The sequence below is a fragment of the Vicia villosa genome, linkage group LG3, assembly GCF_029867415.1.
Source record: "Vicia villosa cultivar HV-30 ecotype Madison, WI linkage group LG3, Vvil1.0, whole genome shotgun sequence".
Classification (NCBI taxonomy): domain Eukaryota; kingdom Viridiplantae; phylum Streptophyta; class Magnoliopsida; order Fabales; family Fabaceae; genus Vicia; species Vicia villosa.
This window is the reverse complement of record NC_081182.1, coordinates 66,932,525-67,004,613: the sequence shown is the minus strand read 5'-3', so window position 1 is coordinate 67,004,613 and position 72,089 is coordinate 66,932,525. Positions and strand designations below refer to the sequence as shown.

Sequence of the window (72,089 nt, the reverse complement as noted above, 5' to 3'; positions counted from 1 at the left end):
ACCACATTTTATTTTTAAGGTTGTTTTCGGAGATGCATTTCTGAATTTACCCATTGGTAGGTTTCAGAAGTACATATCCTAAATAATGATTTCTAGAAACAAAACCTAAAAACCAGAGAAGCTTAACATAAATTTAACATAGATAGTCCAAATTACATAGATATTGAAACAAAAATTTAACCTTACATGTTGTTATAAACGAGTAATTAAGGACGTTGCAACATTTTAATAACATCTTCTTCTAATCTCTGAATCTTTGCATCCACTTCAATCAAACCCTTAGTCATATCAGCTATAAAGCTTGCAAATTGTTGAGCTTTTAGAGCCTTCTTGGTTTCATAAGAGACATCAAACTCTAACATCTTGACGAAACACTTTGTAAATCTTCTGGCTATATCTGGTCAATGGAAGATTTATTTCAGTAGAAGGTTCATCCAGACAATTAAGGTGTGGGCCAAAAAGTAAGGTCATACTTTCGTTGATGTTGTCACTAACGCAAAGGTCGCCTTATCTATATTTTAACATCGTTTTTCTGTTCATACCAAGGCCTTTGAGATGAAATAAATTGGGCTTTGTTGGTCGTTCTATTCCCTAACAAGGACGTCACTAACTGCCTCTTCAAAGACAGCTAAGTAGAGGAACATAGGTTCTCCTGTCATGGCCAGTGATAGGTCGAGTGGAATGGACATGGCTAGTTTTAACGAGGTGAACACTTACTGGAACTCGAGTGTGCATTTGGACCAGACTTCTTTCTTCAATAACTTGTCAAAAGGGAGGGCATGTTGCACCGACTTCGAAACTAATGTTGTGTAGTTTCATCACTTATTTCCTTGTGGCGAGTGCATTCATTTGCATAATTGCTTCACATTTGTCTGGGTTGATCCAATCCCTCTCTCTGTCAGATAAAAGCCCAAGAACTTTCTTGCTCTCACGCCGAAGGTGCATTTCTTTGGATTCAGCCTCATATTGTATTGTTGGACTCTTCAGAAGACTCGAGAAATATGTTGGTCGTACAAATCTTCTTAACATTAAACGTTCATGGAAAGGAGACTATACGCTTCAGTCCATCATTGGGAAGGAAGATTGACCACTTCACTCTCAATATTATATTAACGAAAAGACGCAGACGCCCATATCCGTCGTCTTAAAATTTTTGGTTGAAGTTCAACCATCATTTTCTTGTAAAAGGGGGTTTGTGAGCCTTTCCTACTAAAATCTATCAAAGCCTTGTTTTTTCAAACCACACAATTCACCCCCTATGGTGTGTGAATTATCAAGTTCAACATTTAGGGCATGTCTTGTTTAGGTCGATGTAGTCAATACAAATTCTCCACTTCCCAGAGGATTTCTTGACCAACAACATATTGGAAAACCACTCGGTATACTTTAACTCAAATATGAAATTTGCATTTAACAGCCTTTGGACGGTTTTTGTTGTTGCTTCCCCCTTCTTAGTAGTTTGTTGCCTTCGCCTTTGCGATATGTACCGAGCGTTGGCATTTATGTTCAACTAGTGGCATGTCACGCTAGGATCTATCCCTAAAATCTCATGAGGAGAATTGGAAAAGAGGTCGACATTAGCTTTCAAATAGTGTACCAATCTTTCTTTGACTCCAGTAGGTAGGCCGACTCCTATCCTTACATATCTCAAAGGGTTGTTGTCTAAATGAATGGTCCCAAAGTCTCCATATGGGACCACACTTAGATTTTTATCTTTGATCCTGATCGATGGCACTAACTCGTCATCCAATGGATGCCATTCATTGTGGGCGTCGAAGTCAGTTATGCTCGCTCCACGACTTTCCTCTCCGACCTCTTTCCCAAGAGTTGCAACAAATATAGACTTCTATATTATCACTTCTTACATCCAACGAGTTTCAAGAAGGCCAACTTTAATCACAAATGGTCTAGCAGAGTCATCGTGATACTTCAACTTAAAGTGCACAGGAGACTCTACGACGTCTAAGGTTTCTAGGAATGACCGAATAATCACATGAAACCATAAAAGAACAAATAATCACCACTCTTCTCTCACTCCCTTCCCCCAATGTGACCGGTAGGTAAATCTGTACGCATGGACAAGTAGAAAAGTAAGAATGATAAACTCCACATGAATGGTATGAATAGGGCTTTATGGACTTTTTTAGCCTAAGAGCAATCCAGAACAATAATCAAACATACAAGTAAAAAAAACCGTAAAAATTTAGTTATTCCCTGGGAGTAATTTGAGTTTTACTCTTTTTATCTCTCCATGACTTATACGATGGAAGAAAATTTTCTATTGCATACATAGGGCCAAACCTCTATAGTTTAACCCATGACTTTTAAAGAAAGATTAAAATTGATTAGTCTAAAAGACAATTGTTCAAAATTTTGAGAAGACTATAAGGGAAAGAATGTTAATAAAACATAGAGAGGCAGGATAAAGTTTTTTTTTTGGGATTAGTAAATTAAGTCATTGGCTATATACTAAGATAAAATGTCTCATAAATGAGAAAATTAGATGTAAAAATAATTCGCCGTGAACTAATACAAAAATAACTGTTTATTATGACTTAAATTTTAAAAACAATATGACAAAACATACGTTTTAGAGAAAATGAGTGATGCGCTGACATGTAAAATAATTTTACACTATTAATCAATCACAACTATGTATCTAATTATATCATTTTTTATTTTAATTTTTTTAATGACATGGCAGACTGCTTGTTTTCTATTGGATGACAGTGTAAAACTATTTTTTCTGCCTCCAAATTTATTCCTTATCCCAAATCCCCATCACATGAGAATATTTTTTTCCCATCCTCATCCTCACAGATTCCCATGGAGATCCACGAAAATCAAATTTTTAAAAAATTTATACACTTTTTTAATCAAAACTATGACACTAGTATTTTTGTTTTTTTTTTTTATATAAAACACACATATATTTTACATATTTCTTTTTTAAAAAATAAAAAATACATCTTACATCAATAACAAATAAAAAACAAAAGCACTTGTTGCTAATATTTTTTATGTAAAAAAGTAATAAGTATTAACAGAACTTGTTGATATCATGTTTCCGCTAATTTACTACCACAGTACTGTTGTCGTCCACCACAAGTGGTTGATTATGTTTGAGTATTGCAAATCTATAACTATTAATTTATTAATTGAATGAAAAAATGTTACTAATGGAAGTAAAATGAATTATAAGAGTAATTACCATAATCACAATGAACAAAGGAGAGTGGTTGTTATGATGATGAGAACATAGGAGAGGATGAATGGAGGAGACAGAGATAATTGAGAAAAGAAAAGGAGAAGACGTTGTGTATATATAATATATTGGGTGCACTTTTCTAAAATTGAATATTTGGGTAGTGAAACATTACATTATACAATAAAACATACAAATAAAATGATCCCCGAATGATTCTTCATTTTCTAATACATCAATATAACATATGTGAAATTATATATATATATATATATATATATATATATATATATATATATATATATATATATATATATATATATATATATATATATACTGAGAAAAAGGGATATACACTGACAGTGTAAAATATTTTTACACTGTCAACCAATCACAACCATGTATCTAAGTAAAACATAATTTTAATTAAAAAAATTAATATGACATGGCAAGTGTAAGGATTTTGATTGGATGTATGTGTAAAATTTATTTACACTGTCAGTGCACTACCTTTAAACTCTTATATAATATATAAAATATAAAAGTTAAATAATATGTTCGAAGTCGGAGAATATACAGGGCGGAGGGTACTTTCTCAATTTCTGTCCTAAAGTGTTATCGAAAAACTTTTTCCTCCATTCCCCCGTCCCAGCGGGGAAGAAATAAACTCTACATTTTATGACTCATGTTTTACAATAATTTATATAAACTAATTTATTACAATTAAAAAAATACCTTACTATTTATATGAAAAACAAATATTAAGATTAGTCTCTAAATCCGAACTAAAAATAAACAGTTTTAAAATAAATGAAAAACAAATATATTATTTTAAACTCTTCATTGTGTATGAAATTGTTCAATTTACCCCTAAAAATTTCCAGAAGACAAACTAAGAAATTCAACATTTTAGCATGAGGTAGCATAGCACCACAACAAATTGAAGATGAACAAAACCTCTATGGTCCTTGAAGAAGAAGAAGACGCACAAGTTTTGGCCGCATCCTTCATAACAATAAAGTATGGATTTTTAAGCATTCAAGAATAGAGTCAACAGAGCTCTCATAGCTCAGTTGGTTAGAGCACCCGTTTAGTAAGCGGGAGGTCTTGAGTTCAACTCTCAATGAGAGCACATTTTTTTGTTTCTTTCTGAATTTTATTCACAAAACAATGCATGTGTGTTCACGTACAACTCCATGTGCCGACATAGATTATTAGAGGGGGGCCGTGGCGGTGTTCCGGCATGATGGAAAACGACACCTCAAACAGCCACCACCATACTCTCATTCTTACCGGTTTTAACGCTCCACCATTAATCATACTCACAAATACACACACAAGATAGAGTGTGGAAAGAGAGAGAAAAAAATGAATGAAAAGAATGATGGATTTATGAGAGCTGATCAAATTGATCTCAAGAACATAGATGAACAACTTGAGAGACACTTCAATAAAGCATTGCCTACAGCTCATAATGATGACTCAAACTCTGGAACTGATGATGGTGCTGTCTTCAACAAGAATCAAAGACAAGAGTGGGAAATTGATCCTTCTAACCTCATCATCAAGAGTGTTATAGCTCGTGGTACTTTCGGTACCGTTCATCGTGGTGTTTATGATGCTCAAGATGTTGCTGGTAACTTTAGGGATCAATTTCATCTCATACAAGTTAAAGTGCATGTTTATTTTCAAACATTTATTACTGTTCTTGCTATGATCAATTTGTGCTTATTGACTTGATGTGCAGTTAAAATGCTGGACTGGGGTGAAGAAGGGCACAGGACAGAAGCTGAAATTGCTGCACTCAGGTCTGCGTTCACGCATGAAGTCGTTGTTTGGCATAAACTCGATCACCCTAATGTCACAAAGGTACATTTTCTTTCTTCACCTTCAACTCTCTCTTGTTTAGATTATCAAGTGATAGTTTTGCTTTTAGGAAATGGTTATTCATCGGTCTATAATGGCGATTATAACAATTTTCTTTCTCTGTGTTTAGTTTATAGGGGCAACAATAGGGTCATCTGAATTGCAGCTACAAACTGAGAATGGTGTAATTAGCATGCCGAGCAATATCTGTTGCGTGGTTGTAGAGTATCTTCCAGGAGGTGCACTCAAATCTTTCTTAATAAAGAATAGGAGGAGGAAGTTAGCTTTCAAGATCGTCGTTCAACTAGCACTCGATATGGCTAGAGGGTATTTTTCTTTTTGTACTTGTCGAGAACAAAGACAGACTTGTAATATGTTTCGACTGCTGTTTAAATAGAATGAACTCACTTGGGTTTGCAGGCTGAATTATCTTCACTCTCAGAAGATTGTCCATAGAGATGTAAAGACAGAGAACATGCTGTTGGATAAGACACGAACTGTTAAAATTGCTGATTTCGGAGTTGCGCGTATTGAAGCATTGAATCCTAATGACATGACCGGGGAGACGGGAACACTTGGTTACATGGCTCCTGAGGTGTGTGGCCAGTTTTCTTAGAAAACTGAGTAATTAATTTACTTGTGACTAATTTGACAAATGGATGATGATGATGGTGGTTTACAGGTTTTAAATGGAAACCCTTATAACAGGAAATGTGATGTATATAGTTTTGGCATCTGTTTATGGGAAATATATTGTTGTGACATGCCATATCCTGACCTCAGTTTCTCAGAGATTACATCAGCCGTTGTTCGCCAGGTATATATATTCTTCTGATTTCGATTGTCTCTCATAATGAATCCATGGTATTAATATACTAGTTTTTATTGAACTTTCAGAATGTTAGACCTGAAATACCAAAATGCTGTCCAAGTTCTTTAGCAAATGTAATGAAGAGATGCTGGGATGCGAATCCTGATAAGCGACCTGAAATGGATGAGGTAGTTGCCATGTTGGAGGCTATTGACACATCCAAAGGTGGAGGTATGATCCCTTTTGATCAGCAACATGGTTGTCTCTGCTTCGGTAAGCGCCGAGGGCCTTGATCCATAGTAAAATAAACCATTAAGGAATCAATATGTGTATCTTTGGGGAGAACTATACTCGTTGGAACATGTCAGTTGAATTGTAAATCCATACCTCTTGTTTTCTAAGTTTCTTCTTGCTGAAGTAGCCTTGTAACTTGTAATGTAACTGTCAAAACTCAGAGATATTCTGATAAACTGTGTCTTCTCTCTTGGAGAATTCTCATATAAATACACTTTAAATTACAAGTTAAGGGGCTGACATCCCCCCTCAAATATCAGTTAGATATCTAAATATTAAGCCTACTGACATCCCCCCTCAAATTGATGCTGGTGAATCAACTAGCATTAATTTGCTAACTAAAAAATTGTGTCGCTGCCGTGCCAATGATTTAGTGAAGATGTCAGCTGTTTGAACAGCTGTGGAAACATGAGGTAGAGTGATGACTCTACGATCATAGGCTTCTCGGATAGAGTGACAATCAACCTCGATGTGCTTCGTTCGCTCGTGGTAAACTGGATTTGCTGCAATCTGTATTGCACTTGTGTTGTCAGCGTATAATGAAGTTGGTTGTGCTTGAGAGAATCCAAGTTCGGTAAGAAGACCGCGCAACCATATTATTTCAGAACAAGCAGCGGACATTGCACGGTATTCTGCTTCAGTGGATGACTTTGAAACAGAATCTTGCTTCTTACACTTCCAAGAAATAGGAGCGTTTCCTAGAAACATACACCAACCGGTAGTAGACTTTCTAGTGTCTGGGCACCCTGCCCAATCAGCGTCACTATATGCTTGAAGTTGGAGTGTCGAATCAATAGGAAAAAATAAACCACGTTTTGAGGTTCCAAGGAGGTATCTAATGATTCGATGCACTGCTGCAAGATGGAAGTGTCGCGGTGCTTGCATGAACCTACTAACAGTATGCACAGCAAAAGAAATATCTGGACGGGTGATAGTTGCATAGATAAGACTACCAACCAGCTTTCGATAAAGAGTTGGATCATTAAGAAGGTCACCTTCATCTCGTCGATATTTAACATTAACTTCCATGGGGGTGTCAACCGGGTTTGCGCTTGTGAGTTCAGCAAGGTGGACTAGATCTTTAATATACTTTTGTTGATTTAAAAAAATCCCTTCAGGTTGATAATGCAACTCTAAACCTAAGAAGCAAGTAAGACGACCCAATTCCTTCATGTGAAAAGATGAATGCAACATGTGCTTGATTTTAGAGATACCATCTTGATCGGAGCCAGTTACCACAATATCATCCACATAAACCAGGAGCACCACAATGCCTTTAGGAGTCCTTTGTAGGAAAAGTGATGGATCATATTGGCTTTGAATGAATGAAAAACCAAGTAGAGTAGATCGGAACTTTTCAAACCATACTCTTGGTGCCTGTTTTAGACCATATAACGATCGTTTTAGTTTGCAAACAGTATTTAAAGAAGTGGGCATACCATTGGGAAGTTTGATGTAAACTTCTTCCTTAAGATCACCATGTAGAAATGCATTTTTCACATCCATTTGATGTAGTGGCCAAGATTTCGATGCTGCAAGAGCAAGAATAGTACGGACGCTAGTCATCTTGGCGACCGGAGCAAAAGTCTCGTCATAGTCTAACCCATATTCTTGCTTATTTCCAAGTACTACTAGACGAGCCTTGTAACGATCGATTGATCCATCTGAACGCAACTTTATAGAAAACACAAATTTACTGCCTAAAGGTTTAACTGCTGGAGGACATGGTACTGTATCCCATGTCTGATTTTCCTCCAAGGCTAGAAGCTCATTTTCAATAGCTGTCTGCCAACAACTATGTTCCATTGCCTGTTTATAAGAAGAAGGAATAGGAACACAAGATAAAGTTGCTGCCAAGGATAAAGGAGTAGAGAAACCATACTTTTCCGGGGGCTTACGAATGCGCGTACTGTGTCGTACGGGATCTGGTTCTGGCTCCTGTATTGGATCAGCAGTCAGGGAATTATCTTGAAGGGACCTGTCGGAGTCAGCTGGCTGATTTTGGGTGACAACACGTCGTCTTTGATAGGTCAAAAGGGGCTTAGAAGGTGGCAGACCTGCAGAAGAGTTAGAAAACAATGGGAGAACAGAAAATGTAGAAGGAGGATCATGATGTGTTGCAAAAAAATATTTTTTTTCAAGGAAGATGACATTTCTAGAGACCCGGATTCGACGAAGATTAGGATCATAGCATAGAAATCCTTTTTGATGAGATGAATATCCAAGAAAAGCACATTCAACAGATTGTGCCGTGAGTTTAGTACGTTCTTGTGGAGGAAGATGAACATAGTGTAGCGGTAAAAATGTGACTCGACGCGCTTTCGCGCGCTCGAAGTACAACAGAGTCGCCACCGAACTTTATTTATTCCAAGAAGGAAAGGGAAAATATCGATAAAACCCACGAATAAAAAGAGAAGGATAAGATGGTCATCGCAACCAAATTAGGGTTCGGGAGTCGGTTAAGCAAGGGGAAGGTATTAGCACCCCTCACCTCCATCGTACTCGATGGGACCCATTTAGTTAGTTTCATGTTTGAGCGTTAGTATAATGTTTGTGTTCTTTTGCTTATTGATCGAGAAAAGATAAAAGAAAAGGTTTTTAGGGTTTTTATTATTGTGAAGAAAAAGAAAAGATTTTTTATTATTATGAAGAAAAAGAAATGATTTTTTATTATTATGCTCGCCAAGACGTTTGTATCTTGTGCCTACGTATTCCCTAGTGCAATGGGAAAGTCAGAGCAATCGTAGTTCGGGCGAAGAACCACGAAAGTTTGTTAATTGATTTTAGCGAGAGGTACTCGATCGCTTTCAAATGGAGATACTACGCGCACATGGATATGATATCACTACAAGAATGGATGACTAAATCAAGATAAGACATGATTTTGGCCATCATCGCATTCGAGTGGAAGATGTTCGATCTTCACATGTGGAAGTATGTTCGTATTGAAAATTGATTAAGAGTCTCGTTTATGAAAAGATTTTTAAAAGCCATAAGGCAAAAAAGGTTGAATGAGATTGAAGTTATGTTTTAAAGGGACATTTAGCAAAGGACTGAGCATAGGTGTTCACCTAGCGCGTCTTTACCCAAGGTATTGAACAGGAGCGAGCCCCATTGTCACTTGTTGTCCTTGTTAATTAATTTGTTTTGATTCAAAAGATCAAGGTATTCAAGAGGTGTTCACCCCTTGTCACTTAATCTCTTGGTTTGATTAAAGTTTTTGATTCAAAAGATCAAGGTATTCAAAAGGTGTTCACCCCTTGTCACTTAACCTTTTGGTTTGATTAAAATGTTATGATTCAAAAGATCAAGGTATTCAAGAGGTGTTCACCCCTTGTCACAGGATCTTTCGATTTGATTAATGTGTTTTAGTTCAAAAGATCAAGGTATTCAAGAGGTGTTCACCCCTTGTCACAGGATCTTTCGGTTTGATTAATGTTTTTTTGGTTCAAAAGATCAAGGTATTCAAGAGGTGTTCACCCCTTGTCACTTAACCTTTTGGTTTGATTAAAGAAAGGTTCAAAAGATCAAGGTATTCAAGAGGTGTTCACCCCTTGTCACTTAATCTCTTGATTTTATTAATGTGTTTTGATTCAAAGGATCAAGGTATTCAAGAGGTGTGCACCCCTTGTCACTTGATCACTTTGTGTGATTAATGAAAGGTTAAAAAGTGTTAATCCAAAAGAATCGAGGTATTCAAGAGGTGTACACTTCTTGTCACTCGATCTTTCGATTTAAGAAAAAGGTTTTTGAAAAGAAGAAAACTCGATGTTGGATCGAGAAATTATTTGTAACCACTTGGCATTGAACCAAGATTTATTTATTCTTTTTTTGGATCGAGATTAATTTAATGTTTTTTGGTATTTTTAATTACACATGAGAAACTAAAATTCTAAGATAAAAACATATTTTTTACTTTTTATAATATATACATATTAGAAAATAAAGACAATTGATTAAACAAAATTAAAAATAGAAATAAATTGGGCTAAAATAAAAATGCAAAATAGGGAGTGCAAATAGTAGCTGGGCGCTGGCCCAAAGGAAACGGCCCATTATCATAAAAGAACACCCAGCACAAGGGGGTGTACACTGCAGTCTAAGGGTGATATTAAGGGAAAATCGGATTGGGCTGAGGAAAACGGGATTAGGTTCGGATTGCTTGAGCCCAGCTGTGAATTATGACAAAAAAAAACCTAAAGGACTAAAGCTAGCCGCCCAGCCTCATCTTCTTCTTTCCACGATCTCACTATCCCTCTGCAAAATCTCATGCTCTGCTCCTAAACTCAAACAACGACATGAACAAAATCTCGCCTCCTTGACCTCTCGGAAATACTCTCTCAGATTACGCTCAATACATTCTCTGCTCACTCAACAACCTCTCTCGATCTCTCTCAACCTTCGATTTTTAATACTCAGGGGTCTCTCTCAGATCTGTTCTGTTTCGATCTCGCAGCTCTCTCGGTTTCGAGTTCTCTCTTTGAAAAAAACACATAAAACAAACTCACCGATCTCTCAAACATTCAAACATTCACACGAAAACAACAAATACAAAGCAAAAGATTTATCATGGTTTAAGGTTCACACAGAAGGAAATCACAACAACTACATGTCAAGCATGGAATATTAGCACAAGCATAACAAATTTAAAGGATCCAAACCGAGATGAAGCTTTCAGATCAGAGTGATAAGTCTGCTCAGGTACAGTGCATTCTTCTCGTTTCTACTGCTTCTTCTGCTTTTGAATTTGATCGAGATTTTTGTCGAAGGCTGGTTTGGTGCTGTGTATGTTCAGTGAGCGGTTTGTAGGGTGCTTCAAGTTTGGAGTGGGTAAGGTTTGTGAGTATTCAGTGAGAGTGAAGTATATGACTTGTGTTTCGGCTGGTAGAGTTTGAAGGTGAGGTCGATGGAGGTTTTTGTTAGTATGTAGGTTCACTGAAAATGGAATGATGAAGGTTGCATATCGGTTTTCAATGAAACTTTGGAGGGAGATTTTTCTTTTATGAACAATTTTCTTATGCAGAGCTTTTTTTATCCTCCTCTTCTATTGAAGATGAATTGCCTGATTTATAGGAGAGGTGAAGTGAAATCGGGGGGAAAGTTTGGTGAGGATTTGAACATTTGTGTTAACTGAATTTGGTCCTTTCTTGCTGCAGGTTTGTCAATGGTTATTGTGGTGAAATTTTTGGATTATTGTAGCATGGTTTGAGCAGCCTTTTGCAGGGTTTTTGGACTGTGCTTTTTGGCATGGCATAGCAGGGATAGCAGTAAGGTGTTTGGCATGGCTTTGTACCGTTGTAGCAGCAAGAGTTTTTTTTGGAGTCTTTTGTAGAAAATGACATATCATCAAAAAGGCTAAAGTAAAACTATTAATAATAATAAAACTAATACTAAAAAAATAAATAAAATAAAAAAAGAGACAATAACATAAGAGTAAAACTAATAATAATAAAAAAAACTAATGATAATAAAAATAATAATAACAATAAAAAGAATTCTTATTACTAAAAAGAAATTATCTAGAAGAAAAATAATAATAATAAATAAAACCAATGACTAAAACATATTTTGATATATTTTTTGATTGAAGTGATGCAAAATACCTAAATCTAAATGGAACAAAGTAATGGATTTTAATCGACAATTTATTTTTGAAGTTGAAATTGGGAGGGTAAACAAAATCGAGGAATATGCAAGAATGCGACGATTTGAATGTAAACGAAATACAAACGCAATATGACAAGATGAATGAAATATGCAGGTCAAAAATTGGGGTGCGACAGATGCCCCTATTTAAGTTTCTTCTATCGAAGATGTGAAGAGACTTAAATACAAAGTACACAATTTTTGTTCTTCATATGCAAATGAAATGCAATGCGTGGACTCTTTTTGAATGCAATATGATATGAAACACTCTGAATTCTGTGGGGAATAAGACTTGGGACAAGCAATCACACCAAAGATATTCAGAAGGAAAGATAGTCAACGAAGGTAATCAGGGTAAAGCCTGTTTGAACTTCGGGAGGAGAGCATCTGAGATGTTCAAGATAAAACATGAGCGAGGTTGTATTATATGATAATCAAGGTAAAACATGATCGAGGAATATTAAAGACAATCAAGGTAAAACATGAATGTAGAATATCGAAGGACAATCAAGGTAAAACATGATCGAAGAACACCGAAGGACAATCAAGGTAAAACATGATCGAAGAACACCGAAGGACAATCAAGGTAAAACATGATCGGACTTTTGAGAAGGAAATATTAGAGACATTCAAGATAAAGCATGGATGAGACAACATTGAAGGACATCAAGATAAAACATGAATGAAGAACAACCAAGATAAAACATGACTAAAGAACAACCAAGATAAAACATGACTGAGGAACATCAAGATAAAACATGACTGGAGAACAACCAAGATAAAACATGACTGAAGAGCATCAAGATAAAAATATCAAGATAAAACATGACTGAAGACAACCAAGATAAAACATGACTGACAATCACCAAGATAAAACATGATTGAAGCAACAAAGACAATCAAGGTAAAACATGATTAGACCTTGAATAGAAAAATATCAGAGGCATTCAAGATAAAACATGGACGAACGACATCGAAGGTCAAACAAGGTAAAACATGATTGGACTTTGAGAAGAAAGTATATGGGACACTCAAGGTAAAACATGAATGAAGAGAAGATTGATAAATGTCAAACAAGTTGGATTTAAACCATAAGGTAAGATGTTACAAACAACAATACTTGAGAAAATGCACATGAGTATGCATGATATATGAAATTTTCCATGCATGATGTATGAATGATGAATGCAATGCAATTGGTTATGATAATTGAGGTAGACTCTTTTGTGAGGATGGATTGGAATTCTGATTCCTCAACACAAGAACATTGCCAACTCTGTTATGTCACATTGATGATCCTCTTGAGAAGGACTGATAAATTGCTTGGGGATTGCTGAAGAAGAATGCCCCTGACTGACTGGTTGTTATCTGATCGTTGCTTCAGTTCTTGAAATGAATGTTGGGAACACTTGCCCCCAATATAACTTTTGAATAACAGGATCTTGAAGTAACTTGCCCCTGATAGGATCACTAATCAAGTTTCTCGACTGTTTGAACTTCCTTGAAGATGAGTACTTACAAATAAAATGTTCATTCAAAATGGTAATTTTAATGCAATGCTCAAAGCATATTTTGAAATCAAAGTCATTATTGGAATGATGCTATTGATGTATAGAAAGTGAATCAAAGGTCCAAACACAGTTGTCTAGACATTCAAATTGATGGATAAAGCAAAAGGTATGGTAAAACAAACGATTTGCAAAGATCTTTAGGAGTCAGGTTAACGCAACCTTGTTGTAATATGCTTTCAAAATAAACCTTGCTTCAATTAGGTCTTTTGAAGGTTGTAACGTGGCTTGGTTCACGGTTTCAGAAACAAAGGATATAGGCTCAAAGTATATTTGTACCCACCCCATTCTTCGTGATGAACTTCAATCCTACGTTCAGTTAACTCAAACTATACATTCAGGTTCCAAAAGGCTTTTGGGATTGCACCTATGATAATGATGATGGTTTAAGGACCAAGGGAATCTTTGAGATGGCAGTCACTTCTTCCATTTGATAGTCACACCATTTTATGGTTGTTCCAGGAATTTATTGACTTCTCTTTTTTATATCCCTACTTTTGCCTAAACTGTTTCATTTGAGATTATAGTCAGCGGGATGCCCCAATTTTGCCTAAGTCTCCTTCGTAGGTTTTGACTTAGCGGGCTTTTTTTTTGAAATATTTTTTTGTATTTGGAAAGATAATGACTGCCTTGATAATGGTTAATAATAACCATCTTGGTCATTTTTTATCGAAACCCTTATTGAAAGGTGTACTTAATGATTATCTTGAATTTGAATGCACAGGTAAATTAACTGAGACCTACCCTACCCCAGGTTAAAATTGCGGGTTTTTCGTTTTAAAAAAGAAACTCCAACTTCGAAGGCTCAAAGGGGTTGACAAGGGATTAACTTCCTTATTTCTCCAGTGTTTGGGGATTGAAACAATGCCTGTACATCATCAGCAAAGTTTTATTTAAAAGCATACAATTCAACAATTTGGGTATTTGTTCTCATCATCCTCCCTCCAATCTTTGCATAAACACAAATTTGATAAAGAAAGTGGACAAGATATATTTTTTGTTTTTTTTTTTTTTTTTTTTTTTTTTTTTTTTAAGATAAAACATAAAAAAGCACACAATGGATTGAACAAAAATACGCAATGCTCATTTCATTAAAATTAAACACTCAGGAACAAATAAAGTTTAAATGCAGTACACGAGATGAAACAAGGAAATTGCAAACAGAAAGAAACAAGGCCTAGTGACTAATCAGTGACAAGGAGGAGCTATCCTGTCTGAAACACTTGGCTTTAGGAAACAACTTGTCATTCTCAACTTCAGCCACTCTTGTCATGCTCGGGCAACGGATTCTTGACAACATTAGGATTGATATCCTTGAAAGTGAGCATCTTCGTTCTAACCAACTCTTGAACTCTTTCTTTCAGAGGGAAACATCTTTCCAAATCATGGCCTGCCGCGCCTTGATGAAAAGGGCAATGAAGATCAGATCTGAAACCTTCAGGGAGAGGATTCCGAGGCGGAGGCATAGATCTTGTTGTAATCAACCCTTTGTGGACCAAAGCTGGATACAACTCAGTATAAGTCATTGGAATAGGATCGAAATCAATCCTATTACGAGTCTGATTCGGGTTAGCAGCCTGAGGTCGAGCAGCTTGAACTTGCGGAACCTTAGTCACAGGAGCAACAGTAACTACAATTGGTTGATCATAGTTGTTAGTCCTTTGACGAGGTCTTCTTCCTTCATCACTCACAGCATTTGTTTCTCCTTCCTTTTTCTTAAAGAACTTTCCAAAAGATTTTCTTGCCCCATTGGAGGATTCAGCAGCATTGGCAACCTTGCCTTTCTTGATTCCTTCCTCTAGCCTTTGACCAATGGTCACCAAATCAGTAAAGTTGGAGGAAACGCTTCCAATCATCTTCTCCCAATAGATAGGTGAGAGAGTATCCATAAACATTCCAGTTAATTCTTTTTCAGCCAGAGGAGGTTCCACTTGAGAAGCTAGCTCTCTCCAGCGTTGAGCATACTCCTTGAACGATTCTCTTTCCTTTTGAGACATGTTTTGAAGTTGACGGCGATCAGGAGCCATGTCCAGATTATACTTGTATTGCTTCATGAAAGCATCAGTCAGATCTTGGAAGCAATGGATGCGACTCTTCTCCAGTCCCATATACCACTTCAGGGAAGCGCCAGTCAGACTATCTTGAAAGCAGTGAATTAGCAGTTTGTCGTTATTGGTATAGGCAGCCATCTTGCGGTAGTACATGGTCAAATGACTTCTTGGACAAGTGTACCCTTTGTACTTTTCAAACTCAGGAGTTTTGAACTTGGCAGGTATGACCAGGTCGGAAACCAAACACATGTTCTCAGCAGCAACCCCAAAGTAATCAGCGCCTTCCATAGCTCTTAGTCTTTTCTCCAAGACTTGATATTGTTCTTTGACTTCATCAATATCACCAGCTTGGTACTCGAAGAGAGGATTTTCATAAGTGGTTTGGCCAGCAGCGTGCACAATTGGCTGAGACTCAGTCATGATCGGAGCTTGGAATATTGGTCGTGAAGGTTGACCCAACATAGTAGTAGTAGCGTGAGGCGGAGAATAATCTGGAGGTAAACCAAACTCGGGCCAAGTAGTGGCTGGCCTTTGAACAAGAATAGGGTCTTCAACATTGTTGGCGACCTCTTGAATAGCAGTCCTTTGAGGTGGCTCTCCTCTAGCAATCAGAACTTGCAACATCTCGGTGAGCTTAGTCATTCCTGACTTCAAATCTTCAATCTCCATTCTAACTTCAAGATTGTGTTGCTCTTGGTCCGCCATTCTTCGTTTGACGTTGGCTCTAGTCTCGTACTCGTGTGGAGGAACCAGTTTGACAGTTGACAGATAACTGAATGAAAAAGACAGTTGGAATGAGGTACTTGCATGATGCAAATGCTATGCAATGTCATGCAATGTTGGATGCAAAGCAACAAAACAACCTATTGGAAGGCTCCTTAAGTTAGGACAGTTCTAAGTTCTTCACTCAAAAATCCCCTCACAAGGTTAGCTCTATAGTTTTTGGATATAACATAACCTCTACAAATGGAACGGGTTCTAAAGGTCCTTGGAGTTAGCGACGAAATCAGATTTCTGCCATGCGATGGGCGAACCATCTTATGACAAATCTCATGACTAAGTCTCCTCCAAGTGGGGTTTTCGTATTAGCCATTCAAGGTGTTCACCTTGGGGACTAGCACTACACAACCACCTCCTAGCTTATGTTTTTCTCTTGTTTTTCAAAGCTCGGGTTGAGAGCTTCACTCAAGTATCATTCCCATACCCACAATTAAGTATATACATAAATAAATAAAAATCGGTAAAGCAAGAGTAAGGAAACATAAATAGTACAAGAATAAATATAAAGAACATAAGCATAAAAAACACAAGTATAAACAAACAAAAGCAAACACTCAAGCATAAAACAAACTAAACTAGGGTTGACCCTCTTAGAATCTACAGTCCCCAGCAGAGTCGCCACTTTCTGTAGCGGTAAAAATGTGACTCGACGCGCTTTCGCGCGCTCGAAGTACAACAGAGTCGCCACCGAACTTTATTTATTCCAAGAAGGAAAGGGAAAATATCGATAAAACCCACGAATAAAAAGAGAAGGATAAGATGGTCATCGCAACCAAATTAGGGTTCGGGAGTCGGTTAAGCAAGGGGAAGGTATTAGCACCCCTCACCTCCATCGTACTCGATGGGACCCATTTAGTTAGTTTCATGTTTGAGCGTTAGTATAATGTTTGTGTTCTTTTGCTTATTGATCGAGAAAAGATAAAAGAAAAGGTTTTTAGGGTTTTTATTATTGTGAAGAAAAAGAAAAGATTTTTTATTATTATGAAGAAAAAGAAATGATTTTTTATTATTATGCTCGCCAAGACGTTTGTATCTTGTGCCTACGTATTCCCTAGTGCAATGGGAAAGTCAGAGCAATCGTAGTTCGGGCGAAGAACCACGAAAGTTTGTTAATTGATTTTAGCGAGAGGTACTCGATCGCTTTCAAATGGAGATACTACGCGCACATGGATATGATATCACTACAAGAATGGATGACTAAATCAAGATAAGACATGATTTTGGCCATCATCGCATTCGAGTGGAAGATGTTCGATCTTCACATGTGGAAGTATGTTCGTATTGAAAATTGATTAAGAGTCTCGTTTATGAAAAGATTTTTAAAAGCCATAAGGCAAAAAAGGTTGAATGAGATTGAAGTTATGTTTTAAAGGGACATTTAGCAAAGGACTGAGCATAGGTGTTCACCTAGCGCGTCTTTACCCAAGGTATTGAACAGGAGCGAGCCCCATTGTCACTTGTTGTCCTTGTTAATTAATTTGTTTTGATTCAAAAGATCAAGGTATTCAAGAGGTGTTCACCCCTTGTCACTTAATCTCTTGGTTTGATTAAAGTTTTTGATTCAAAAGATCAAGGTATTCAAAAGGTGTTCACCCCTTGTCACTTAACCTTTTGGTTTGATTAAAATGTTATGATTCAAAAGATCAAGGTATTCAAGAGGTGTTCACCCCTTGTCACAGGATCTTTCGATTTGATTAATGTGTTTTAGTTCAAAAGATCAAGGTATTCAAGAGGTGTTCACCCCTTGTCACAGGATCTTTCGGTTTGATTAATGTTTTTTTGGTTCAAAAGATCAAGGTATTCAAGAGGTGTTCACCCCTTGTCACTTAACCTTTTGGTTTGATTAAAGAAAGGTTCAAAAGATCAAGGTATTCAAGAGGTGTTCACCCCTTGTCACTTAATCTCTTGATTTTATTAATGTGTTTTGATTCAAAGGATCAAGGTATTCAAGAGGTGTGCACCCCTTGTCACTTGATCACTTTGTGTGATTAATGAAAGGTTAAAAAGTGTTAATCCAAAAGAATCGAGGTATTCAAGAGGTGTACACTTCTTGTCACTCGATCTTTCGATTTAAGAAAAAGGTTTTTGAAAAGAAGAAAACTCGATGTTGGATCGAGAAATTATTTGTAACCACTTGGCATTGAACCAAGATTTATTTATTCTTTTTTTGGATCGAGATTAATTTAATGTTTTTTGGTATTTTTAATTACACATGAGGAACTAAAATTCTAAGATAAAAACATATTTTTTACTTTTTATAATATATACATATTAGAAAATAAAGACAATTGATTAAACAAAATTAAAAATAGAAATAAATTGGGCTAAAATAAAAATGCAAAATAGGGAGTGCAAATAGTAGCTGGGCGCTGGCCCAAAGGAAACGGCCCATTATCATAAAAGAACACCCAGCACAAGGGGGTGTACACTGCAGTCTAAGGGTGATATTAAGGGAAAATCGGATTGGGCTGAGGAAAACGGGATTAGGTTCGGATTGCTTGAGCCCAGCTGTGAATTATGACAAAAAAAAACCTAAAGGACTAAAGCTAGCCGCCCAGCCTCATCTTCTTCTTTCCACGATCTCACTATCCCTCTGCAAAATCTCATGCTCTGCTCCTAAACTCAAACAACGACATGAACAAAATCTCGCCTCCTTGACCTCTCGGAAATACTCTCTCAGATTACGCTCAATACATTCTCTGCTCACTCAACAACCTCTCTCGATCTCTCTCAACCTTCGATTTTTAATACTCAGGGGTCTCTCTCAGATCTGTTCTGTTTCGATCTCGCAGCTCTCTCGGTTTCGAGTTCTCTCTTTGAAAAAAACACATAAAACAAACTCACCGATCTCTCAAACATTCAAACATTCACACGAAAACAACAAATACAAAGCAAAAGATTTATCATGGTTTAAGGTTCACACAGAAGGAAATCACAACAACTACATGTCAAGCATGGAATATTAGCACAAGCATAACAAATTTAAAGGATCCAAACCGAGATGAAGCTTTCAGATCAGAGTGATAAGTCTGCTCAGGTACAGTGCATTCTTCTCGTTTCTACTGCTTCTTCTGCTTTTGAATTTGATCGAGATTTTTGTCGAAGGCTGGTTTGGTGTTGTGTATGTTCAGTGAGCGGTTTGTAGGGTGCTTCAAGTTTGGAGTGGGTAAGGTTTGTGAGTATTCAGTGAGAGTGAAGTATATGACTTGTGTTTCGGCTGGTAGAGTTTGAAGGTGAGGTCGATGGAGGTTTTTGTTAGTATGTAGGTTCACTGAAAATGGAATGATGAAGGTTGCATATCGGTTTTCAATGAAACTTTGGAGGGAGATTTTTCTTTTATGAACAATTTTCTTATGCAGAGCTTTTTTTATCCTCCTCTTCTATTGAAGATGAATTGCCTGATTTATAGGAGAGGTGAAGTGAAATCGGGGGGAAAGTTTGGTGAGGATTTGAACATTTGTGTTAACTGAATTTGGTCCTTTCTTGCTGCAGGTTTGTCAATGGTTATTGTGGTGAAATTTTTGGATTATTGTAGCATGGTTTGAGCAGCCTTTTGCAGGGTTTTTGGACTGTGCTTTTTGGCATGGCATAGCAGGGATAGCAGTAAGGTGTTTGGCATGGCTTTGTACCGTTGTAGCAGCAAGAGTTTTTTTTGGAGTCTTTTGTAGAAAATGACATATCATCAAAAAGGCTAAAGTAAAACTATTAATAATAATAAAACTAATACTAAAAAAATAAATAAAATAAAAAAAGAGACAATAACATAAGAGTAAAACTAATAATAATAAAAAAAACTAATGATAATAAAAATAATAATAACAATAAAAAGAATTCTTATTACTAAAAAGAAATTATCTAGAAGAAAAATAATAATAATAAATAAAACCAATGACTAAAACATATTTTGATATATTTTTTGATTGAAGTGATGCAAAATACCTAAATCTAAATGGAACAAAGTAATGGATTTTAATCGACAATTTATTTTTGAAGTTGAAATTGGGAGGGTAAACAAAATCGAGGAATATGCAAGAATGCGACGATTTGAATGTAAACGAAATACAAACGCAATATGACAAGATGAATGAAATATGCAGGTCAAAAATTGGGGTGCGACACATAGCATACACAACCGAAGACACGAAGAGTGGAGTAATCTGGTGGGTTACCAAATACTCGACTGAAGGGAGATTCGTTATTTATTGATGGAGATGGTAAACTGTTTATTAGATGAACTGCTGTGGAGAGGGCTTCACACCAAAATCGTGGTGGCACATGAGATTCAAGAAGAAGTGTGCGGACAACATCAAGCAAATGACGGTTTTTTCTTTCAGCTACTCCATTTTGTTGGGGAGTTGAAGGGCATGACCTCTGAGATATAATCCCACTAGATTGCAAAAATTCTTGAAAAGATTTTGATGTGTATTCTCCCCCATTGTCAGAGCGAAGTATTTTGATTTTGGCTGAAAATTGGGTTTGAACATAAGCATTAAAAAATTTAAAAGTGGAAAAAACTTCATCTTTGGAGCGCAAAAAATAGACCCATGTAAAACGACTATAATCATCAATAAAAGTTACAAAATATTTGTAATTTGCATGAGATATAATCGGGGCTACTCCCCAAACATCACTATGGATAATATCAAAAGGTTGTGTTACATTCGGTTGATGTGTTGGAAAAGGAAGGATTTTACTTTTGCCAAGCTTACAAGGAATGCAATCAAAACGAATAACATCTAGAGATGGAGTGTGCTTATTTCCAAGAAAACCAGATTTTAACATGTCATGAAGTACATTGAAATTTGGATGTCCAAGACGCTTATGCCACACTTGATAATCAATGGTTGCAGAATTGCACAAAACAGAAGGTAAAGAAAGACTTGAAAACAAAGATAAATTGAGTGGAAAGAGACGTCCAACTTTAGGCCCCTTCGCAATTATCGTCCCTGAGTGTTGATCCTGCACAAGACAACCAGATTTTGAGAAATTTACTTGACAATCATTCTCAACTAATTGACCAACGGAAATGAGATTACTGGTGAGACCGGGTGAAACAAAAACATCAGTTAGAGTTGAAGAAATATCACCAGTTGCTGTAATAGGTAATTGATTTCCATCAGCCGTATGTATCTTGAGATTTCCAGAATATTTGGTGATATTATTAAGAAAATGGGAGTTGTTGGTCATGTGGTTGGAAGCCCCAGAATCAAAATACCAAGGTGAAGATGATTTACCTGAGAATCCGAAAGCAGAGAACGCTGAAATGATCATTTGCTGAACCATTTCGGGGGTCAAAGACTGGACAGCAGCAGGTGCATTTTGCTGGACAGCAGCAGGTGCATTTTGCTGGACAGCAGCAGACGAATCAACAGAGGTTGTGAAGGCTGTTGCGTTTCGCTTCGGTGGCCTAGTTGGACACTCTTTAATAATGTGCCCATCCTTTTTGCAATAATTGCAAAATTTTCTTGGACAATTAGAGGCATAATGTCCAGAGCGCTTGCAACAAAAACATTGAATATTGCTCATATCATGGTTTCTTGACCTCCCTTGTGTTAGAACAAGATTTGTTCTGATCAATTATCTTAGTTTTGATGATAACAATAATATGAATTTTGCTTAAGATAATATGGTACTCTAATCCAATGCAATTTCCTTTTCAGGAAATATATAAAGAGTATGCATAATTCAGCGCTCAGAAGCTTTGACTCAGAAGGTTCAGCATGCAACATCAGAACATGGTCTGGCAAGACATCAGAAGATGGTCGAAGCAGAATCAGAACATGGATCTATGGAAGCATCAGAAGAACATGAGATCAGAAGCACTGAAGTTCTGATGGTATCACGCTCAGAAGCACTTCAAGGTCAGAAGATCAGAAGATGCTATGCACCAAGCTGTTTGACTCTGATGATATTCAAACGTTGTATTCACAAACATCAGATCAGAAGAAAGTACAAGTGGCAGGCTACGCTGACTGACAAAAGGAACGTTAGAAGCTATTAAAGGCAACGTCAGTAGACACAGCGTGAACAAGGCTCGAGGTAGTTGACAAAAGCGTATAACATTAAATGCGATGCTGTACGGAACACGCAAAGCATTAAATGCACTCAACGGTCATCTTCTCAAACGCCTATATATATGAAATTCTGATGAGAAGCAAGGTTAACTATTCTGGAACAAAACAACTCATATTAACTTGCTGAAACTCTGTTCAAATCAAAACTCAGAATCTTCATCTTCATCAAAGCTCACTACATTGCTGTTGTAATATATTAGTGAGATTAAGCTTAAACGTTAAGAGAAATATCACAGTTTGTGATTATAGCTTTTAAGAAGTATTGTAATACTCTTAGAAAGATTACATTAAGTTGTAAGTAACTAGAGTGATCGTGTTGATCAGAATACTCTAGGAAGTCTTAGCTTGTGTCTAAGCAGTTGTAATTAGAGTGATCACGTGGTGGTCAGGATACTCTAAGAAAGTCTTAGCTTGTGTCTAAGCAGTTGTTCCTGGAGTGATCAGGTTGTGATCAGGATACTCTAGAAGACTTAGTTGCGGACTAAGTGGAAAACCATTGTAATCCGTGCGATTAGTGGATTAAATCCTCAGTTGAGGTAAATCATCTCTGCGGGGGTGGACTGGAGTAGTTTAGTTAACAACGAACCAGGATAAAAATAACTGTGCAATTTATTTTTATCTGTCAAGTTTTTAAAGCTACACTTATTCAAACCCCCCCTTTCTAAGTGTTTTTCTATCCTTCAATTGGCATCAGAGCGCCGGTTCTAAGGTGCAAGCACTTAACCGTGTTTAGAAAAGATTCAGGAAGAGAAAAACGCTTCAGTTAAAAGATGGCTGGGGAATCTCAAGCAAATCCAACTCCATCTACATCTGGCTCTGCTGAGCAACACAATGGAAACAATGGTTATACTAGACCACCAGTATTTGATGGTGAAAACTTTGAATACTGGAAAGATAAACTGGAAAGTTACTTTCTTGGTCTAGATGGTGATCTATGGGATCTTCTGATGGATGGTTACAAACATCCAGTAAATACCAGAGGCGTAAAGCTGACAAGGCAAGAAATGAATGATGATCAGAAAAAGCTTTTCAGGAATCATCATAAATGCAGAACTGTTTTGTTGAATGCTATCTCTCATGCTGAGTATGAGAAGATATCTAACAGGGAAACGGCCTATGACATATATGAGTCCTTGAAAATGACTCATGAAGGAAATGCTCAAGTCAAGGAGACCAAAGCTCTTGCACTAATCCAGAAGTATGAAGCCTTCAAGATGGAGGATGATGAAGACATTGAAAAGATGTTTTCAAGATTTCAAACCTTGACTGCTGGATTGAGAGTTCTTGACAAAGGCTACACCAAGGCTGATCATGTAAAGAAGATCATCAGAAGTTTGCCCAGAAGATGGGGCCCAATGGTGACTGCATTCAAGATCGCAAAGAATCTGAATGAAGTTTCTTTGGAAGAGCTTATCAGTGCCTTGAGAAGCCATGAAATTGAGCTGGACGCAAATGAGCCTCAAAAGAAAGGTAAGTCTATTGCATTAAAATCTAATATCAAGAAATGCACTAACGCTTTTCAGGCTAGAGAAGAAGATCCTGAAGAATCAGAATCTGAAGAAGAAGATGAACTGTCCTTGATCTCCAGAAGGCTAAATCAACTCTGGAAGAACAAGCATAGGAAGTTCAGAGGCGTCAGAAGTTCAAAGAAATTTGAACGTGGAGAATCTTCTGATAACAGAAGATTTGACAAGAAGAAGGTCATGTGCTATGAATGCAATGAGCCTGAACACTTCAAGAGTGAATGTCCAAATCTTCAGAAGGAAAATCCCAAAAAGAAGTTTCATAAGAAGAAAGGTCTTATGGCAACCTGGGATGAATCAGAAGATGATTCAGACTCTGGAGATGAGCAGGCTAACTGTGCGCTGATGGCGACAGAAGATGACGGATCAGAATCTACATCAGAATCAGATTCTGAAGAGATATCCTTGGCTGCAAAAAGGACAAAGCACAACATGTCATGGTACCTGGACTCTGGATGCTCATGACACATGACAGGAAGAAGGTCTATGTTCCAAGACCTGGTGCTTAAATCTGGAGGAGAAGTCAAGTTTGGAGGAGATCAGAAGGGCAAGATAATTGGCTCTGGAACTATAAAGTCTGGTAACTCTCCTTCCATTTCTAATGTACTTCTTGTAGAAGGATTAACACATAATCTCTTATCTATCAGTCAATTGAGTGACAATGGTTATGATATAATCTTTAATCAAGTCTTGCAAGGCTGTAAATCAGAAGGATGGCTCAATCCTATTTACTGGCAAGAGGAAGAACAACATTTATAAGACAGATCTGCAAGATCTTATGAGTCAGAAGGTGACTTGTCTTATGTCTGTTTCTGAAGAGCAGTGGGTCTGGCACAGAAGATTAGGTCATGCTAGTTTGAGAAAGATTTCTCAGATTAACAAACTGGATCTGGTCAGAGGACTCCCTAATCTGAAATTCAAATCAGATGCTCTTTGTGAAGCATGTCAGAAGGGCAAGTTCTCCAAACCTGCATTCAAGTCCAAGAATGTTGTTACTACCTCAAGGCCATTAGAACTCTTGCACATTGATCTGTTTGGCCCTGTCAAAACAACATCTGTCAGAGGGAAGAAATATGGATTAGTCATCGTTGATGATTATAGCCGCTGGACATGGGTAAAATTCTTGAAACACAAGGATGAGACTCATTCAGTGTTCTTTGATTTCTGCATTCAGATTCAATCTGAAAAAGAGTGTAAAATCATAAAGGTTAGAAGTGATCATGGTGGTGAATTTGAGAATAGATCCTTTGAAGAGTTCTTCAAAGAAAATGGTATTGCCCATGATTTCTCTTGTCCTAGAACTCCATAGCAAAATGGAGTTGTAGAACGAAAGAATAGGACTCTGCAAGAAATGGCCAGAACCATGATCAATGAAACCAATATGGCTAAGCATTTCTGGGCAGAAGCAATAAACACTGCATGCTATATTCAGAATAGAATCTCTATCAGACCTATTCTAAATAAGACTCCTTATGAATTGTGGAAGAATAGAAAGCCCAACATTTCATATTTCCATCCTTTTGGATGTGTATGCTTTATTCTGAACACTAAAGATCATCTTGGTAAGTTTGATTCCAAAGCACAAAAATGTTTCCTTCTTGGATATTCTGAACGCTCAAAAGGCTACAGAGTATACAATACTGAAACATTGATTGTAGAAGAATCAATCAATATCAGGTTTGATGATAAGCTTGGTTCTGAAAAACCAAAGCAGTTTGATAATTTTGCAGATTGTGATATTGATATATCAGAAGTTGCTGAGCCAAGAAACAACGCATCAGAAGCAGAGCTTCTCAGAAGCAAAGAATCTGAAGATCAAGTATCAGCTTCTCTGGAGGATCTAAGCATTTCTGAAGAACCATCTGTCAGAAGATCATCCAGACTCATCTCTGGTCATTCAGAAGATGTCATTCTTGGAAAGAAGGATGACCCAATCAGAACAAGAGCATTCCTTAAGAACAATGCAGATTGTCAATTAGGTCTTGTATCTTTGATCGAGCCAACTTTTGTTGATCATGCTCTAGAAGATCCAGACTGGATAATTGCTATGCAAGAAGAACTGAATCAGTTTACAAGGAATGACGTTTGGGATCTTGTTCCTAGACCAGATGGATTCAATATAATTGGTACAAAGTGGGTCTTCAGAAACAAGCTCAGTGAGAAAGGTGAAGTGGTAAGGAACAAAGCCAGACTGGTGGCTCAGGGTTATAGTCAGCAAGAAGGGATTGACTATACAGAAACCTTTGCACCAGTGGCCAGGTTAGAATCTATTCGTCTATTAATTTCATTTGCCACTCAACATAATATCACTCTCTATCAGATGGATGTTAAGAGTGCCTTCTTAAATGGTTATATAGATGAAGAAGTTTATGTCCATCAACCTCCTGGTTTTGAAGACTCTATGTCTCCTAATCATGTTTTTAAACTTAAGAAATCATTGTATGGATTGAAACAGGCTCCCAGAGCTTGGTATGAACGCTTAAGTTCTTTCCTTCTGGATAATGGTTTCACTAGAGGAAAAGTGGACACTACTCTCTTTTGTAAAACCTTTAAAAGGGATATTTTAATTTGTCAAATATATGTAGATGATATTATTTTTGGAACATCTAATGCTACACTTGGAAAGGAGTTTGCTGAGTCTATGCAGGCTGAGTTTGAAATGAGCATGATGGGAGAACTCAAGTATTTCCTTGGAATACAAATAAATCAAACATCAGAAGGAACGTATGTTCACCAAACCAAGTATGTGAAGGAACTTCTGAAGAAGTTTAATCTTCTAGACTGCAAAGAAGCCAAAACTCCTATGCATCCAACATGCATCCTAGGTAAGGATGAGGTAAGTAAGAAGGTAGATCAGAAGTTATACAGAGGTATGATTGGATCTCTTCTATATCTGACTGCTTCTAGACCTGACATTCTGTTCAGTGTTTGTTTGTGTGCTAGATTCCAATCAGATCCTAGAGAATCTCATTTAACTGCTGTTAAGAGAATTCTAAGGTATCTGAAAGGTACTACTAATGTTGGCTTAGTTTACAGAAAATCTAAAGAATACAACTTAGTAGGATTCTGCGATGCTGACTATGCTGGAGACAGAATTGAAAGAAAAAGTACTTCAGGAAGTTGCCAATTTCTTGGAAGTCATTTGATCTCCTGGTATAGCAAGAAGCAAGCAACTATTGCTCTATCAACGACAGAAGCAGAATATGTCGCTGCTGCTGGTTGCAGTACACAGATGCTCTGGATGAAGAGTCAGCTGGAAGATTATCAGATATTTGAGAGTAACATTCCTATATTCTGTGATAATACTTCTGCCATATGTTTATCTAAGAATCCTATTCTTCATTCAAAAGCTAAACATATCGAGATTAAACATCATTTCATAAGGGACTATGTTCAAAAGGGCGTTATTTCTTTAAACTTTGTTGATACAGACCATCAATGGGCTGATATTTTTACAAAACCCCTGGCTGAAGATAGGTTTAAGTTCATTCTGAAGAACATCAGTATGGATTTATGCCCAGAATGAGAAGATGAGAAGTTCTTATGTATGAGTATCTTCTGAAATGAAAGTGGATTATTTTTTAAATCAGAAGTTCTGATTGAAATCTTTTAGAAATTATGATTCGGTTATTACTAACGTTTCATTGTCTAAGTTGATTCAGAACCTCTTTTAAAGCAAAACAGCTGTAACGTTTTATCTCGGGATGGTAAACCTGTCGTTACTATTCATGGATAAGCGCGCGTGCAGTTGAAGGGATGCCGACCATAGGTAACTGTGCAAGTCACCTCATTTGTCTTTATTATCTCTCCTCATGTCACGTAACATTAAATGCTATTCATCATTCGTTTCATTTTATTTTCTTTTAAATACTCTTCAAACACTTCTCCTTCCCTCTCATATTTTCTATATTCACTCTATCTTTTTGCATTCATATCAAACCCTAGCTGTTCATTATCTGCAAATCCATCATGAACTCTTCATCAAGCCCAGGAAATCATGAAAATGATCAAAACAACAAGAGAAAAGCTGTTGAAACATCACCTTCCAAACCCAAAAAGATAAAAATCACCTATGATCCTCTCAAGGTGAATCCATTCGAAGCAATGTTTTCTGGAAACTATTCTAGACGTGTGTTTCATCCCCCTGGTGAAAGCCCTCCATCATCTCCATCTTCTTCCTCATCTTTCTACTTTCAAGACTCAACTTCCTCCTCATCTAACCTTTCCTCTCCCTCAACCCATTCCAAAGAAATCTCCTCATCTTCACCTGCTGAGAATGTTGTCTCTGATAAAGATTGTGGAAGATCTGCATCAGAACCAAGTCTCCCTGACCCCTCGCCTGGAAGCCCAAGAAGCAGTCAATAAGGCGTTTCGCTCCTTCATGGCATGCTGGCACAGCCTTTGTCTTAGCTAGGGTCTTAGGTTTTGGTCTTAGTAGTTTTTCTTTCCTTGTTAAACATCTTCTCATGTAATCCTTTCTAATTATCAATGAAAACTTTCCTTGTTTTACATTCCAGTGTTTTATTTGTCGTTTTATACATCTGAATCTTTTAGAATATTCTTTTTGATGTTATGACAAAAAAGGGGGAGAAGATAAATGATAAATGATTTGATTAATCTATCAGTTGCTGGGTAAAACTCCCACACATTTACTAACAAGAACTGCAAGTTCTATATGGTTTAAGTGTTTTGCAGGTATAAAGAAGTGAAGAAAATCTTCAAAGCAAACACAAGAAGCAAAACCATGGAAACTGAAGCAAGCTGAGTGTTGTCAAGCTTCAGAATCAGAAGCACTGAGAATAGAATTTGATCCAAAATTTGTCTATTTGCTTTGACAAAATTCTATTTGCTCTGATACATTTTATGTTCTGACTCGTTCATGCTGACTTTTGTCGTTTAGTTTTTGTTCTGTAACATTTCAGGATGTAGAGATGCTCTGATGATGCTCTGGTACATTCAACAATGTTCTGATACAAATCTAGCATGAAGTGATGTTGGAAGAAATTCAAAGCTCTGAAGCTATCCGAGGGAAGCAGAAATCAGAAGCTGAGAATGTTCTAAAGATCCAGAAAACTCAAGTTCTGGAGCTGTCCTAAATGGAAGCAGAAATCAGAAGCTGTGAATGTTCTGAAGATCAAAGAAATTCAAGTTCTGAAGCTGTCCTAGATGGAAGCAGGAATCAGAAGCTGGGAATGTTCTGAAGATCAAAGAAATTCAAGTTCTGAAGCTGTCCTGAATGGAAGCAGGAATCAGAAGCTGTGAGTGTTCTAGGGATCTAAAGAAATTCAAGTTCTGAAGCTGTCCAATGGAAGCAGAAGTCAGAAGCTATGAATTCTCTGAAGACAGAAGCTTATGTGATCGTCTCTACCGAAATAATCAGGGAAGTCTTTTATTAAAGTTCTTCGAGTATTTATTTCAGGGGGAGATTATTTATCTCAGGGGGAGATTGTTAATCTCAGGGGGAGACATATTCACATGCTTATGCTATAGCTGTGTAATTTGTCTTTTGCCGTCTGCTCTTTCTGATCGCAAATTCATATCATTTATATATGTTTTTGTCATCATCAAAAAGGGGGAGATTGTTAGAACAAGATTTGTTCTGATCAATTATCTTAGTTTTGATGATAACAATAATATGAATTTTGCTTAAGATAATATGGTACTCTAATCCAATGCAATTTCCTTTTCAGGAAATATATAAAGAGTATGCATAATTCAGCGCTCAGAAGCTTTGACTCAGAAGGTTCAGCATGCAACATCAGAACATGGTCTGGCAAGACATCAGAAGATGGTCGAAGCAGAATCAGAACATGGATCTATGGAAGCATCAGAAGAACATGAGATCAGAAGCACTGAAGTTCTGATGGTATCACGCTCAGAAGCACTTCAAGGTCAGAAGATCAGAAGATGCTATGCACCAAGCTGTTTGACTCTGATGATATTCAAACGTTGTATTCACAAACATCAGATCAGAAGAAAGTACAAGTGGCAGGCTACGCTGACTGACAAAAGGAACGTTAGAAGCTATTAAAGGCAACGTCAGTAGACACAGCGTGAACAAGGCTCGAGGTAGTTGACAAAAGCGTATAACATTAAATGCGCTGCTGTACGGAACACGCAAAGCATTAAATGCACTCAACGGTCATCTTCTCAAACGCCTATATATATGAAGTTCTGATGAGAAGCAAGGTTAACTATTCTGGAACAAAACAACTCATATTAACTTGCTGAAACTCTGTTCAAATCAAAACTCAGAATCTTCATCTTCATCAAAGCTCACTACATTGCTGTTGTAATATATTAGTGAGATTAAGCTTAAACGTTAAGAGAAATATCACAGTTTGTGATTATAGCTTTTAAGAAGCATTGTAATACTCTTAGAAAGATTACATTAAGTTGTAAGTAACTAGAGTGATCGTGTTGATCAGAATACTCTAGGAAGTCTTAGCTTGTGTCTAAGCAGTTGTAATTAGAGTGATCACGTGGTGGTCAGGATACTCTAAGAAAGTCTTAGCTTGTGTCTAAGCAGTTGTTCCTGGAGTGATCAGGTTGTGATCAGGATACTCTAGAAGACTTAGTTGCGGACTAAGTGGAAAACCATTGTAATCCGTGCGATTAGTGGATTAAATCCTCAGTTGAGGTAAATCATCTCTGCGGGGGTGGACTGGAGTAGTTTAGTTAACAACGAACCAGGATAAAAATAACTGTGCAATTTATTTTTATCTGTCAAGTTTTTAAAGCTACACTTATTCAAACCCCCCCTTTCTAAGTGTTTTTCTATCCTTCACCTTGTGCAATGTATGCCACTGGGACAGTAGATGACTTTTGTTCTTCAATGATAGATTGTGTAAGAAGGCGTTGTTCTTCACGTAATAGATCATTGAGACACACATCTAATGATGGTGTTGGGTCTCTATGCATCAAATTGGAGCGGATACCTTCAAATTCGTATCTCAATTTCATGAGAAATTGATCTCGTTTAGTAGTGTCGTGAATTGTTTGTACCGTACTTAGACCATCAATACTTAAATTTGAATAAATTATATCAGTGTATTCAGCCCAAAGATTCATGAATTGAGAATAAAAAACAGATATAGAGAGACTATCCTGTTTAAAATTAGCTATGTCGTGCTCCAGTTGGAATCTCCGGGCTGCATTGTTCTGGCTGTAGATTTTCTTCAAGTAAGCCCACATTGTTGCTGCAGTCTTGTAAGGGCGAAGGTTCAGAACAATGTTGGGATCAACCGAACTGATGATCCAAGACATGATTTGAGCGTCTTTGACTACCCATTTGGCATGTCCATCCTTATCTTTGTCTTTGTTAGGGGCAGGGGTTGTATCATCAATATGACCCCACAAATCTTTTCCTTTGACATATAAAGAAAATTGGAATTCCCAAGCTGAATAGTTTTTGCCATTTAGGCGAATCATGAAAACATCATGTTTTTCTTTTGACATTGAATCGAATGACATTGAGAATACGAGATGGAAATCTGGATTGGAAAATGAAAAACCAGAAGAAAAAAAAAATTTAGACCGAGAAATTTGGACAAGGTAGAAAAACAAGACTAAAGAACTAGGACTAGATTTTGGATCGTGACATGCTCTGATGCCATGTCAAAACTCAGAGATATTCTGATAAACTGTGTCTTCTCTCTTGGAGAGTTCTCATATAAATACACTTTAAATTACAAGTTAAGGGGCTGACTCAGCCTAAAGAATCTGCAACTGCCATATATACATTTATGCAGTTTTATATACTAATTAATAGTATTAATCCCATCCCAAGAAATCTGCTACAGCAATATATACATTTATTCATTTTGTTATCCTAATGAATTGCAATTAAGATTATTCTGATTTGCAAATATCAGTTAGATATCTAAATATTAAGCCTACTGACAGTAACCTGGTAAGATCTTCATGATATGGCAGACTTGATTGCATATTAATCAAAGTATATTACAAAAAAATAAATAAATACATACAGAATTATTATAATGTGTAAAAAAAGAAATATATATTATACATACAAAATTAGTATAATACAACTGCATTCACAATACAAATTCATATTCTCTGGAGTTGAAAAATCTGCACACGAGTAGCGGTCTTAAGTTCTAGCGAAATCATTAGTATTATTAAGTAGCCTTTGATTTGAGTTTTGATACTTTAACCAACTAACCACTAAATAATATTATCAAGGAGCATTAATTTGGAGGTTGAACTGTATTATTCCTCGTATCTGCATGATGTCTATCTTACCCAATAAAATTATTCTTGGCTAATCAGCATTTCTTTTTTTGAAGTTTCTTAAAGACAAAGTGAAAAGTGAACACCAATTATGTTGACAGCATCTCGGTTATTGAATCAAGTAGCTAAGTTTTGTGAGTTGTTAATGGACTCCACATAGTGAAAGTTATTACACCTTAAAAAGTTTGATGTTGATACTAGAGAGAAAGTTAGTTAGTTATTTGTTCTGATTGGCTATATAAGCCTTCTACCTCTTCATGTAAAGATACAATCCCATTATTGAATACACTTTTCTCAAGTTTTATGATTTCTATCAAGAAATGCTTCATGATATCAGAGTCTATTAATTTAAGCTACATGGTACTCAACAGTGGCATGAAGCGGTGTATTGGGAAAAATCCTAATCCCACGTAGATTGAAGATAGAACCCAAGAACAATTAACATTGACAACAAGAGAAAGTTGAAGATAAAGAAAGGAAATTTACCTTTTGTGACTTTAGGATGGTTAGTTTATGCCAAGCAACAATTTCTTGTGTAAATTCTGGCCTGAGTGCAGCAATTTCAGCTTCTGTCCTGTGCCCCCAGTCCATCATTTTAACTGAACATTAAGTAAATAAGCCCTATTCTAAGCAAAATGAATGAAAAAGAGAAAACAAAAAACTTCAGTTTAGCATATAACCATGTGGGACTTATACAACTCACACTTGTTTCTTAACGATCTCTTTCCTCAAGTGTGAGTCCATCCACTATGCTCCCCCTCAAGCGGTCCATCCATTATGCCCCCTAAAAAAGAAGCTCTTTCATCCACTTACTTGTAAGACATTATTAAAACAAAAAATATATATTTGAAGTTTTTTTACCTGATATTTGGTGGGCAAGTGTATTTGTGGGAGTCTCTATAGTATGTAGTATCGTAATGGTTGCACCCCGGCTTGCTGTCATCCTTGTGTGGCGATCGGTCGATAGTTGCCAGAACACACAATTCTTCTTAAAATCAGAATTGTTGGGGCGAGTGGGATCGCAAAATCTTAAGATTTTACGATCTAGATTGTGATTTTGACAACGTTAAAAAAAGAGAACATCCGGGTGTTGGTTAAGACAGCGTTAAAATTGCTATTTTGTATTGCACATATTGAACTGAATTCTGATAAAGAGTCTCACATCGGACAATATATACAATATATGACATGGACATATATTTTAAAGTGGGGGACAATACTCATCTTACAAGCCGATTTTGTAGAGATGAGTTAGATTCAAGTTACATATTCTAAAATAGTATCAGAGCCTTATTTATCGTTCAAGATTCACAACTGATAGTATCAGAGCTACATTTATCGTTTAAGATTCACAACTGCTATTAGATTTTGACTATCTTATTTAGTTTTACACTCCAAAAGTCAGGTATGTATAAGTTTCAACCCCTATATTAGGAAATGTGCTGATGTATTATGTATATAGGTTTGGCATCTGTTTCTTAGAGATTACATCAGCGGTTGTTCCCCACGTATATTAAGAATTCCATGTTTGTCATTATAAATTGCTATCTAAATGAATCCATGATATTGATATATTAGTTTGTATTGAAATTTTAGAATACAGGACCAGAAATACCGACATGTTGTCCAAGTTCTGTGGCAAATGTAATGAAGAAATGCTGGGATGTGAATCCAGATAAGACACCTGAAATGGATGAGTGAATTGCCATGATGGAGACTATTGACACATTCAATAAGCTTTGAGGGTCTTGATCCACAATCCAATAAACCATTAATCATTCAATATACGAGATTTGGATTGTGTGTAGGGTAACTGCATGCAGTCAACCACGTCTAGGTCATTCGATATTAATCAGATGACCTATATGTGGCTGACTGTTGCAGTCAAGTTAAGGTTGCACACAACCCGATCATTGGTACTAGCAAAATGTGTTAGTTAAGTTCTAGCATAATTGAAGTTGAACAAGTCATTATCATTGATATATAAAGTAGACTTGATTTGAGTTTTGATACTTTAATCAACCAACCACTAAATAATCGAGCCAAGGACCATTAATTTGGAGGTTGAACTGTATTATTCCTCTTAACCACTTGATGCCTATCTCACCAATAAAACTATTCTGCACTAGTCAACATTTCTTCTTTTGAAGTTCCTTAAAAACAAAGAAGAGTTAGAATTATGCAATGATAAGGATCATTTGCTAAATATAATTAAGGCCTTAATTAAGAAATTGGAATTTAACAACAAAGACAGAGACAGGACTTGAACTAGCCCTGTGAGGCTCTGTGTACCAAACATTGTTATATGCTACACCCCACCATGTCACCCTGGCTCCTCTATCAACACATGTAATGTCCTAATTAAACTATAGTTTTAACTTTTTTTATGACCATGATATGTCGACCAAGTATCATATCATTCACTGTTGTTTGAATACACAAGTTGGACTCGATACTCTCAACCGAATTTTCTTCATATCCATTTTTTAAGATGTCTGAGTCTCTTATCACTCTGACCATCCACGTGTTATCTATTTTAATTTGAGTGTATGAAGACGCATTTTTTTAAAGTATGACAAAAATTAAATGTTTATATAACAACAACTCAATCATAAAAGCAAACTTTCAGCTTTCTTTGTATTTTTCTGATTAAAAATAATAATAAAAAACAAATGAGTCACAATAAGAACAGCCAGCCAGGTAGATTGCCGTAGCTACTACAAATATGTGATTGAACCTCTATATTGTCGTGTTGTCATTGTGGAACAAACAAAATTGTATCATAAGTATGTTTGAAGTTGAACCTTGTCTTACTTTTTTCACTAGCTGAAACTAAATTACACTGAAAAATATGGTAATGGAGATTGTCATTTCTTTGATAATCTTATTCGTCGGGATAGCTATTCTGGTTTCTATCCATTTCTGCATAGTTGGAAGAGCTTTTACAAGGGATAATAATAGTGCAAACATTCAAGTCCAGAGTAGTAGTAGTACTAGTACTAGCAGAACTACAAAAGGAATGTTTGGTGACAATATTGGTGACTTGAAGAACCTTCCTTGCTTTGATTATGTGGAACAAGAAAAAGGAAACAATAATCTCGTCGACTGTGCTGTTTGCTTGGAGAGTTTTAAGGTTGGTGATGCTTGTAGATTGTTGCCTAATTGCAGACACAGTTTTCATGTTCAGTGTATAGATATCTGGATTCTCAAGAAACCATTTTGTCCGATTTGTAGAACATGGGTTCATTCAAGAGTAGTTATGAGAGAAGAAAGTGCTGTTTCTGAGTCTGATATTGTAGAAATTGAAATACCATAGAGATTCTTTTTTGTTGAAATCCTCAGGTGTAATGGTAAGATCAGTAAATATTTGTGTGATTCTGTTTTATTGAGTTACTGTTCTCTACTAATTGCAGTGGTAGAATCAATTTGGTTTCGTGCCAAATGTAGAAAGAGTCAAACATCATTCTCTCTGTGGTTGGTTGTGAAAAGCTTATCCATTCAAATTGCTGGGTGGTGTTGTTGTCAGGTTTATAGTTGAAATAATAGGAACCACTACAAAAGTAATAGTACTTGTTTCTGTCTTTTCGATTTGGTGAATGGCCAAATTTATTGTTGTCTGTTTGTGGCCATGCGATTTATCTTGATCCTTTTGTTGTGGTTCTACTTAGTACGCATGCAACGTTTGGTAGAAAATTTTGACTTGTAACTAGCATATAATTAAGCATCCTGCAGTCATGAAGTTAAAACTATTAGCTGACAAAAAGCAAGGATGGATTATGAACGAAAAATCTTAAGCAATGAAAGTGAGCATTTGATCAATGAACTCATCCAAATTAATCATTTTCGATAAATTGTTCGACTTGCCTTTACACAAAGGATCAAATTCCGAGTTCCAAATCCTTGGAACTAAATCTTTCTATTTGGCATTCATGGTTGAAAATCATAGCCTGGAAATATAAGTGTACTACTGTTTTCCTATAGTTTTATTTTTAATTCAGACTGGTTACCAAACATAATGAGAAATTCATTGACAATTTCATTACAGCAAGTCAGCAACCTAGATCTAGTAAGTAACTGGAGTTTAGAAAAGTCACATCCAACTCGATTAAGATTGTGGACCTTAACAATTGTATTAGTTAAGCAATCAAATATTACGATAGTATTTCTCACCAACAATTTCAAGCTTAAATCAATAAACCAGGAGAATATCTATAGAGTTTAGAGTTAGAACCACAGTAAACTCTTCATAAAACAAAGACCCGTGCGAGACAGGTGACATTTATTGATACAAAGAGGGCTAGTAACACATTGTTTAAAACACAGTTAAAATTCATATGAATCCACATAATTTGATGAGACACCTATATAAATTTCAACCACTTGAATATAGTGTCAAGAAATTTGTTAGAAAGGGCATTCGTAGCATTATCCTTATCAACATGGTAATGAAGAACCTGCTCACGTACTATTTGACAATTTAAACTTGCATTCAAAATTTTTCCAGTTTATATAAAAGGTAGGTAGAGGCAGCTTTGGGCTAAAGGCAAACAGTTCGACCCAAAGCTCAAACTGCCGAATATGAAACTCGTAAAACGATCTCAACTCCAAAACTCATTAAAACTTTAAGCACGCAGTAAAACAACAATAGTGTAAAACGCATAGTATGTAAAGCCAGACGCCAGCAAATTCTATAGAATCACAGAACTTGACTGAAAAAACAAACACAGTACACAATAATTTCTATGCAAATGTTTCAAAGAAATAACATGTCAATTATGTCCTTGTGTTCGGCTCTTACTCACATTTCCTTCCTAACACAGCATAGTTTAAGTTCTTTTGAAGGTAGGAAAACACCTTAAATACCTAAGTTGTAACTCATTACACATGTTATATCAAACAATCATAGCCAGCAGGGGGGTTTATTTCTTCTCAGTAGTGCTCTCCAGCTCCCTTCTCAACTGAACAGAGAAATCATCACTAACATCATCATCATCCCAATCATCCTCCCACTGTTGAGCTATTTCTTTACCTTCCTCCTTATCATCCCACTCTGTAAGTTGTAAAACAATAAAGTGCATAAAGAAACATTAGATTGTGAGTGTGAATTCAAAACCCCCAAATTTCAAGTTTTCAAGCAAACCAAGTTGGATAGGCAGTATGCACAAAAATACTTACAAATGCCATTATTGGCAACTGAAAATTTAACTAAATACAATCCAAGCAATTAAATGAAACATATTATCTGCACCCTAAAAGTGTTTGTTTGTGCCTAATGAGAAACATACAAAGTTTGGCTTGATGTGTGTGTGAGAGAGGATCTATGGAGACCAGGTGTGAAAAATAGAAAATAGCAAATTTACATATCCAATAACTCTGCATACAAAGCAGTGTTGTCGATGGTGGAGAGTCAAAATCCCGCAATACCAGCCGCTTTGCGGCACCTTTAGAGCGGATAATGGCGGAGAAATCCACAATATCGGATGATATTTACCTTGCGGCGAGGCCAAAAAACGCCATGTATATCCGCCATATGGTCCGCCATGGCCGATATTTGATCATACTGCTTGACAATTATACAAAACTTTGGACAATTCAGACATGTGTAAGTATATATATAATTTAATAGTAGATATTTATATTTAAAATAGCATCTTGTACATTTGAATAGAGCTATGTTGTTAATCTTAATCCCAGATAGCATCGCAAAGCACTAACCCCCTAAAATGCTTTAGGCTATGTATGGGAGTTTGGAGGGGAAGGGAGGGCTTTGAAAAATAAGAAGAATTGAGTGAAAAAGATAAAAAGATTTTGGGTAGGAGGGTTTTGGAGGGTTTGAGTTTATCCATAACACCAAAAACCCCATAAAATGGGGGAACTCAAAAATTGTATTGAAGGAGGGTTTTGGAGGGTTTTGTAGGGCCTACATAAATTTTCCAAATATCTTTTAGGTTGTTATAGTATTCTGAAAATTAAAAATTTAGTAATGATAATGACTCTTTTATCATTCTAAACAAAATCATTTTTTCAAAAAATGTCAAATATTTTTCTATATTTTTTTAAAATTTCATTTTTGGAAGCTTCCCCTCCCCTCCCCTCCAAACTCCCAAACATAGCCTTAGTGGATAGTGGGATAGCCGCTATTGCGAAGACTAAAACTAGTGGGCAAAGTAAACATAAATACTCAAAAATTGAAATTTTTAAATTTAATAATTAAAGAGCCTAACATATAGAGCTATGTTGTTAATTCCAGATATTGCTGCAAAGCATTGACCCTCCTAAAATGCTATAGCAGTTGCAGGATATCCGCTATTGCAAAAGACTAACAACCAGTCTGAAAATTAAACAATTAATGATCAAAAATATGAAACTTCATATTTATTTTATGATCAAAAAACCTAAAGTATAGAGCAACATAACTTAAAGAGAGAAGAAGAACATTTCATCATAACTGAACAAAAATTAGGAAGAACATGTTGATTGTTTGTGAGCAAGACCATATCAAAATGAATAATATTACTCTTTAAATGGTCCAAATTGACATTTATAAACTTCAGAAAAAGACAGTTTTAAGAAAAAAAGCTGAGGAATTTCGCTCTGAAACCCTATTAGAGTCTGCGGCAGTGGTTTGGACTGGAGCCTCAATTAGAGGGCACTATAACCGCTATTGTTGATAGCAGCTTGCAGGCCAAAAGTGCCAAAAGCGCCAAACCCTAACACTACTACACTATTCCGTTATATTATAACGCAGCGCTATTGACATACATAAAGTGGTGAGAAGCGGTATCAAATAACAAAAGGAGTATTCTAGTGGTTTGGGTTGGTACACTGAAGTCTAAAGTTCAGTCCCTAACTGCTTAACATTTCCCCTTAAGAAATTAACTACCAACATTGCAAAGAAAAATTGCATATCAAAGTTCTAGAAAAACGTTGTTACTAGTAGCAATTAATCGAATACCAAACCCACATCATTACACAATGAAATCCCTAATTTGTCAAACAACCGACTCCAACCATGAAACAAATAAACGAATTGTGAAGCATTTGATGATATCATCATTGAACAATTCTCAAGATCAAATCTGATAAAGCATTTAAGAATGAATAACGAGCAGAAACAAAGAAACAAGTAAACCTGAAACAAAACCGAAGATTAGTGAATTATACCTTCATTGATTTCAAACTCTTCGAACTCATCGTCATCTTCAAAGAGATCGATCTTGACATCTTCAGTAACAGCCTTTGTTTCAGTCGCCATAGATGAATCTGAATCTGTAAATTATTCAAACCCAAAAGCGCACAAATTTGTAAGGAGTGTGAAGAAAACGAAAAACCCTAATTTTGGTAAAGCGGTATAAGGCGTGTCGTTAAATTAACAAATACTGTAACAAAAATCATAGAAGCAGTAACTGGAAGAAGAAGAAGAAAGTGCTCACTAGGTATTGGGGGAATAGAAACTACGATTGATCCTTTGAGTGTTCGCTACTGATGAGATTAGAATTATTTTCTGCTTGGAAAGGAAGTAAATAGGGTTTGTGCGTACCCGTGAAATATTTATAATAATAACAAATATTCTATTTTTTTTTTTCTTCTTGATTGATATTCTATACTCTTATGAGAGAAGAGGATGTGGTGTAAATTTTTTTTATTCTACTGTTTATAACTATAAATAATAAATGTGTATTGTGTGTTTTATATTAATAAGTGACAATTATTTTGTTCTAAAAAATACTATAATTAGAAAAAGTTAAATATAATTAAATGTAATAAAGTCATATTTAAAATTTCGATACATTGAATGCACGAGTTCTAAAACAATATTTTTATAAATATCTCATTAACTTATGCCCTGAAAGCACAAGTTAGTTTTTTCCTTACTTTTTTTTTTAATACTTTTCTTTTATAGGGACAAGAATATTGCTCCTATTTGCGATACTTTTGTATTCAAATTTTTATTTATTTTCTTCCTTTTTATTTATTTATCAAATTACATTTTAAAAGAAGCCAATTTTAAGAATGAGCGATTTATACGGTAAAAAAAAAGAGAATGAGCCATTTATTGTTATGCCCTACTATAATATTCGTCTCATACAATTTTTAAATATTTTTATTAAAAAAATTGAGATATTAATTTCAATAAAATATAAAATAATAATTGTTCTGGTCTGGGCCAGGATTCGTCCCAGTCTACTTTCGGCCCAATTAGACTTGGAGGCCCAAATCATCTCTAAGCCCACAGGGAGTAAACAGTGCTCGGCTCCTTGGAGACCCTACAATGTTAGAGCACTGCAGCGCATGCTCGGCGTGTGATGCTCCCCGCGAGCATCCCATCTGACGAGGACTTCCCTCCTCGTCACGACTCACGTTTACAAGGCACACTCCCTGCGAGCGTTCCTTCCACCGAGGACATTCTTCCTTACGGCTTTACGCCGAGGACCCTCCTCCTTGTAGGGTTGCTTCACATCCAACCCCCTGAATAATACGGAGTCCACGTAGTCCCTAAAAGATCGTGTCTCCCTTAAACTTCGGAGTGGTTGACCGGGACGGAGATCACGTACTCGCCTCCGATATTTCCGTCCAGAAATCCTGGCAGTCTCCTAATTGGGTCTGGGTATCCAGTCTAGTAGCGAGATCTTGGCCCAGCGCTGAGGCTATAAATACCTTCTTTTACTAGAGGGTCAGGTATTCATTCTTTTCTATCCTTAACCTTGTACTTGCGCTCTGTTGCTCGTCTTCTTACTTTAGCATCGGAGTACCTTGCAGGTACACCCCCCAATTCACTGAAGATCCAGTTCCTTGCAGGCCTTGAAGATCCATCTGATCAGGTAAGATCAATAATTATGACAAAAATTAAAAAAATATTATTTATCATAAATAAATATTAAATGTCAACACTCAATAATTTTTTTAAAAATTCTTTAAAAATGGAAATCTACCGTGAAAAGAATATACTTTGGAAAAGTTTAAAAAAAAAACGTCTCTTGACCTCAAACTTTTAAGGGTATTTTGTGTTTAAACTAATCAAATCCTAACTAAATGTACCTCTTCTTTTCATTGAAACCAACTATTCTCTTTTTGGAACTATTTTCAAATAATCAATTGTATCTTTAGTAAGTCCATTCTAATTTTTCAATCAAAAAGTATACTTCTGGTCTCTTTTCCCTTTTTCCAATGTGGTTCCAATTCAAAATTTCAATTTGAATTTTCAAATTTCTTCTGACTCTCTCTCTCTCTCTCTCTCTCTCTCTCTCTCTCTCTCTCTCTCTCTCGTCCTTTCTCTCATTCTCTCTCTTTCTCGTCATTTCTCTATTTCTCTCTCTTCTTCTTTCTCTTCTTTATGAACCATAATGATACCATCTTTTTCCAGCAACAGATCTAGATCATCTCCATAACACCTTGCTAACGAAGCTCTAATCTAACTCGCTAAAGTAATCGAATTCGATGTGATTTCGTATCTTCTTAAAATGAAGAAGATGCACGAAATCAGGTTTCGGAAATCCTATGAAGATGAGGAAGATGCACGAAATTAAGGTTTCAGAAAAGCATCGGTATCAACTGCTTTAAGTTTCTGCATTTCAGGTGATCCATTTTCGTTTTTGATTTTTCGTGGAAGAAGACTATCCAATTTCTCTCTAAAAATGTAAACAAATGGCATTTTGACTTTTTGGATAAAAAATAATCAAATGATTTTCTTTTAATGCGGCTAATTTTGTGGCCCACGATGATCTAGGAAGTTGCAATCATGATGGTGGGTACACACATGTAAACTGATGTAACTGTTAAGTGGTAGAGATCATGATGAGGATGACATATGCGAGATGGCTAGAACAATTTCGAGAGTTTGCTAAAAACATCACCTTTCTTCCATATTGCAAACATGATCGAAGATGGCATTTCTGGGAGGCATTTGTTAGCCTGTAATTTTCTATTCGAACACATTCGACAGCAGTGAAGATGTGAGATAAAAACACAGGCTAAACACAAGTAGATGAAGCAAGTTTTCGATACGAAGATTACAAGATTCAACTAGGGATTCTTGACAAATGTAGTTAAAGGACTTGAAGGTGTTTTTCAACAGAAGTAATGGTTTTGCAGCAGTTCGAGAACAGAGGACACGTGGAAGCAAAACAGAGGACATAAGATGACGTAATAGTGTGTGTCCGATGGTTGGGAGTTGAATGTCGTCGACGGTTATTACTACGTATTATATAAGTAGTTTTCGTCTCTGTTCACATTTTTCATTGTTGTTCTCTACAAAATTCAAAAATCCAAGTTACAGAGATACTGAATTTATGAGAAATATATGAGTTTGTGTTCCATTTTTAAGCATTTTATTTGATTGCTTTTATCATTTTCTTTCATTTACTATATCTTTCAAGCAAAAACTGCATTTTACTTATTGCTATTTTTATCCCATTGTTCCACATCCAAACACTAAATTTCCAAGCATGAATACATTTTCTCAAACTCTTCTCAAACTCTTGGCACAAATTGTCCTTAGAATTTTTTCGACTTTAATTCTTTAAGTGAACGAAAAAATTGTGATTTGATTTACTAAAAACACCAGTAAACATGGCCTCAAAGAAACTGATTCGTCAATTATCTCACCTGATCCAATACTTATCGGTCATGGGTCACAGGCGAACCTGTTAAGCCACATGTTGATGAATAAATGAAATCATCACAAGTCATGAGATTTTAACCACATTCCCTATTATGGAGGATGACTTGCTCCAATAACCCCCCACTATCTATCAATGTTAGGGGACGCATTGTCTGACTAATAGACATTTGAACCAATCCTCGTATTAATCACTTAACCATCCGTATTAATCACTTGCCCAAAGAGCTTAATCCATAACTAACCCAACCATACAATTGAGGGATGGATTCACTTTGTTATAAATCATAACTCAAAAGGCCCTCTTGCCCATGTTATCACATACAAAACATCCTTTATTGTACTTACCACAAATACAACACCCAATTTAAAACTCTACGTGCTAGTGGTCCAAATACTTCGTAAATCTGATCAAGATAATTCAAATAATCCTCTACCAATTGGTACCATCCTTCACGTGCCTATAGTCTCTCAATGTTTCAATAACTATTCACGAAGAAAAGGCATTATGATTGGCAACTCTTTCCATGTTGGGTTTCAGCCCAATCCGAGATTAGGTAATTGTGTCACACACTCTGTTTTCCAAAATTTAAATGTAGGAAAAGCTGAACCTAATCCAATTGTAATTTTTATGCTAAATAAGAACTAAGATATCATATGTATGAATCTATACTTATCTACAAGGAGAAAAAGAAAGAAGGTTCAAACTAACTAATTCAACTGAAGCAATCTTTGGTGTAAAACAGAAGTGCCCAAAGTTTTCTTCTCATCAAATTCTTGCAACACATTGATAAGTTTTCGTGCTTTCTTTTCCGCTAGAGGAGTACCATCCGTTAGAATCGCGTAAAGCAAAGGCATAATCACAGAACCATCTTTCACCAGAACACTAACAATCTCATCACCAATATTAGCACACAGCGATACCAAAATGGAAACACAGTACTCCTTCTCAGCACGCGAAGTTGCAGATTGCAAAATTCCAACCACCATAGACAAACCCGAAGCCTCCAATACAGCACGCGAACCGTCCACATTCTCCGCCAATGCTACCAAAACCGCCAAACAATCACTAACAACATCAGATTTCTCCCAAGAAGTTAGAACACTAACAATAGCAGGAACAGCACCAGAAGCAAGAACCTTATGATGATTCTTAGGAAGCAATAACAATCCGAAAATCGCATCCACCGCGGTCTTTTTTCCTCGGATTGTTCCTTTCTTTATCAATTCCACTAAACCAGAAACAACCTTTGAATTTTCACCTATTATTTTTCTATACTCTTTCACCGAAGTGAGATAGAATATTACACCAGCTGCTATCCTGCGAGCTTCTAAACTATAACCTCGTCTGAGAACAGTAACTATAGAATCTAAACCTCGACTCTCCATGATAACTTCGCGACCATTACCATGCTTTGAAAGCTTCAAAAGAGCAAAAATCGCATTCTCTTGCGTTGCTGAAGCTAAAACAAGATCAATCAACGGTGGCACAGTTCCCATCTCAATCAAACACGCAGTATTGAAAACATTTGATTTCGCGAGTAATCCAATCTCATAAGCTGCTTTGTTTTTCTGCTCATCTGTTCCGAATACTAATCTCTGAGCAACTGACCACGACGCGAACTGTATCGCCTGTGCTGCTGCAGGACTACCAGGATTAACAGTTGTTACAGTTACGCCAACGTGTGATTTAGTTCGCGAAACTGAAATTCTGTTATCGTAACAGAATTGTTGGATAATTCTTTTGAGAGCTGTGTTGGGGAAAAACTCTGTGGAAGCGAGTTTTTCGCCTGTTTTCGGACAGGTTATGCTTCCGGAGTTAAACCATTGTTGAATGGAAGCTCTGTTGTATGTTTGGCCAGTGGAAACGGTTACAGGATCTATCATTAACTCGAGTGAAATTGGACAGCGGTAATCATCTGGTGCGACGCAGCTTGACATCTCTACGCTGCGCCTGCACCTGGTTTCGGATCTGTTACGGGTTATTGATTGAAAATCGAGAGTTTCGAAAAGAACCGCACGACAGTAGCATAGAAAACATTTCAAACTACTCAATAGAGAAATCTCTTTCTCTGGTTCTTCTGGTTCTTGTTCATGTTCTTGTTTAAATTCTATTTGGTATTGGAGGAATTTGATCTCTTCGTTGCAATCTAACCAAGTTTTGATTTCGAGGTAATATAGTAATTGTTTGATGGAATCCACGCTTGGTTCGGTTCCTTTTTCGAATTGATTTAGAATTGAAATGACGCGTTTGGTTTCGCGTTCGTCGTTATGGTCGAGTACAAGATTGATTGTTTCGGTTTGTTTGGTTAGTAATTGAATTACCTCTTTAACCTCGTCGCATACGTCGACGAGGTTGAGTGGTAACGCGTGGAGAGATTCTGCGACGGAACGAATGAGAACGTGAAACTGTGTGGCTATGAATTGGGATTTGAGGAGTAACCATAGGCGTGCGTTTTGGAGGGAACAGTCTTGGAATAAGAAGTGGATTTTCTGGAGGGTGAAGTGAAGGTTGGAGAAGAGAGGAATGATTGGTTTTGGGATGGGAGAGGGATGGGATTGGAGGTCTTGGAAGAATATGAGAAGAATTTGGATTTGGCGTTTTGTTTCTCGGGAGTTTCGTTTTTGAGTGGGGAAGGAGTTTGGTTGGAAAGTGGATATGTTTTGGGAGAGAGTGATTAAGGAAGTGAGGAGGGTTGTTGGAGAGATGGATTCGCAGGGGTGTACGGCGGGGAAGGATAGGGGACGGCGGTGGGTTGGAGGTGGACGGATGTTAGGAGGCATTTGAGGATTTGGAGGTAGGGGGAATGAGAAGAGAGTGTTCTTGGTATCTCATTTCCAAGGAGAATGATGATAGTTGAATTTCAATTATTATATGATGTGGTCAAAGAAATTTTTTAACCCTCTACAATTTTTTGACTTTTATAGAAAACTAAAATGGTTTTATTTTTTTAATATTAAATTAAAGTAACTTTTAATTAAATCTGAGATTTTGAACTGTTTAAGAATTTTTTTTTATAAAAAGTTTGTTTAACATAAACATATAAAAATATAAATAAAATATTACCATATATCGAAATTAGGATCAATAATTTATATTTATTTAACTCAATTAATATTTATCAACTAAGCTACTTTACCCATCAATTTTTATTTTTATAAAACATTTAAGAACTTTAATAAAATGATAAATTAAATTAAAAATCAAAATTAAATCTTGAAATTATTTTATATATGAGATACCATGAAATATATTTAGTGTGTTAACTTGATCCAATCTAACATGTCAAGGGATTAAGTTCTGATTAGACAAAGCTTGCACTACAAACAAGCTGTCAAACTCAAGCAAAATATGAGTTCAATTATTTTTAAGAGTTAATTTCGCTCCCATTATTACCCCAATGAATTTTGAGTACAATGCATTTTGAGTGCCAGTAAAATTAAAAAAACTTCTAAAATGTTCACTTCTTGAGTTTCGAAAGATGCCACCACAGGCTAAGGAGGATAGAGTCCCAAGAGCCATGTCATCTAAGTTCTCTTTGATCTACCCTAGAGGAGGAGGCTGCCAGAAAACATCAGTAAAAACTGGAGGATCATAAGGGTGCATTTTTATGGAGAAGACCTTGAGGATAGAGAATTCCAACATTTAAGTGTTTAAATTGATGAGATAAGTGCCACTATAAATGTTATAACTTATGACAACTACTTATAACATTGTTCATAAGAGTTTTTCAGCTTATTTTTATAATATCTTCAAGTTAACTATGCTTTATTTTTGTATTTTAATTCAAAGTATGAAATACAATATAACGATAATAAATTTATTTATGTTTATTTAAATAGGCAGGCTCGATAGGCTTAAAAGGCTTTTTATATGACCCGCGACCTAGCCTTTTTAGCTAAATAAGCTTATAAAAAATCCTAAGTCTTTTCTACTTGAAAAAAATCTTGGTCAGACCTGGCCCTGTGTAGGCTAGGCCATAGGCCTCTGTTAGTTGGTATGGCTTATTCCCACCCCTACCTGCAAGGTTAGCACTCCAACACTCAAGTCAATATGAGAGAGAAAATGGTGTTTGATTGAGAAAGGATTCGAATACTTCTGAAGTGACATACTTACCTATTTAAATGGGAGAAATGACATGCAACTGAATGTATGTGGAACAACGTGGGATGTAGTCAGCCATAAGATTGATTAAAACGGTTGACATGGCATTCACGTGAAGAATTGCCCAATTAGTGGAAAGAAAAGGTCTAGTTGTTCTGCATTCATTACTTTGATGTTTTACCATAGGTACTTTATCTTCTCGATCGTGTGGATGATCCATAACAGTTGCTCCTAAGCCCTCGTTTTTGCCTTGCAGAGCAAGGGTTTGTGACACACATTCTTACCCAACTACAAAGTGTGTAAGCATATAAGTTCTAGGCGAGACATTGTCATTCTTGGGAATAAGCACATTAAATATCTCCCATGTAAGATGTGGTGTAATGCTTGGAATGACTTACATGTCTCCCTACACTAGTTTGTAATGATGTTTTTTCTTCTTTAGAAAGCTCAAGCACTTTTTGAATGTTTTTGAGATGGTGGTAAGGGGTGATCAAACGATCCTTAATGCTCTAGTGGGGTGTATAAAGGGTTTTCAGAGGGTTATTTTACCTTTTTTGCTGTTAACGACCTGCGAAAAGAGTATTTCTACTTCCTTTATCGTTCTTATCTAAGAATGTTCTGTTTCAGCTTTGGATCAAGTTTAGAGAAATTTGTCCATTAGACATGGTTTTGCATGTTTAATTTTTCCTTCCTCTAAGTTTAGAAGTTCAACGTTCTCCTTTCGCCCTTTTTTCTTTTTTTCTAGGTTTTTTAAGATAGTGAGTGTTGAATCCTGATTTCTTTCTATATTTCACATGCACTCATTTTCTTTCACAACATATTTCAATCACTTTGATCGTGCCAACCTCGACAAAGAATGTTGGTAAGGATATTTCAGGTGACTGGGTAGAACCAGACATACTAGGGATTATTTTTGCGTTTGTTTGTGAAGATGTTTTCTACCAAGCTTTGTTTGATGTGGGTACCGCAATTGATTGCGAAATTTTTTCCCCCAAATAAGGATAAGATTATCTACAACAAATATGATGAATGCGCTATCCCTTTTCATGAATTCCTACTCCCCCCATAGGCCATCAGCTTTTTTCAATGAATTTGAAATAACGTATCTAACCATAAGTATTGGACCTAAAGTCACTGCTTGACGAGTGTGGGGTCATATGCTTACAAGGAAGGATGCTTATCTCATAAAGAGTGATACTTGAAGAGTAAAGAAGCATGCATCTCACGAGGGCGTTACACATATTTCAAAATAAAACATTTTATCTTTAAACATGCAATTGTCATTTCCAAATAACACGGAATTTAAAGCAACATGCAAAACTACAACGGAATAATCATCTCATCAAGTAAATGATAAAATCAGATGATTCTCATACATTATACACCATGTTTCAACATCTCGGCTCAAGGCCACTCATCAACAAAATAACATAATCGAATACGGAATACAATATGAGCAAACAAATATCTCATAAACTTGAGTCATAAAAATATAAAACCCAAATCCCATGTGTTACATATGACCAGAGCACAAATGACTACTTAGTCATGACACTCTACAAGAGATAAATCTCTAAGCTAAGCCTCCTTCGAAGCACCACTATCCTCGAAAATCTGCGCGTTACCACCAAAGGATAACATTCAAACAGAAGAGTGAGAATTCAAGTTATTATAGATAAACATAATATGGGAAATGTAAAACACAACAAGAATACATTTCAAAAATTCATCACTCTTCACATAAACATGCATCATATGCAATTAATCAAGAAACACATATTCTTGTCATACAACCTAGCTCGTTCAATTCCACATAATCAAACATGATTACTAAACAATGTACATAATTTGATTTCACCAACATATAGATTCTAAGTACATATAATTTCACATCTACATCACATATGTTTCAATCACATATATCACAATCATAACACAACAACCACTCATATCAAATGAGTCATCAAATTCACTTATCACATCTCATACACACATAACAATCACATAATTGCATATATTCAAGCATCACATGACACCAATGTGACTCAATGCAAGACATGTGACTATATGCATGTGGTACCCAATGTGAACCCAACGTTTCACCGCTTTCCGATTCAATATCTAGAATCCAAGCCACACTTCCGATCCGGACAAGATCAAAACCAACATGCCTATTTCCAATTAAGGATCACGTCTGCTACGCCTGTTTCCATTCAAGGATCAACGCCTCTTACCATGTGAACCCAAGTTTCACCGCTTCCACCATAAATCCGACCATGCTATGAATTTATGTACAATTACCAACAATTTATGCAATTAAGATTATCTCATCAATATTAACTTAACGCATACCATAATAATCCAACTCTATGAATTACCCGTCAATTGTACACAACATTCACAATACAATTAACAATTACAACAAAATATTATCACCATCATATATCCAATCACAATCATTATGAATATATTACCACACATCGTACCAATAGTTGTTATTCATCACATACCAAAATGTAACGTACATAAAAGCATTTACATGTATTCAAATCTAGCTTTATCATTATTCAATCCACATCTCAATACATACACATTTAAATGATCATTATCTACAAGACACGTTCAAATAGTGTATATATATATATATATATATATATATATTCATCCCAACATATCATGGATATCACATTCACTTAACACATCTATGAATATTAGTCACAAGTCATTAATTCATAATACACGCATAAGTAATCACATGTTATCCATATATTATCATCACAATTAAACCACTCAACATCAACCAACTCTATCCTATCATATAGATAATCTCATTAGCTTCCTAACGTTTCGAACGGCGCATAAAACGGAGTTACGGATTACAAGTTATGGTCTTTACAAAATCTGCCAAAAATGGAAATCTTCAGGTCGACGCAAGGGATTCATAGGTCGACACATGAATGTTTTCCACCTCTCTCGGGTTAGCTCAGGTCGACACATGATTCGACGCAAAGAATTATATAGGTCGACTCACAACATTCATAGGTCGACGCATGCTGAAGGAAAATGGATTTTCTGCCGTTTTGGGCTGCTTAGGTCGACCCATGCTTCTGTGTAGGTCGACCTACACTGTGTAAAACTCAGAAAATCACCATTTTTCTTTCCCATTCCCCTCATACAACAACCATTAACCCATATACAAATTATACATCAATTGAAAGCAAATTTAGCACACATATAGTGTTACTAAACATGTTTCTAACCATGGGTCATTCATACAACACATTAAACATGAACAATTCACAAAATCCAATTGATTTCACATAAAATGTTAGGGTTCATACATTTTCATGGGATTTCAAAGATTGAAGAGAATCACACAAATACATACATTACCCAATCATATAAACCTATAAGAACTTGGATTCTAACCCTTACCTCAAGTTAATCTCCTCCTATCTTCAAGAATCTCCCAAAATCCTCTTCTCTTCTCTATGCCTCTTTTCTCTCCTCTTCTCTCTATCTTCCCAAAATTATGAGAAATGACCTAACTTAGTTCTTACTATCTTTCTCTATAATTTGGGCTTAACCCAATTATTACTCAATACCTTATTCCACTAATTAGGCCCAACAACTTATTATTTCATTAATAGCTCTATTAACCAAATAACACAAATACACATATAATTAAATACTCAATTAATCATTATACCACATAATAATTAATTAGAATAAATAATTAATAAAAACACCCAATAAGCTAATTAAGTAAATATCTAATAAAATTGGGATGTTACAGGCCCCTCCCTTCACATTTAAAAGCGTGAGTCTTCTATCTCACTCCTATGAGAGACCATATGCCACAACCCACACTTGAGCATAAGATTGTTGTTGAGCACTAAGGTTTAAGTCCTTTGACCAAGCAAAGAGTTTAAGCGATCCCGATTGAGATTCCATGATCAAGTTCCCTGACTTTTTGAACATCTTCTAGCAAAGAGAAAGCAAGCTTAAAGAATCTCTTACCTAACAAAGTTATACCCCATTTTGACAAAGATTCCAAATAGGAGAAAGCTTGGCACGTAAGACATCATTTTTTCAACGGTGTAGAACCTTTCGACCATATGATTCTTCTGTGGAGGTTATGCTTGCAAGTATCAAAACATATTTTTCATTCATCCTTATGGATTACAATGGCGATGCGAGCACCCTTGAGACACAGCTCTTGCACTTGGCTCAAGGGAATGCCACAAATGTTATTAGTGACTTTTTTTTACCCGAAAGAGACTTGGGAGAGACGATTGAGTGAGAAGCTAAGCAAGCCCACATGATTATAGTTGTAGTCATGGAAAGGGAACGAAGGAGGTGCACAACGAGCTTCGATGTTTATCTAGGTTGAAAGAGAAGAATAAAGTTTCCTAAAGGGGAGGGGCTTCAAAGTTTCTCTCTCCTCTCTCTAATATTTTTCTAATACCTCCATCATATATTGTTTATGAACATTTTTTTCTTTTTATTTATATTTTTATGATTTGAAGTTATATTTTGTAAATTCTAATACTACACATTTTCTATAAATTGATTCATAAAGATTTGAACATTTTAAAAATAGATGTTTGATACATTCACTTCCCTAAAACATGTATTCCATCAGTTTTATAATAGGTGTTTGTTATGTTAAATCTCAAGTCCGAGCCACTATGGCTACGAGGTATTGTCTATTTTTGGTGTGAGAACCTTTGCGATTTTGTTTTTTTTAAATGTCTCATTTGGTTAAGGAGTGTGGGTATATGTATATAAACTAATATTAGCCTCAATTGTCAAGCAATGTGAGACTATTATGGTCAGTCCAAAACAATTGCCTTCCAGTTGAGGTTAAAGGGCACAGTGTGAATATATTAAACTCCCACAGACAACACCCATGTTCCAGTCGACCTCAAGTCCACATCACTACGACTACGAGGTACTGACTACTTTAGGTATGAGAACCCTCACGACTTTGTCTTTTAGAAAACGTGCCTCATTAGATTGAGGAGTGTGGGTGTTTGTATATAAACTACCATTAGTCTTGATTTTTCAGACAATGTGAGACTACTTTGCCCAGTCCAGAACAGTGTTTTATTTGTCATTTTTATTTGTCTCAGATTATTTGCCCTTTAAGATACCAATACAATACTTATTATTTTTTCATATTAATTTACTTTATTTTATTGTATTGTATTTTAATTTATATAACTATTTCACTATTTATTATTAATAATAATACTTCAATAAATAACACTCATTTTATTATTGAAATTAACTCAATTAATCATTACATCAAAAATATGTAAAATACAAAAAGGACATCTAATTTACGATGAAAGGAATACTATTTTATTTTGAATGTAAAATCAAGACCATCTTTAAGAACGTGCAAGACAGATTACTATATATGATCCAATATTTCCCACGGCTAAATCGCATCTAAATAGAACCTCATAAATTTTTATTACTGTTAAAATATAATTAAATATGATCTTTATTTATTTTATGATTAATAGTGACTAACCTAAAGAGAACCTCCAAAATTTGAAACTCCGAATAAAACTAATTATAAATTTTATTTTTTCAAGATTTTTAATAGGGTTAAGCATGTTTTTGATCTAAAATATATCATTTTTTTAAATAAGAATTAAAAAAAATTAAAATATTTATAAGGACTAAAAAACATTATGTTTTTAACCCTTTTTAATATTAAGAGAAATTAAGTGGATAAAGTGTGAAAGTAAAACAATTGTATAATAGAAATAATTTTAACATACAAAATAAAATACATAGTTGATAATTAGTTAAAAACTCGTACATTTGTTGACAAAAATTCATCGTTAATTTAAACAAGTAAAAACAAATGAAAATTATTAAATATATTTCATATTCTTAGCTATTAATAGAATATGTAGTTATATACTCTTTGTAATATAAAGAGTCACATATATTTTTAAGTAGTTATTGTTTGTCCTACATAATTTTTTTTTTATTAAATATAAAATAAACATATAATTCAATGTAAGCATTACAAAAATATCTTCATGCAACTTTATAGAAATGTTGTATAGTTGAGAATCTATAGACAAAATATACATCACTACCCTACAACAATAATGAAAAGAAGGTGACATTAGTCATACATAATGTATGTCAATGTTGAATAACAAAAACTCATAATGCATAAATAAGCGTTGATAAGGATCCTAATATTAAGGAAGGGATTGGATAATAAAGGAGTAAAGATACCTCATACCTCATACCTTACATCTTACATCTTAGTTTATTAATTTATAATTTTTCTTAATTAGTACTCTCCCTCTGTCTCATGTTATACTGACAAATTTATTTATTAAATTTATTAAATAATTAATGTGTCTAGTTTATAATGATAAGATACATTAATTATTTAATAAATCTAAAAAATAAATTTTTCTTATAATATGAGATAGAGGGAGTATTTCATAAAAAAATTGAAGACTACCTTGATCAGATCGGTTTGAAGATGTACAAAGCAGTTTATTGCACATAATTTTAAATTTATTAGAATTAAACTATAAATAAATAAAATTTTATAAAATATTTTTTAGATTAAATATTAAAAAAGATAGATTTACTTTTTGTGTCAAACATATCATCAATATTTGGCAAAAACGATGAATTTAAGTTGTCTCCAAAATATCATCAAATTAGATATGGTCTAAACGACAAAATCATAAATGAAATTTCTATTAGAACAATTTGTGTCATGAAAGTGATGTTATCTACTTTAATATATAAAAATCAATTACCACCAAAATTTCTTGATTACTCTAATCACAATCAATTTAAGATGGTTTTACATACCCCTGAAAGTAATTACATACCTAATCATAATTAATTCCAACAACTCATTTAATTCAAATTTTTTTATTGGAATATGAAAAAGATGCACTACGTTCTATGCCACTCATTGTAGCAGCCTAATTAATTTAATTTTTTAATTGGAATATTACAGGAGCCAAAAATTAATTATTTCATTGGAATATGAAAAAAAAAAAACTTACAACACGTTTTAGTCTTTCCAAGCTGAATGTCCTCATTTATTATGTTTCCCATAAAAACTTAATTTTTGGGTATCATTATTCTCCATCTATATATTCCAAACAATATCAAGTAAACTATTCAGATTCACACGACAATCTGAAGACAATAACAATATTTTCCTTCTCTCTTCCATTTTATCTCCAATCCTCTCTCCTTGGCCGTCAAACCCTAAAATCAGCGGCTTCCACCTTTAGATTCGCTTCACTCCCTCTTCGAAATCCATTTTTTTCCTCGATATATCTTCAGTATCTCTAACCAAACTCTTATTCCTTCTTTTTTTAATTGACGGGTAGATGTTGATTGAGAGTTAATTTATGGGTTTTTGATTAGTTTGAAGGTATGTCTTATACATTTGCTGATGCAGTTTTTCTTCTAAGAAGTGTGATAATGTTTGAGTCAATAGCAAATGTTGGTCTTTTATATTTTCTATTCTTGGTTGGGGTATGGATGGATGCATCTACAATAAGAATGAAAGGTAGCAAGTCACTGTAGCAGTTTATGGTATGGTGTTACCATTCAGAACGAGAGCGCTATTCTCGACCGTTTCTTTTGTGTTAATTCTTGGTGATGTTCTTTAGTCACTGAGTGTCCTGTTCTTTCTGGAATCCTTGCAGAGTTAAAAGCGGACAACTCAAAGTTGGGAAGGGTTGCTCTTTCAGCTGCAATCATTAACGATGTTCTGTCATGGATGCTTTTGGCTATAGCTATTGCTTTGACAGTATATGGAATAATCTATGTGGCTTCTATAATGGTTGTTTTTGTTTTGTTTTTGTTGCCTTTAATGATTTTGTTGTGCTTTTGTTGTAAGACCTATAATCATGGGGATAATAAGGAAAACACCAAAAGTCAAAAATCCTATGGTGATTTCTACTTATGTTTAATACATTGTTTAACTTTTAACTTTGTTTTCATTTTTGTATACATGGGACATCTTTGATTCTATTTTGATTATTTTTAACTTTGTTTTCATTTTTTATACATGGGACATCTTTTCATTCTATTTTGATTCTTTATACGATTTTTCCTCATTATTTAGAATATTCATGCTGTAATTAATTGAATGAATAAATATTGATCCATTGTAATTGATACTCCCTCCGTCCCAAAATATAAGAGAAAAAAATGCATTTTTCTTGTCCCAAAATATAAGAGAAAAATCCATCTTTCATTTCTTTCAAGATAAAATTAAATGCAAATTGCATTTAACTTACATTCTCTCTCATCATTTCCATAACCAACAACCAATTAGAATTTTTTTAAAATTTTCCAAAACACTTTATTTCAAAAAAATCATAAGTCAAATGAGTGTGTTATTGCTTTTCTTAATAAGCGTGATTTTGTTTTTTTCTCTTATAATTTGGGACGGAGGGAGTACACTATTGATTGATATGGCTCAATTGTAACTATTTTTTATTGAAGAGCATTGAGTGAAGAACCAATTGGCAAACCAAAAAGTGGCAGACCAACCAAATAGCACATATAGCTTTCTAATAATCAACCTACTTAGGTGTTAATGTTTAATAATTTGATAATAATCAACATACTTTGTGATAATAATTAATTTGATAAATATTTTATAATAAATAATCGACCTATATAGCTTAGTTTTTTTTATATATTTGGCTTAATTTCAATGTTTTTATTGAATCAAAATGTTGAATAAGGAAATCTTCAATTTTTTGTTATTTTTAATTATAAATTTTGTTCTTTAATTAAATTAAAAAATTTAATCTAATAAAAAACTTATACAATTATATTTTGTTATTTTTAATCTCAAATAGGTTTAATAAATTTTATTCTCTAACTATGTTTAATTTCTTAATTAAAATTATATTTTTAAAACTTATACAATTATATTTTTTATATTATAATAATATACTTTAAATGTAGAAACTCTTAAGCATTTGACGGGAGTTGTGACACATTTTAGGTTTGAAAAAATGGACTTATATCTCACTATGAGATATCTGCTATTGACTGATCATTTTAATATTTATCTTTTAACTATTTCTTTTGTTACTGTTTTATAAAATTGAAGCAGGTCACATGTCAAAAAAATGTACTTGCAAAATTTGGAAGTGTAAACAATAATTTAGTTTTTCAATTTAAAATATTTTTTCTAAAGTAATTTAAGAGTTGTATTTTTAACTTAATGTAATAATACTTACTAAGGTTAAATATTTAATTTATCATTATATTTAATAAAAGTTATTTTGTAATTATTTAGATCCTTATTTGAGATATAATATATTTTGAAATTATTTAGATTTTTATATAAAGGTTAATAAAACAAAACAAAATCAATTGAGATTTTGTAATTTTTGTAAACTTATGAAATAACTAAAACTTCTCTGAAGATAGTCATGAAAATTTAATGATAAATGGTAATCATAAAAAATAATGATAAAAGATAAAGATTTATTAATATAGTTAGTTTTATAAATTGAATAATCTACGATTGTTTTTATAAACGGAAATAAGTTACAAAGTATTTTAAATTTGAGATTTTATATTTATTACACTATCCAATTGAGACTACTTAATGTGATTATTTTAAATATATGAGAATAAATATATATTATTTACCATACATAGATTTTAAATTTCTATTTTTTTATAATTGTACATATTCAAGATCTAATTACTCGATTAACATACTCATATTTTTATTATTTGTTTAATTTTTAAATATTTTAAGTATACATTAAACGTAGAAACTTTTAATATTTGACGGGAGATGTCATACATTTTAGGTTTGAAAAAATGAGCTAATATCTCAAATAGGTTTAATAACTTTTATTCTCTAACTATGTTTAATTTCTTAATTAAAATTATATTTTTTTTAACTTATAAAATTATATATTTTTTTATATTATAAGAATATACATTAAATATAGAAACTCTTAAACATATGACGGGAGTTGCGATACATTTTAGGTTTGGAAAAATGGACTAATATCTCAAATAGATTTAATAAATTTTTAGAATTAACTCATCTGGATTCAACTGGAATTGGTAAACTCATCTGAATTGACGGGTATATGTGAACGTATCTATGAGATATCTGTTATTGATGGATTCTTTTATAAATTTGAAGATATAAAATAATTGACGGGTCGATGTGAATGTATCTATGAGATATCAGTTTATTTACTGATCATTTTAATGTCTATCTTTTAACTATTTCTTTTGCTACTGTTTTATAAAATTGAAGTTATAAAAATAATTGTACGATTTATTACAAATATGAATCAATGCTTAAAACTTAGTACATATTATTCGTATATAATTGAAATTACGTGAATATTTATGAACTGCAAAATAAGTTATATTATATTTGATATTCCAAACACATGAATTAAATTTTGATAAATGATTATAAGTTATAAATATATTAATGTTATCTAACTGAAAATATGATGTCATATTTAATAATTTATATATGGTTGATTTATATAAAAGAATTTTACAAGTGATATTTGGATACATGTAATGTGAAACCTCGACCAGACCCGTGCGATAGCACGGGTTTCCTACTAGTTTCCCATAAAAACTTAATTTTTGGGTATCATTATTCTCCCTCTATATATTCCAAACAATATCAAGTAAACTATTCAGATTCACACGACAATCTGAAGACAATAACAATATTTTCCTTCTCTCTTCCATTTTATCTCCAATCCTCTCTCCTTGGCCGTCAAACCCTAAAATCAGCGGCTTCCACCTTTAGATTCGCTTCACTCCCTCTTCGAAATCCATTTTTTTCCTCGATATATCTTCAGTATCTCTAACCAAACTCTTATTCCTTCTTTTTTTTTTTTCATTTTCATTAACTATTATTTCATTGTTTCTTGAAATCTTGATGGTTTTCATTGCAAATCTTAATGGTTTTCATTGCATATGGTGACAGTTCATGAAATATGGGTGAGCGGTAGAAAGCTCGAGCATGGTGTGAGCTTTGAAGAAGACTGACAAGAAGGATCTAGCAATGACCGAAGAAGTGACCCTTTCAGGAAAATTCTTTACTTCAATACAATTTTCCAACATTATTATTCGTTTACTACTCTTCACATGAAAGTAATTTTTTTCCATTATTTTTTTATTGCACCTGTTTACCTTTTCACATGAAAAAAAAAGGTTTATTATTTTTTAGTATGATTATTTATTTTTCTCTGCAATATTATTTATTTAAAGACATGATTAAGATATACTTTGTAAGCATGTTGTTGCATTCTATAAAGATCAAGCATATGACAAGTATATACTTAAATGTTTTATAATAAAATATTAACATTAAAAAATTATATAAATATTTTTTTTTATAAAAAAATGAAATAATTATGATTGGTGAATTCACAAAGTTTGAATGAGAATATAAATTTGTTAATCTTAACGAGAAATTCTTATATTTTCTTTTTTTTAATCACTTATTCTTTTTCCTATGAATTAATTATTAATTATAATAAATTGTTATTCCCGTTCTCTTTTCAATAAATATCATTTAATTTTTTACTTTAATATATAAAAAGTAATTATCACAAAAAAATAAATTGTTATCCTAATTAATACATAATCATTATTAAAAACAACATAATTAATACATCCAATTTTAATTGATTTTTTCTATTATTTCCATAAAATTACACGGTTTAGAGAGCAACACAGTTGAATGCTACACTCGAAAAGCTCTTACTTATTCCCTAATCTCTAATAATCTCTGCCACACTCGAAAAGCTCTTACTTATTCCCTAATCTCTAATAATCGAAAAGCTCTTACTTATTCCCTAATCTCTAATAATCTCTGCCACACTCGAAAAGCTCTTACTTATTCCCTAATCTCTAATAATCTCTGCCACTACGGTTGCTTTTCTATTTGTTAAAAATATATTTGTGAACACAAATAAGAAAATAATTCAATCTAAATCCAAATTTATGAGAATAAATAAATGATTATAATATTAATGTATAATTATAAAGATGACTAATTTATAGGTAAAGAAATAATGCGTTATAATCCATATTTTTTAAAAATTAATACAAATTATTTGATTATTGATATTATGAATAAATTTGATTTCGAGTGAATAATGAAAATTAATGTCAATTATGATTTAATTAATGATATAAATATTTGGTTTTTTACCAATTATTCATTCATACCCATTATAACACGTACCGATTACATGTGCCCATTAAGAATGAGTCAAATAACATCCTTATATACAAGACGAGTTTGAAGATCAATTAATTTGGATGGATAATAAAGATGAATACTATAGTTTAAAAAAATGGCTATTAAATTAAAAAATCCATAATATTCTCGATAAAACTATGTTTTCCATGCATCATAATTTCATTAGTTGAAAAATTATGATGTATGGAAAATACAATTTTCTTATGAAAAACTCAAATTTGTCATTTTTTTATTTAATTTATATTATTATTTAATATTTATAAAAAAGAAAGATAAATTCATACTATATTTTTGCATATGTAAATTCATAATATATGAATTTTATATTCATATGATACTTTTTACAATTTTCTTATCACATCTCTTAAAGATCATATACTATAGCATATAATTTCTAAATTACTACACAAATTTAACATATACTATAGCATATAATTTTTTAAATTACTACACAAAATTACTACACAATTTTCTTATCACATTTCTTAAAGATCATATACTCCATATATTTGATTTAATAGCAATTATGAAATCTATGTATATCCTGACAACTACTACAATTTCATAAATTAAATTATATTTGTATGACAATCGACATTGAATTTTTTTCCTGTTAATTCGTATAAATTAATATACGTATTTAATTGTTTCTCAAATCAAATAATTATAATGTATACTAAGATTCGGCATTACGAAGACTATGAAGAAAATGACATATATAAAGTTATAAGTCATGAGTATATAAATCCAATCCCAAATTTACAACATAGTCGATAATACAATACAGAAGAATTTAAAAATTATAGGCATGTCCGACGGGCATGCCCAACGATCCGAGCCATTTAAAAATTATAAGCATGCCCGACGATCCGAACCTATTTTTCTGACGGGCCGACAAAATACTTACTTAAATTGAACAAATATTAGAGATCATATGTACTTCTGAATTACTATAGCATATAACTTCTAAATTACTACTTACAGTTAACAAACATAATATTATTCAAATCATTAAATCTAAGCAAAATATTAAACCAATATATTTTTTTTGGTGTATAATATGTTTATTTTATAATAATTTTTAATAGAAATTATAAAATTAAAATTATAAACAATTATAAAAATTATAAACATGTCCGACGAGTCAGTCCTGTTTTTCCACCATATATTTGGTTTAATAACAATTACAATTTACAAAACATATGTATATAAACTAATCTTTGTATGAGAATAACATTGAAATTTTCACTAGTGCAAAAAGATTAATACAATTTTAAAATTTACACCCAATATATTGAAAACGGGTGTAAATGAGAAATGCGGTGGCAATTTTATAAATAAAATATCATTTTAAGCATTATCATATGACAATTTACACCCTATTTTCTAAAAACGGGTTTAATTTAAAAATATTATTATAATCAAATCTCAATTACTCCTTTTAAACTAAAAAACGGGTGTAAATTTATATTAAAAAATCATTTAATTATCTATGTGACATATTAATAAATAATTTAAATATTATTAACAAATTAATGAGTAATATTAATGAGTCTAAATTATTATTAGGTGAATAAAATACATTAAACATTATATTAAAACTCTTTATTAGGTGAAACATTATACTTTAAACAAAATTCTTTTTAAAATAATAAAATACTCTCTCTTCAACTGTTTCACGAAACCCATTTTTCAATCATGCATTTCACGAAATCCTTATTCACGCATGCATTTCGCGTTGCTTCAGGCAATGATGATTTCGGGTTTCAGAGAAGTTTGATTCGAAAGAGGAACTAAACCCCGCAACCACACTCTCTTGAACGGATACCCTTCAACTTGCTGTGATGACACCGTTCGTTCACTGAAAAACGAAGCTCTCTTCTTTTCCAACACCACACCGCTCATTCACTCACTCGCTCACTCTCATTTAACCGAAACAGTGACGAAACAGCCGTCGAGCTCTCCGCTCGAAGTACCTCGCCGTCAAGAACATGATTCACAGTGGTAATTTAATCTTATTTAACACTGATTCTGTTATTGCATTCTGCGTGTTTGATACTTGACCTCATTGTTTGCCTATGGATCCAATAAAATTAGAGAACGCGGAAATGAGAAAACCGCTGCAAAATTTGTGTTATTGTTGTCGTTTATAGTTCAGAACTTATTTGCTTGTTCACATTGTGAATTTATTGCAGATGAAATGGAGAATATAGCGAAGACTGACTCTGAAGTATTTGGTTCGATCTTCAATGAAATTGAGAACTTACACCAGTCAGGTATTAATTTTGCCGATTTTAATTGATTATTGTTTTGTTTAATTGTTTATTTTGCAGCTCTTAATTTACTTATACCCTTGTGTTGTGCCATAGGATGAGAATAAAAAGTTCTGAGAATTTGAATTATAGAATTGAAGATAGGGGAGACATCTTTGAATGAAGTCAGCTCCAGATCACATTAAATTCTAAGACTGGTATGTTGGTTCCTATGTTTGTTGAAGGGAAGTGAAATCTTTCATTGCCTCATTGCTTACATTGCCTAAATAATGTTGCTTTTCAGACTATTGAAAGTCCTGCAAGTGAGTTTATGGGAAATGACAAATTGAGCTCTCTTGCTGCTTCTGTGGTATGACTGATTCACACCTATTAAAGGAAATTAAGAGAATCACTTTATTACGTTTAAGTACCACAATTGGAAATCGAAAAGGTAATATTAGTTTTCCTGGATACAGAATTTAATTGATCTTGCTGGAAGTGAGCAAGCATCACAAACTAATTCAGCTGGTACGAGGTTGAAGGAAGGATGTCACATAAACCGTAGTTTACTGACTCTAGGAACTGTCATCCGCAAACTCAGGCTAGCTGAAATGGTTGCACTTCAACATGTATTTACTTACAGAAATGTATACTGTCTCCATATTCTTTCAGTCCTACTCAGAACTTTTACCTGCATGCAAGTGTCATTTGAGTGCAATTGAAAGAGCACAGACACATTTTTTATTTATTTAATTGCGATGTGGTAAGATTGTTCTCTACTTTTATCACAGTAAATTATAGGCAGCAAGTGTCGACTAGCAATGGAAGAAACACTATGATTTACCATAATTATAGGCTCCATCTGATTGTAAGGTAAGAGTTATTGCTTTAAGGGAACGCTGTTTTTAATGGTTTGTATAATATGAATACATTGTTCATTCTTCAGGTGAACTAAAAGTTAAGGGATTGCCTTTTTGCTAGGCAGCGCTATTGGGGTGAATTTATCCATGTCATCTTCTTGGATGACAGTGGTGAGACTGTCCTCTGGATGAGACCGAATTGCCCCTTATTTTTACCTGAATAGGATATTTTTCTCCCTCAGGAACAGGGGAGCCTCCTCTGTCTATGACAGTGTCTTGGGTAAGTTTATGCCAATAATTCCTTTCCTTTTGCATACTTTGATACCTAGACAAATTGGCTATTGGATATTTTCTATCATCTCTTTGGCATTGACACAAATTTGTGTATGTGTGTCTTTGACATGTAGGAATGTTTAATATGTATGTATCTTCATTCGAGGTTCAATTGCTGATATGTGTTGCTAGTATTTATCATAGGTAATTTTGTTGACATATGAGATCAATGATTTTGTTTGCTGTTTGTTTATTTATTGGATGCCCCTCTTTAGAAAGATTCAGGGCATTCATGTAGGCTATTGATATCCCTGATGCTGTCACCTAGTTGGAGAGTTATGCTTAGGGTTATTTCTATTCCTTCTCTTGTTTATTTTTTGCTCACTGTGTTTTATCTCCTTGAATCCCCTCGGTGGCTTGTAAGCAAAGGTTGAATCGTCGAGGCTGAGAAAATTTTGAAAAGACTTCGTCTAGTTGATGATGTCTCAGGTTACACTTAATTAGCCTTTTCCTATTATGGCTAGCTTTATATTTTCCGCAACATTATTTTCGCTAAGTTCGTGTAATTCCGGTAAACTCGTTAGTTTATTTATTTCGATTCATTTTGAATTCCTGTTATTAATTAATCTATGTTTCTGTATGATTGGGTGCGATGAATGTTAATTAGAGAAAGTGTTTTTAGGAACTTTAGTTTGTGTTATTAATTTTCAAATGTTCATTTTTTGTTCAACATATCTTTCTTCCGTTTTGCGCTTTCAGCAAGCCATGCTCAGGATATAAAATGAAAAATGAGTGGAAACGGTATACTTTCGGACAATGCTGAAGATTCTGCATCCGAACCTGGTTCTGTAAATTCAAATAACAGAACTAGCATTCGCATATACCAGGTTTACTTCGAAGGTGCTATATTTATTTATCATCCGTAACTCCGTATTATGAAATGTTTGCATGTATATTTATGATACCTTATTGGTTACATATTTAATAATGTCAAAACTTTGTTGTAGGCTCTAGAAAGCTTTCTCCTAAGGTGTCCAAGGGACATTTCTGTTTATTGTGATGAAATTCTTCATCTGGCACTAGCATATCTTAGTTATGACCCAAACTTTACTGACAACATGGAGGAGGATACCGATGATGAAGGTCATGAAGAGGAAGATGATGAGTATGTGACTTGTGCCTTTTCGGTTAACTTGGTTACCTGTATGGCATCATATTTGCATAATATTTTTCTTGTTAATAATCATGCCATGTATGCAATATTGTTTTCCAGTGAGAGTGCAAATGAATATATCGATGATGAAGATGCCAGCTGGAAAGTTCGCAGAGCAGCAGCTAAATGCTTAGCCGCATTGATTGTTTCTCGTCCTGAGATGCTTTCAAAGCTGTATGACGAGGTAACTTTATGTGCACTTATTTGTAATTTGTAAATACACTATTCTTTTCTTTATTGTTCCGAGGTCTTTCTGCTCCTGCATCATCTTATCCCTGTGCGTAGTGAGTAAACATTTGGTCTACTAGATTTGTAGTTTGATCAGGAACTTTGGTATCCATATGTTCTTCCAATAAAATTTCTACCTTGCAGGCTTGTCCAAAACTGATTGACAGATTTAAAGAGAGAGAAGAGAATGTCAAGGTAGATCAAAATAGGTCTTCTGTTTCTTTTGTCTTTTTTGACCCCGGGTTGTTTGTCTGACATGCATATGTTGCAGATGGATGTATTTAATACTTTCATCGAGCTCTTGCGTCAAACTGGGAATGTCACAAAAGGGCAGACTGATGCAAATGAAACGAGGTTGTTTGTCTTTCCTAGTATGAAAGTACTTTGTTTCTAATTTTTTATTTTTATTTTATTTTTTGTTGGAAACTTTATGTGATGGGTTGCCTATACTTTCTAATTTAATTACTTCTGCACTTGTAGGTATCTTGTAAAAATCTTGAAGCATGGATTTTGGTATCAAGGTTGGTTTGCAAAATGGAGGATGTTTATCGAATGCCATCTCTTAACAACATATATATGGTTCTTGGTAGACACAGCAACCACAAGGAGAAAGTGGGAAGAAATTTAGCGGATGCACGCATGATTTATCAACTTCGGAGGCTGAAGAACTACGACTTATCAGGTATTGAATCTTGATGCTCCGAATTAATTTGCTGAGTCTTGTGCACTTTTTCTGATATCTGATGTTTGAAAATGACTGACGAACTGAACTTACAGAGAGAATACTACTTATTGGAAAAGAAAGCATATTGATCCCACTGAAGAGAGGTCTAAAGGGAAATGCCCCTTAACTCCAAAAGAAGTTGGAATTTTCTTTAGTGCTCTTGGATACCCTACAAAGACTCCAATATATATTGCTGCAGAGGAGATATATGGGGGTGAGTCTCATATGACTGAACTGCGGTCGCGATATCTGTTTTTAATGAGCAAGGTGAGAAACTATACAATACTTTCTTGTTGTATATTCTTTGTGAATGAAGGTTGATAAAACATTGTTTGAACTGGTTTTTACTGAATCTACATATAACTAATATCAGGAAAAGTTGGCATCTATTGTTTGATAAATGTGACTTCAGGTGTACCCTATTGTTGGTTGCAAATATTGAGTCATACTATTATGTATATTTTATCGTATAGGCTTTGGACGCTTATAGATGGTGAATTTGATGACTACATCCTTAATCCCAGGCCTAGTGGGCAGTGGCTATCAGGTTAGGCTTCCTGTTTTTAATGAGGAATGCAACTGTGATGGTAGAAATCAGTTTTCTAACACCACTACATAATTGACTAGAATGTAGGTATAAATGAACAGTTTCTCTCTGCTGCCGTGCAAATTGAAAGTTGACTGCTGGAACCTGAAAGCACCATCACAAGAATTGATTGCTTGTGACTTTTTGCTCTCTGTGCAGCTGTAGATACTCCACTAGATGCAGACACTTGCGCTGCACTCAGGAGTCTGTTGCGAAAGTGTGCCGACATTCGCGCTGAAAAAGATTTAAGCAACGGGCACAATTTCTGCAACTTTGATCAGTACTGGAGTTCAATCATACAACCTCAAGAGCTTAATAACTTAGCCTTCACTGGATATACATAAGTACTTCAAGAGCTTAATAGCTTATCTGTGTATATATAGATGGAAAGTGTATTCTATATGTAAATAAGGAAGAATGCATATTGAGCTGTGTGATTATTCTTTACAGGACATAGAAGTACTAGTAGCTGTTGTATATAGTAGAAAAAATAGGGTATTATTCAAGTATTGTGTATAGGTATAAGTATGTATGTGAGATACAGATTGAGGAATAAAGTTTCCCCATAATGGAACTGGTTTGTTGATCGAATATCTATGTATTATCTATGTATTATGTATTGAAATTTTAATAAAATATGGTTTAATGCAGCATACGAAATAGGGTGTAAACGAATTAAATATAATATAATTTGTTTATTTCTAAATGGTGTATTTACACCCGATTTTTACTAAAAGGGTGTAATTAAAAACGTAACTACGCCCAATTACACCCGATTTTTATTAAAACAGGGTGTAATTAAAAACGTAATTACACCCAATTTTTGTTAATATAGGGTGTAATTAAAAACGTAATTACGCTCAATTACACCCGATTTTTGTTAAAATAGGGTGTAACGTAGAACATATTTACACCCGATATTTTTAAAATAGGGAGTAATTACGAACGTATTTACACCCATTTTAAAGCCGTTTTAAACGGGTGTAAATTCGTTAGACATTTCTCACCCTGTGGATATACACCCTATTTTTATTAAAAATAATGGGTGTAAATTTAATAAAAAACGGGTGTAAATTAACATTTTTGTACTAGTGTTTTTTATGTTAATTCGTATAAATTAGTATACATTTTTTAACCATAACTATATAATATTTATTTAATATTTATATCGACTTTACGTGACCCGTGCGAACGCACGGGTCCTTTGCTAGTTTGAATATAAAATATATATATATATATATATATATATATATATATATATATATATATATATATATATATATATATATATATATATATATATATATATATATATATATATATATAAAAGCTAATGTGTGCTAAAAGGAATAAGTTAATATACTTAGCGGTGTAATCAAATCGGTTTGGATTGTTTTTTGTCCAAAAAAAGTCCAAACCAATAATATTTTCATCGGTTTAGTTTGGTTCGGTTTTTAACATTTTTCAAAAATAGAACCGAACCAAACTAATCAGTTTGGTTTGGGTTGGTTCGATTGATCGGTTTTTATTTTTTTCAAACATTATATTCATCAATGTATTTTCCAATATTGATTTTTCGATATATTTTATGCTATTATTTTTTAAAATAATACATTTCATGTCATTTATTTGATACTCTAATCTTTTAAACAACTTACAAGTTGTGCTTAATTCATATATGAAACAATGACATACTTTCATTGAATAATAAAATAAATTCACTATAAAAGTTGAATCTTGACATCGGAATGTTGGAAATAGATTTGAAAGTTTAATAAATAGAACACAGAAAAACACACATCAATTAACATGTTTCCGCCTTAAATACACAAAAAAACTATTTTGTAACAAGACTAGAAGGAGTTTTGTTGAAGAAGAATTCAGAAAGGTAAAAACAAATATGAAAATTAACAAAGAGAATTTGAACTCGAAGAATGATACCATAACATATCATATTAGCGATAGTGAGAGCAACATTTGAGATAGACAACTAGAGAAGTAGTTTAGTGAAAGCAAGTTTTTGTGACTTATGATTTTTACTTTATATGTTTTGGACTTTAGTTTTAAATGCATGTTTTGCTTAAAGGAAGAAAGTAAAAACAAAGATGGAGAATGATTGGAAAGGTACAAAATTTGAGCGTAATGAAGGATGGAATAAAGAATTTAGAGCGTAATTATTTCTATTGGTTTGGTTCATCGGTTTGGCGGTTCCTAAAAATTAAAACTGAGAACCGAACCAAACCACATCCGTTTTTATTGGTTCTGTTCGGTTTTAGAACCAAACCATAAACAATCGGTTTTATTTCGGTTTAGTTTGGTTTGAATTGTCGGTTTAATTGGTTTTTCCTGATCCGCTTACACCCCTAAATATACTATTCGTAAAAATATTCTCTTAAAATGCGTGAATTCAATGTTTTGAAATTTTAAATTTAATTTTATTGCACCTACTTTTGTTTAATTATAGTATTCTTAACATGTGCCCATAGGACAGATGTTAGCATGACCCTAAAAAATATAGTAATATACAGCACCTTATACACAGCTCTCTCTTTTATTTTTTATTTTTTATTTACTACAGTTTATAAGTATTTTAAAATTTTGAATAAAATATACTGCATTTAATATTAAAATTTTGATGTTAAAAATATTATTTCCCCTTTACCCTAATTTTTTCAAAAACAAAAACAAAAACCAAAACCGTCAGGTTGTGGTCACAATCCCTACAACGGTTTGGTATTATTTACTTTAGTGATATGTCGGTATAGTAGGACTATGCTAAAAGTTAAAATATTTTCTTTTTGTCAAAGAAAAAAGCATTTGAATTGATGTCGGTCAATCATAATATGCCCAATTCAATGTCTTTAAAAGAAAATTTATATTGTACTTCCCCGCAAGAAAATATAACTCAAATTCAATTTGGTTTACTTGCATTTTTTATTTTTATTTATTCAAAAAATCAATTTCATATTTTAAGATTAAGGGTTAATGAACTTTTTCGTCCCTTTAAATATTTCAAATTTCGTTTTTAGTCCCTCCAAAATTTTCCTTCAAGAAATCGTCCCTTCAAAATTTTTCTTCCGAACTATTGGTCCCTAACGTCAAATTTCGTAGCTAATCGGTGGCTAAAGTCGTAGCTAATCTCTAGCAAATTTGACGTTAGGGACCAATAGTTTAGATGAAAAATTTTGAAGGGACGATTTCTTAAAAAAAAATTTTTGAAGGACTAAAAACGAAATCAACAATATTTAGAGGGACTAAAAAGTTTATTAACCCTAAGATTAATTACTTTTACCTTTTTCCTTCCAATTTCTAGATTTAAAAAATGATAATATGACATACGAGTATTTTATATAAAGTGACATGGAATATGTTGATGGGAATTACTTATTTTTGGGTTTTTTTTCGAGTCCTACAAAACCACCTCATTTTAGAGCAGCTCATTCAATTTTTATTTTAATGGTATAACTTAAAAAAATTTATATAGAGTCCCACAAACTTTATCTTATATATTAATATTTTATTTATTTTTAAACTATTTATATAAAAATTTCAGTATAAAAAATATTTGAGTGTAAAAAATTAAATGTAAAATTTTTTAAGTTACCATAATTTAAAAACAAATAATTATTAAAGTAATACAAAAAAATTGAAGAAATAAAATAAATCCTATAAAACTAACTTTTGTTGTGTTTAATATTATTTTATTGGGTTAAATATGTTTTTAAGTCCTTATAAAATTATCTAAAATGACTTTTAGTCTCTATAAAAAAAATATTGACTTTTAGTCCTTATAAAATTACTTTTGCAGTCAATTTTAGTCCCTGTAGAGGGACCAAAAGTGGATGCAAAAGTAATTTTATAGGTACTAAAAGTCAATATATTTTTTATAGGGACTAAAAACCAAAATTAAAATATTTATAGGGACCAAAAACATATTCAATCCTATTTTATTTAAAACAACGTTGCTAGGATGCAACGGCTCCAATGGTGTTTGTTTTTGAAAAATAGTGCTCCAACACGGAGAACTTGAGAAAGAACTTTCATTGAAATAACTCTTAAAATGTTAGTTTCAACTTCAACTCTGAAAAGACATCAACTTGTCTTTTAGAAGAATTTTGCAAAAACTTCTCTTTAATTATTCAATTAGAAAGTGGTTGGTTGTAAAGAGAGAAAGATAATAGATAAATAGATAAGAGAGGATAAGAGAAGAGAGAAAAATGTGAGAAATAAAAAAGATTTGAAGTATAGTTTAATGTAAAAGAAAAATAAAAAATAGAGAAGAAAGAAGTTAACTAATATTATGATTTGATAAAAAAAAAAACTCTTTTTAATAGTTGAAATTGAGTATTCCTATTCTACTCTTCAACGAATTTTTTTTTTGCTATAAAATTTACGCTGAAATGCCGCACAATTCTCTATGTTTATTATTTGTATAGTTTTGTAAAGCAAGTGAACTTTTGTTCGTTAACTTGCATCAAGTGAGATTTTGTTCATATACTTGCTTAACACTTTAGTGTTATTTGATTGTATTCAAACTTGTGTAATATGCTTTCAAGAAGCATCTATGCAAACACAACTCTTTATATTCAACTTGTAAGTTGATAGTTCCTTAAGAGACTAGGTTACAGTCAGATTTCTCAAGAAGACATTGACGGGTAGTCTTTGTGGATTGTAACATTGGCAGTTGATTTTTGTTGTGGTTTCTGTAATCAGTTCAATTATAGTGGATTAAGTCCTTGTTGAGAAGCCAAAATCACCTTGGCGGGTGGAAATAATTGTGTCATTTATTTTTGTTCTTGTGTTCTTTGTTTTTGACTTGGGAAGAATTTTATATTGTACCTTGAAACCCAATTCAAACCCCCATTTCTTGTGTTTCACGCACCTTCAAAATCCATGGGACATTAGCATTTCCTAATCATTTAGAACACCTACCTAATAAATTAGATTAACCTAGAAAAGGAAACCCTAATATGTTTTGTCACTTAACTAATTAACAAGCATACCTAATTCATTAAGAGGCATTACTCTCACTATAATAGAGATTATATGAAGGGCCTAATTGATTAGACAATTGAGCTTTTCTTTCCTAATTGATTAGAAATCTTCTTAATTTATTAAGTACCTGCCCGTATTGGTTTAAAAAGATGAAGATTTTCAAAAGCTTATGGTGCGTGTGTGCATATCCTTAGTACTACCAAACTTATTCTTGCTTCATTTACATTTAACTAATCAAACTACAATGTAAACACTACGAGCATGATTAGGAAAGCTTTTAAAACTTCACTACTTCAGTTCCTTTTGATTACTTGATTTTTACTTTGTTTATATATTTCAAATGGAACTTTTAACAATTTCACTTGATCCTTCTTCTTGATTGACAATGCTTGAGATCTACATATTTTTTGTTCAGTGTCATCATCATAATTTTTAGAAAACACTAGTAACAAACCCATGCATACACACGAGGTACGTTTGTGGGTGGGATATGGTTTTGCACGCGCATTTGCTTGCAAAATATAATAAAAATAGGAAGTTGAAAAAAGAAAAAAAATTAAGAATAATAAGAAATTTATGTTGAAATAGTTATCCAGGTAGAAGATGAAATGTAAACAATATCAATATTTATATCAATTGTTTCATTTTTTTCGTTTCATATAATTTTCCCGATATTAGAAAACAAAATTTATTAAAATTTTATTCACTCACTACAAAAATTTTATTGACTAACTACATGTTTGTATAAATGATTTCATTTTTTCATAATAAAGTTGGATCAGTAGTAAAGTTGCTCCGATTTATTAAATATTTTTCTTTTATCTGAATCACAAAACTGCTTTGTATTATTTTAAACAAAAAAATCGGGCATTTGAACTTACACAGTTAATCTATCCTATACTGGTCATCTCACTCCATATATTTTTATTAATATTGATGTCATCATGTTAAAAACTACACTTGCATAAATTTAAAAAGGGATTTTTTAGCTACATTGGCAAAAGAAACTTAAAATAATGTGCACGTCTTTAACATGAACTTTAAAACTTCAATTATTTGCATTATGAAAATATAACTTTTTTTTACATTAATATGAATATATTTGTCTCTAGGGTAGAAAATAATTTTGTTTATTAGAAAGATAGATAGTATAATTTAGCATCTGATAAGGTGAGACAGTGTAATCAAATTTTTGATTATCGAAGGCAAAACATCGCCAATAATTTTCCTTGCATTAGGTACTTGCAAAATAAAGATAAATTTAAATGATTGAACACTATTTTGCACACGACAATATTTAAAAAAAAATGAAGGAAATATACAGAACACAAAGTGGATCCGTAAGTGTACATGATTTATTTGTTCATTCTGCTCAAAACCATCAAGTTTTGTCCAAAATATTTGACCATTAGCATATGTACAATTACATTCATGTCTATTGTATTGTCAATTAAAGAGTAACCCAAAACTTAACTTTGAATTGGATGCCTTTTTCAATGTTATGTCATTATGCATCTTTGCTGTTGCGTCTAGAAACACATTTTATGCATCACATTGTTGAAAGGAAACGTAGAAGCAATACTATTTATTTTGGACTGCAAAATTTTACATTCTCCCCACTGAAGATGAGCTTTAACGGCTCTCAGATCCAAACATTCTAGACATTGATTGAGAATCACTCATTCAGTCCTACAAAAGAAAATATGATTATATATAAGCAAAACAGGTCATGTTTAGGGATGGTTATGAATTTTTAAATGTGAATGTGGCTCACTTGACTTGATGAGGATAATATGGATCGTGAATACATATTATTTCTTTTATTGAATCCTCCACCTCCACCACCAAACATAATCATCATCATCA

The 72,089-nt window shown here is 33.9% G+C and overlaps 4 protein-coding genes, 1 long non-coding RNA gene and 1 other non-coding gene across 6 annotated transcripts; 4 read left to right on the top strand and 2 right to left on the bottom strand.

The window, feature by feature from the left end:
* The first annotated feature begins 4,255 nt into the window (after positions 1–4,255).
* LOC131661754 (serine/threonine-protein kinase STY13-like) lies at positions 4,256–6,299 on the top strand. Its single transcript, XM_058931365.1, has 6 exons — positions 4,256–4,841; positions 4,953–5,074; positions 5,202–5,398; positions 5,492–5,666; positions 5,754–5,888; positions 5,969–6,299. Exons 1-6 carry the CDS (start codon positions 4,574–4,576, stop codon positions 6,173–6,175), a joined length of 1,104 nt encoding a protein of 367 aa, XP_058787348.1. The 5' UTR covers positions 4,256–4,573; the 3' UTR covers positions 6,176–6,299.
* On the top strand, positions 4,264–4,337 carry TRNAT-AGU (transfer RNA threonine (anticodon AGU)). Its single transcript has one exon. It is a non-coding gene; the product is annotated as a tRNA-Thr (tRNA).
* Positions 6,300–34,922: 28,623 nt separating the features above from the next.
* LOC131658249 (E3 ubiquitin-protein ligase ATL4-like) lies at positions 34,923–35,387 on the top strand. Its single transcript, XM_058927563.1, has one exon. It carries the CDS (start codon positions 34,923–34,925, stop codon positions 35,385–35,387), a length of 465 nt encoding a protein of 154 aa, XP_058783546.1.
* Positions 35,388–36,781: 1,394 nt separating this feature from the next.
* Positions 36,782–39,643, bottom strand: LOC131661753 (protein DSS1 HOMOLOG ON CHROMOSOME V-like). Its single transcript, XM_058931364.1, has 3 exons — positions 39,505–39,643; positions 39,236–39,342; positions 36,782–37,121 (listed from the first exon to the last, which is right to left on the bottom strand). Exons 2-3 carry the CDS (start codon positions 39,324–39,326, stop codon positions 36,991–36,993), a joined length of 222 nt encoding a protein of 73 aa, XP_058787347.1. The 5' UTR covers positions 39,327–39,342; positions 39,505–39,643; the 3' UTR covers positions 36,782–36,990.
* A 2,797-nt stretch (positions 39,644–42,440) lies between these two features.
* LOC131661752 (U-box domain-containing protein 18-like) lies at positions 42,441–45,564 on the bottom strand. Its single transcript, XM_058931363.1, has one exon. The coding sequence runs from the start codon at positions 45,471–45,473 to the stop codon at positions 43,401–43,403; it is 2,073 nt and encodes a 690-aa protein (XP_058787346.1). The 5' UTR covers positions 45,474–45,564; the 3' UTR covers positions 42,441–43,400.
* An 18,185-nt stretch (positions 45,565–63,749) lies between these two features.
* On the top strand, positions 63,750–64,298 carry LOC131656019 (uncharacterized). The gene is made up of 3 exons (XR_009299947.1): positions 63,750–63,874; positions 64,063–64,113; positions 64,190–64,298. It is a non-coding gene; the product is annotated as an uncharacterized LOC131656019 (long non-coding RNA).
* Positions 64,299–72,089: the final 7,791 nt, after the last annotated feature.

Bases quoted from the DNA above. Each gene is read 5' to 3' on its own strand.
- LOC131661754 (XM_058931365.1), top strand. From the start codon at position 4,574: ATGAATGAAAAGAATGATGGATTTATGAGAGCTGATCAAATTGATCTC. The intron at 5,399-5,491 runs GTATTTTTCTTT...TTGGGTTTGCAG, and splicing joins GCACTCGATATGGCTAGAGG to GCTGAATTATCTTCACTCTC. The intron at 5,889-5,968 runs GTATATATATTC...TTGAACTTTCAG, and splicing joins CATCAGCCGTTGTTCGCCAG to AATGTTAGACCTGAAATACC.
- LOC131658249 (XM_058927563.1), top strand. From the start codon at position 34,923: ATGGTAATGGAGATTGTCATTTCTTTGATAATCTTATTCGTCGGGATA.
- LOC131661753 (XM_058931364.1), bottom strand. From the start codon at position 39,326: ATGGCGACTGAAACAAAGGCTGTTACTGAAGATGTCAAGATCGATCTC. The intron at 37,122-39,235 runs GTATAATTCACT...TACAACTTACAG, and splicing joins AGAGTTTGAAATCAATGAAG to AGTGGGATGATAAGGAGGAA.
- LOC131661752 (XM_058931363.1), bottom strand. From the start codon at position 45,473: ATGCCTCCTAACATCCGTCCACCTCCAACCCACCGCCGTCCCCTATCC.